We start from the raw sequence: 72,089 nt of genomic DNA, 5'->3' as shown, positions 1-72,089 counted from the left end.
GACCTAGGTAGTACTAGGGTATTCTAATTCAACCTCGGGCGCCTACCCTTCCAAATATAGTTGATGAAGAGGGTTCTAGCTTTATGGAAAAAGGTCTGTGGTACCTGAATTGGTAACATCTGTGATACATAACTAAATTTAGTTAACACAAAGCTTTTTAATAGGCTTTTACGTCCCATCCATGAGACAAATGGGGCTGACCATAAGGCTATTACTTTTTAACGAAGATGTTAATAACGGGAAAAAGTATAGACTAAAGAAGGCCAATGTGAGTATATCTTTATTCCCAGGTAGGTAATAAACTTGGGGGGCCACTTAAAGGGGTATTTATTAGGGTATCCATTGTTGCTTGAGGGAGCTGTATACCCAAAGCCTCCGATTTGTCCAAATTAATTTTGAAATTTCAAAGTGAACCAAAATGTTTAAAGATATCCAAGATAGCCGGAAATTCTTTGAGGCGTTCCGTCAACAGGAGAAGGTCGTCGGCGAAGGCTGCCGCTTTGTGTAGTTCCAGCTATGGAAGCCCCTTTATTGTCCGGATGCTGTCGGATTAGTTGAATGAGGGTCTCTATCACGAAGATGAACAGAGATGGAGAAAGCGGGCAGCCCTGCCGAGTTCCATTGTTAATGTTGAATGGGCTAGAAAGATCCCCATTTATCCTAATACGCGCTGTCGGCTGTGTATACATCTGAAAAATTGCTATGAATGGGATAGGCGAAGTGCCGTAGTGTTTCTCTCATGAATATCCAATCGATCCTGTCAACAAAAGCCTTTTCTGCATCAGTGCCTAATAGCACTAAGGGTCTGCGGTGAATAAGGGCATGCTGCATTAGATGGAGTATGCGTATGGAGTTATCTCGTCCCTCTCTTCCCTTCACAAAACCCACTTGTTTGGGCGAGATAAGTGTAGGTAGAATGGTACTTAAACTGTGTGCTACAAGGCTCGCAAATAATTTCAAATGATTATTCAACAGTGAAATCGGTCTGTAGTTGCTACAGATTTCAGGGTCTTTTCCCTCCTTATGTATGAGGGTAATATGTGCTTCTAATGATTGTTTTGGAAAAGGGGAGCCCTGTAGCACAGCATTAAAGAGGTGAAGGAGATGAGGGAGTAGAGTTTCTTTAAAGGTCTTGTAATAAGAGATTGGGAGGCCATCTGGGCCAGGGCTTTTCCGTGTGTGGCACTTTGACAGGATCGACTGGAGCTCCTCAATAGAAAATGGCCTGTTCAGGTTTGTTATATGGGTTGTGTTGAGCGTTGGAAGACGTAGTTCTGACAGAAAAGAGATTATGTCCCGTTGTCTTTTATCTGCTTGTTCTGGTGTCTCATGCTCTCGAATGTGATACAAGGAGGAGAAATATCTGCTAAAGGCATCAGCAATAGCTTCAGTGTCTGCAAGTTTTTTGTTATTTGAATCTTTTAAAGAATAAATGTACGTACGTGCTTTCCTTTTCTTGATCAGGGAAACCATAAGCTTAGATACTTTGTCTCAATGTACAAAGAGGCGATTCCTCCAGTTAATGTAAAACTTTGCAGACTGTTTAAGATATCTCTGAGCCTTTGTCTTAATTGTGTTAAGGGACTGAGGATGTTTGGTGACGGAGAGGTTTTATGTTGCAGTTCCATTTTTTTGTATCTCGGAATACAATGATGCCACCTAATCTTTTCTGGATTTATTTAAGAACGAGGATATGGAGATAAACTCTCCGCATATTACTGCCTTGTGCGCTTCCCACACTGTTGGAAAAGGGACTGTGTATCTTGAGTGTTAATATCAAAGTAATTTTTCAGGGCTTTTGTAACACGTGTCTTATACTGAGATTGAGACGAGAGATTCATTTAGTCTCCATGTCCTGTTCCGGACCCTCTCCCCAAGTGTGATTCCCAGTTTTAAGATAGAATGGTCTGAGTGGACGCTAGTAATAAGTTTGGCATGTATCATGGAAAGAGCTAAGAAAGGAACAAATATGTAGTCAATTCGGCCATATGAATTTTGTGCAGGTGTGTAATGAGTAATCTTTTTGTTGGGTGGAGGTGTCTCCAGGCATCGACCAGTTGGGCCGAATGCACGGATTTATGTATACGCAGCAGCGCCTTTTTTAGGAATAGAGGATCTGTTTGTGGAGGAATCAAGTTCCGGATTAAGGGCCACATTTAGATCACCTCCCAGGATGAACGTACCCTCATTAAAATGTTTAGCTTCTTTCAAAACCTTTGATATCCAGACATCCTGCTTAGTGTTCGGGGCATAGATATTTCCTATTGTTACTAGTGTATGTGCTATTTTCCCTTTTGATAAATACAAATTGGTCCATATTGTCTGAAAAGGTATCCAGCAATTGAAAGGGTGTGTTTTGAGAAGGCAATGGCTACTCTCCTGGCTTTTTTTGTAGTTCAGTATGAGTGGAACCATGTGTTGTAAAATGCTTTATCAAAGTTCGGTGACTTCTCTAGCATAAAGTGCGTTTCTTGTAGCAGAAGTATGTCTATCTTTTTTTCTTTTTTAAGGTGGGCTAGAATTTGTGAGCGCTTGACGGGAGAGTTAAGGCCTCTTACATTGTAAGGCTATGTGCGCACGTTGCGTAATTCCATGCAGTTAAGCTGCGATCTGCACTGCAGCGTAACTGCATGCGTCCTGCGTCCCCTGCATAATCTATGGAGATTATGCAGGAGCCGTGCGCACGTGGCGTCTTAGAGCGCAGCGCTTCGGCTGCTGCCCGAAGCGCGCGTTCTAAGAAGTGACACGTCACTTCTTTCCTGCGCTCTGCCTGCAGCCCCCGCTCTATGGGAGGAGCTGCAGTCATAGCGCATGAAATCGGCTTTTTTTTTTTTCACTATGGACTGTTTTTGCAGGGATTTGAAGCGCATGTGTGCTGTTCAAATCGCTGCAGAAATTTCTGCAGGGCCAGTACGCAACGTGCGCACATAGCCTAAGAGGCGAGTGTCAGCAGGTTGTGGTGTTTAGCCATAGTTAAACTGTGTGGATGCCCAGCTCAACCCACTCCCACCTTGGATGTCGAGCCAATGTAAAAGTGATACACAGAAAAAGGCAAAAGAGAGTATTAAGAGAAGGGGTATAGAGGGGGGAAGGAGTGGCATAGGAGAGGAGAATGTGTGTGTGTATAGCAGTCTTGTCCTTGTGAACCGTAACCATGGGGGATTTCTTGGGGTTCATTCAAATAAGCGGACAATTTTGGTCTGCCAGGGAGAACCCAATAATTAAATATAACAATATATGCATAAGTTCAACCAAAATGAAAAACCTTTTAAATCTGTAGGATAAGAGGGAGAGAACAAGAGACAACAGGTCAAATATTCAAATTTGTCAGAGGTATACTCATCACATATGCAGTCTTTATTCAGATGGAACAGGCGCCTTCCGTCAAACAGCCTCGTGTCTGGTTTGACAGAGGTGGCCTGGTAGGTCTTCGTCCGGTGCGTTGACTTTTCGGATATTCCACGGTTTCCCATGGCTGCTGCGTGGGGAGTGGTGGAAGATGTAGAGCAGATTGGAGGAGATTCAGATCTGGAGTAGATCCTGGTGGGATGTCCAGTTCCGTGCAAAGGTTGGAGAAGTCCTTGGGAGATCTTGCAGTGAACTACTTCCCCTTGGCCGAGACCAAAATACCGAAGGGGAACAGCCAACGGAATTGTAATTGTTTCCTCAGTTCGTCCGTGAGGGGTTTAAGGAGGCGCCTCTTGGCTAATGTAGAAGGGGCTATGTCTTGGAAGATTGCAATGTTAGATCCTTCATGTTGGATGATAGGGTCTGATCTGGCTTTTTGGAAGATTTTGTCCTCAAGGCGGAAATCTAGAATTCGGCAGATAACCTCTCTGGGAGGATCGTTGGGATTGGGTTTTGTCCGTAGTGCTCTGTGCTCCCTCTCTATGATTAACTGGTGTTTTTCTTCAGCATCCAAATAGTTTGAGAAGAGGGCAGTTAGTGTTTTAGAGATGTCCTCCGTGATTAGTTTCCAGAAGACCCCGTAGATTGTTGCGTCTGTTCCGGTTTTCCAGGTCCTCTATTGCGGCATAGATTTTATAGATGTGATCATCATGTATATGAAGGTTGGCTTCCAGCTCTTGGGCATATGATATGATGGCCGTCAGACTGCTCCAGCTCCTCCACTCTGTGACCCAGTTGGTGAATGTCACTTTTGATGTCAGATCTTTTGCCAGAGGTGCTAAGGCTGTTTTTAGTAATCTGGTAATAAATGCCCTGGAGATTGGCTTGTCTGGGCTATCAAGCAGTTCTGCTTCTGTGTCAGACATCTGAATTGTGGTCAAGTGTATGTTGTCCTCCTTTGCTCTGTTGTTTGTTTTTCTGTTGCTTGTTTACGAATTTGTCCATCTTTCTTGTGGGGTTTGGATGTGTGATATACCTCTGTTGATGCGTCTTTCTGGCCAAACTTAACCATGGTTTTATCCTGTTAATCTGTAGGTTGAGCTGGGGTTCTCCCAGGTAGCAGAGAGATTGATTTACTGCATTCCTCTAAGACCCAATACCTGCTTGTCCGTTGAAATTAGATGCTTGGTTCCGGTGTATGTTCAGTGACCAGGCTTCCTGAGACAAGCAGTAAAGAGATCTATGTAAGGGGATATCTTCCTCTTATGTCCTACTTGCTAGGATGTAGATCGTTTCCTCTTCACAATATAATCAGGGGTGTCCCCTTTTAAGGCCACATCACACTAAGCAACATCGCTAGCAACATCGCGGCTGAGGCACAACTTTTGTGACGTAACAGCGATGTTGCTAGTGATGTTGCTGTGTATGACATCCAGCAACAACCTGGCCCCTGCTGTGAGGTCGCCGGTTGTTGCTGAATGTCCTGGACCATTTTTTTTAGTTGTTGCTCTCCTCTGTGAAGCACACATCGCGGTGTGTGACAGCAAGAGAGCAACAACTGAATGTGCAGAGAGCAGGAGCCGGCTTCTGCGGACACTGGTAACTACGGTAAACACCGGGAAACCAAGAAGCCCTGTCCTTGGTTACGCAATATTTACCTTCGTTACCAGCGTCCGCCGCTCTCACACTGTCAGTGCCCACTCCCTGCACGTGTAGTAGAGTACACATCGGGTAATTAACCCAATGTGTACTGTGGCTAGGAGAGCAGGGAGCCAGCGCTAAGCGGTGTGCGCTGGTAACCAAGGTAAATATTGGGTTGGTTACCCGATATTTACCTTAGTTACCAAGCGAAGCATGCTTCCACGTCGCTGCTGGCTAGGGGCTGGTCACTGGTGAGATCTGCCTGTGTGACAGCTCACCAGCAACCCGTGTAGCGACGCTCCAGCGATCCCTGCCAGGTCAGGTTGCTGGTGGGATCGCTGCTGCATCGCTAAAGTGTGACTGTACCCTTAGTCACTGAGCACTGGATCTTATCTGGTTAATATTTGTTTAAGCTGATGCTAGGAGGAAAAGGGAGGTGTATGCCTGCAACTCTAGTTCTCTTTATGCAGTTGCTGCAGGTCTGACCCTGTTAATTTACGGGGTTCCTCTAGCCTCAGGCACCCCACAGCCCCCACCACCACCCATGCACTTAGCTGTCTGTCTCAAACAATGGTGCTGAAGGAGAGCTTTGTTCTTTGAACCTCCTCTTCTGGTATCTGCTCCTCAGTGTCACAAACAAGCTCTGCAGGACAGCGTTTCCCTGCTTCCAGTCACCAGCTCCAGGACTGGATCACATACGGTAGATAAGTCACCACAGGGGGGAGGATTGTTTGCAGTGGTGCTGCAGGTGATAAGGCCCTGTCTGCTATGGCCTCAGCAGCCGCTCACTAGCAGAAATCCCTGAGACAGTGACTCCTGGGCAGTTCAGGGAGATGAGAGGGGTCAGGAGAATGCTCTGTTTACCTCTGAGGGAGGAGGTTTGCTGGGAGCTATTGTGTGTCTGGGCAGCGCTTTCCTCCAGGCCGAGGCTTCCGCTTGTGGACTAGGCCGCAACTTCTACTCTCCACAGATAGCCCCAGGGCTTGCTGCACAGAGGGTCCCTCAATGCTGGGGTCACCGGAGGACAGGTCCCACCGCTGGGTGAGCTTTAAAATGCCTTTGGATTTTTTCACTTTTTAGCAGAGCTCTCCAGCCTCACGTCTGCTCCTTGCTCCAGTCAGGCCACGCCCCCCTCCAGATCATTATTATTGTTCAAGCCCAAAGGGCCCATAGCATGGTATTTTATAATAGAATGTGCTTCCCTTTGGAGAAGTAATTTATGGGGGTCTCCACCTTTTGCTATTGTTTCAACCAGCTCTAAACCAGCAAATCTAAGTAAGTTGCAATCCGCATTGTGCGTTTCTTTCATATGGTTTATTAATTGTGGCACCTATCCCTGAAGAAATTGAATTACGATGCTCTCTAAAGCGAACAAATAGTGGTCTAATTGTCTTTCCAATATAGTACTGTCCACATGGAGAAAAGATCACATAGACCACCATTTTTGTTTTGCATGTGACTGTGTTTTGTGGTGTGCCAAACATCACCTATTCTAAATGCCTTATCTGTAATTTGAAATCGGCAGAACGAGCAACTGCCGCATTTATGGTTTCCCACTGGTCCCATACGATGTAGCCAAGTGTTAGTGGGAAATATAGTGTCGCGGGCGGGGAGGGGACGCTGCGCTCACCCACTGCTCGGGTCCGGCGCTGCTACTGCTTGCTTGCTGGCTGCTCAGTGGCTCGAGCGGCGGGCCGGATCCCGGGGACTCGAGCGGCGCTCCTCGCCCGTGAGTGAAAAGGGGATTGGTTTTGGGGATTTATTTTCCGTGACGCCACCCACGGTTGTGGTGAGGTTGTGACACCACCGCTGCTCTGGACGGGGATCCCGGGAGCGATGACAGGGAGCAGCTTGGATGTTGGTTTCTTCCCCTCCGTGGGTAGGGGGATTGGTTGTCCCAGGGCCCGGTGAGGGAGGTATGCGTGGCAGGTGGGTTACGGGACCTGGTAAGATGCAGGGTCGCGGGGCCAGCGCGGTGCCGCACGGCACAGTAGTACTCACTCAGCCAATGATGAATGCAAAGTCCTTGGTAAAACACACGGCTGGATGGACTGGGCCCACTGACTGCTGCGGTGGTTTCTGCTCCCATAAGGTTGATGGGACCAGTCTTTCCCTGCACCTTTTAGAACGTTGTTGGTAATGATGGCTTCCCACCGGTAACCCGCTCCCCAGCTCGGATGGATGCTGAGGGAGCCCCTTTTGCCCGCAGGCTCTGGCCCTGGGAACTGTAGCCTTGGCGGTGACTGTGTTTCCCTTCACGGTTTGAGCTGTTGCCTTCTATTGGGTCTTGACTGCTGGGAAACCCTGGAGGTTCCCTTCGCTAACGGATTTGACCTTTCTAACGGCGACTCCTAGCCTGGTTGGGGTCCGTAGGCCCTGCCGAACGGTGCTGGCTTCTCTTTGTTTCCCGATCCGATACCGGCGGGCCACCGCCCGTCCCCGGTCCTTACGGTTCACTCCAATCGGCCTTTCCTGCAGACTGTCACCACCGTCTGCCAACCTTGCTGTTTGCCCGGGCCACGCACCCGGACACGGTCAGACAGTTGCTCCTTTGCTACTTCTCCAAACTACACTCCTCTCCCTTTCCCTCTCGGAACTTAACTCTAAACTGCACTGAACTTCCTCTTCCTGCCTCCAGGACTGTGAACTCCTCGGTGGGCGGAGACCAACCGCCTGGCTCCACCCCCTGGTGTGGACATCAGCCCCTGGAGGAAGGCAACAAGGATTTTGTCTGGCTTAGATGTGCCTAGCCGGGGTGTGGGGTGTGATGTTGTTGTTCCTGTGACGCCCTGGCTTGTCCAGGGCACCACAATAGCGTTTAACAGGCAGATCCCCTATATTTCTTGTGCGTCTGTATGTAATTAAAGGCTTATTTGCTATAACAGCTAATTCTTTTTCCTTTTCAATGATGTGCCAATTTTTGTTAATAGATCTAATTATTCTGTCCATTGGACCCCATTTAAAGCTGAAAACAAAATGCTCTTGATTTTTATTACAAAGTTTTTGACTACCTTTATTATCAAAAGATGTTTTTCTAGATTTTTTCTGAAGGATTTTTTCTTCAGCCAGTTTTTGTGCGCCATTTATTTCTGAGGGAGAATAACCTCGCTCTTGAAACCTCTGAGCTCATTCAGCTAATTTGGTCACATCATTGTTTGTTCTGTATACTCTTAAAAATTGGCTAAAAGGTACGGATTTTAACACGTGTGCAGGGTGTGCACTATTGTGATGCAATAACATATTGACCGCTGTGGGCTTTCTATATAGTTCCCTTGTTATTTTACCTTCACATAAAGACAACTTTACATCAAGAAATTCGATGCTCTGGTCTCCAAATAAATAAATAAAAAACATGTTATATTTGTTGAATTTAAATGAGACAAATGACTTCAGGCTATCCCCATCCCATATAATTAAAGCGTCATCCACGAAACGCAGGTATTTTTTAATATGCTTTTATATACGGATTTTTTATATCCTATATTAGATCTTCCTCTACTGTTGCCAAAAATAAATTAGCTAAAGTGCTTGCAACTGGGGTCCCCATGGCCACTCCACTACGTTGCAAATGCCAAGTATTACCAAAGTTGAAGGCATTATGGGTGAGTACCAGATGTAAAGCTTCTTCTATACATTTAATTTGAGCTGTTTTTTCCCTATTTTTACTAGTCTGTCCACTATGACCTCCACCGCTAATTGTTGTGGGATCCTAGTGAACAGACTTTCAATATCAAGGGATACTCACTTGAAAGATGGTTGCCATTCAAAATTGTCTAGATGTTGGACTAAATCGTCCGTATCTTTTACATACGATGGAATACAGATTAACAACTGGTGTAGTAGCCAATCCAAGTATTTTGATAATGGTTCTGTAAGAGAACCGATCCCCGACACGATGGGTCGACCGGGTGGTGCTGTTATAGATTTATGAATCTTAGGGACCGTATACCAGTGTGGTTCGCTAGGAAATAATGGCAACAATTTCTCTGCTCTATTTTTTGACAAAAAGCCTGAAGTCACTTGTCTATTAAAAAATCCACGTAATTTTTCTTCAAATTTTGAGGTGGGATCACTTTTTAATACCTGATGTCTGTATTACCCAGCTGTGTCTGTGCTTCAGTCAAATAATGTGTCTAGCAACACCGTAGCACCCCCTTTATCCGCTTTTCTGATGGTGAGATTTTCTAGTTGTTGGATTCTTTTCAAAGCTTTTAGCTCATTTTTAGATACATTATCTGGTAAGGTTGGATATTTTAAAGAACGCATTTCTCTCATGATAGCACAAGAACCATTCATTCACTCACCAAATAAAACTGACACTGGACACAGATATTGATTTGGTAAATATTGGCCGTGCTGCTTTATTAAGAGTAACCTAAATAAATCACCATATTCTTCAAAATTTTATAATTTACAACTCCAAAAACATACAACATTCCAAAACTAAACCAAATCCACTCAGACATCTGAGCGATTTTCCCCCTCTAATAAGCAGCACGACGGAAAAACATCACAACATTTTATTACTTTATACAACAAAAAAGAGGGAGGGAGGGTGGGGAAGATTCTTCCTTCTCATCAGCTGGAATGACCAGCTGAGGGGAAACCAGGGGTTTATATAGCTACATTTTGCCTCAGCAACATAACTATAACCAACCATAACTATCAAAATAGGCGCGCAGACAGCTGATTGGTCCCCTAACAGCTGCTCGCGTTACTAGGCAGAAAAACCCTAACACCAGAGCTGTTAACCCATTCCTTGCTAACTGTATCATGAAAACAGGCTCTGTGCCATCATGAAATCCCTAAGCTATGCGCTAAAGGGATTAAACATGATAGCACAAGAACCATTCATTCACTCACCAAATAAAACTGACACTGGACACAGATATTGATTTGGTAAATATTGGCCGTGCTGCTTTATTAAGAGTAACCTAAATAAATCACCATATTCTTCAAAATTTTATAATTTACAACTCCAAAAACATACAACATTCCAAAACTAAACCAAATCCACTCAGACATCTGAGCGATTTTCCCCCACTAGGACACTAATGACCATTAGTGACCCCCCATACCACCGCACAGCCATTTCTCCACAATACCTTGCAAACCCAAATTAAAAATATCCATACCTATATCGGACAGGTGTACTCCGTCGTCTCTATAAAACCCACATAAAAAACCTTCCAAATCAATATGACGAAATGAAAAATCTCCCGTAACTCTAAGAAATTTTTCCATCACCCGATTAACCCTTTTTCTGATTTTTTTCAAAAAACAAAAACCCAGTTGAAGTCCAAGCGATCCTAGGAATAATTTCCGAAAAAACAAAATTTGTCTCAGGCAAAAATTTTTTAATAAAAATAATATCTCGCTGCATCTGTGAAATAAGGTCCAGTGTTTTTACCTTACCAATATCGTTCCCACCTAAATGACATATAATTAAATCCGGAACGGGTGTAGAATACATCCTTCTCTTCAATTCAACGACTAACTGATCCCATTTCATTCCTCTGTGACCGAACCAATGAATAATAACATGTTCAGAGGAGAATGTCAAATTTTCACTATAAATGCGCATTGCGGCCCGCTTCTGGGCCCAATATATGTATGAATGCCCAACAATCCAAACGATCATGGGTTCTGAAAATTCAAGCAGTAATTAATTAAGTAAAAGCTCAGGACGAACATAAATCTTATATCGACCTGAATTCCATCTACCCAACTGCATTATTTTCCTTCCACTCAAACCCAATGAAGCGGCCGCAGTGGCCGCCCCAATCCGGAATGAATGAGAAGAAATTTTGCAATGACCCAAACCTAAATGAACTAAGCATTGTCTTAACAAAGAACCGAACTGAAAAATTGTAGCAGGTAAACCAGATAAATGAACAAAAAATGAACCTTGAACCGCAGGGCGCAAAGAAACCCAGCGCTGTAAATTCTGAACTGGACACACAGGGGAATCTTTTACACTGCATAGCTTAATCCAATGCCCCCTACCTTCCTGATCTGTTTTTGAAACAGCAATAAAAATTAAGCAATATGATTCAAATACTCTGATATCCTGAAACCTCAAACCACCAATTCTATTCTTACTAGGAGACATCAACTCACCGACCCTTAAAGCCGCAAAGAAAGCCAAAACAAATGCCGATCGGAATAGACTTGCTTCAAAAGCATCCTTACAAATAACCCCTAGAGCATGCCATAGCATTACTAACATATCAAAAGATATTGGACGTCTATCATCCGGACGATTATTAACCCTTTTTAAACCTTTGAGAATTTGCTTCACTGGAAAGAAAGAAGTCAAAGCCTCATTACCATATAACTTAAGAAAGAAAGAAATACCAGCCAGTGCCTTATGCAGCGCCGAATAACTAATATCATTAGCTAACTCAAATTGTATATATTCCAACGCTGTTGCAGCTTCTGCCACATAACAATCAAAACCTTGTACTCTACAAAATTCTAACCATCTCTCCCAAGCCACCACATAGGCCTTCCAAGTACCAACAGCAATCGAATTCTTGATAAAATGCGGAATTAAATCCAAAGAATGTCCCATACTTCTTCTGGACAACGCCGTCTCACGATTCCTTCCACCTGAGACGCATTTCTGTCTTCCAATAACTGCAAAAAAGAACAAGCAGATCCCAGACTGTCATACACCAAGGACGCCTTCAACCAGATGTTGAACCTAAAGCACAGTAAAACTATCCGCCTCAACACTTTCGCAGCCCAGATACATTTAGAGGATAAAGTATTAATGCAGAAAACAACCCCTTTATTAGCAAACTGAAACGCAATACGTCTATTCGCCAAATCCTCACCCCATAAAAACAAAATCACAAAGACAGAGAATAGCTCAACCACTATTTCCCTTGCGTTCAACCCTAGCTGACACCATTTTGACGGCCATGGTTCTGCACACCAGCTCCCCATATAGCTAACCAAAAACCCATAAACCCTGTCAACATCAATTTTCACCTGCAATTCCTCAGCTGAGCAAAAAACTTCCTGGAAACAAGTAATACCATTAAATTCCACCAAAAATCTACGCCATACTAACAAATCAGCTCTCATGTCCGCTGATACCCTAATGTGTGCATTAGCTGACTTCAAACCGATGATACTATCATACAACCTCCTGCAGAAAACACGACCCATAGGGATGATCCTTAAAGCAAAATTCAAGGAGCCTAACAAAGACTGCATCTCCTTCACTGTCACCTTCTTCTTAAACACAACTGACTCAACCAGCCCCTGTAATTTTGCCAATTTACTGACCGGTAACTGACACTGCATGGCTACCGAATCAATAGAAATCCCTAAAAACTCCAAACTACGACAAGGGTGAACTGTCTTATCATCAGCTATTGGAACACCGAAAAACTCCATGAATAACAAAAACCTTTCCAACAAGACAAAACAAACATCTGAACTCCCTGCACCAACAAACAAAAAATCGTCAAGATAATGCAAGATTCCGCCATTAGGCACAGAATCACGCACCACCCACTCTAAAAAAGAAGAAAAACATTCAAAATAAAAACATGACAAGGAAAAACCCATGGGTAGGCACCTATCGAAATAAAATTCACCCCTGAAACAAAAACCTAAGGAATTAAAACCGCTCGGATGAACGGGTAATAAACGAAACGCAGATTTTATGTCCGATTTTGCTAACAACGCTCCTTGTCCACACTTTCTTAAAAGATCCACCGCCATATCAAATGTAGCATAGTGAACCGAAGCCGCAGCCTTGTCCACCTCGTCATTCAAAGATTGACCTTTAGGGTAAGACAAATGATGTATTACCCTAAAGGAACCCACATCTTTTTTAGGGACAATTCCTAACGGCGATATCCGAAAGCTTGGAAACGGAGGGGCAGCAAATGGACCTGCAAGCCTACCCAGGCTAATCTCTTTTTTGATGTGATCAAACAAAAAACCATCTTGAGATCTAGCCGAAATTAAATTAGGAATAATACTACAACCTATGCCCTTAAAACTAGGGACAGGAAAACCAAATTGAAAACCCTTACTAACTATGTTGGCTTTCTCCCTGTCGGGGTAGCGTTTTAACCATGGGAGCATTCTTTCCCATATCACTGGGGTCCGAGCTTTTAAGAAAAAACTCACGAGAATTATTAGCAGGTTGCTGACTCACTTGCAAACCCCGTTTAAAACATTTGAACAGAGGGTGGGAACCCCCACACCCTGAGCATTCATGTTTAAATCTGCAATTTGTCAGCCATTTGCACGCTGATTCATTAAAGGCAAAACAAAAGCCTTTCTTGACAGGCGTATTAGCATTTTGTCTGACAAATACAGATCTCTGGGGTAACATGAGGTTAAGCCAAAGCCCAACATCCTTATTACCCCATCGCATATTAGAATGCACTGCCATCTTCTGACGAAATGATTCATCATAAGACAACCAAGCAGTACCTCCAAAATTGCGGTAAGCCTCCAGCACTGAATCCACATGCTGAAAGAGCCCACTACAATTATCCTTATCCTTTTCACCCAAAACCGCAGCATAAATCGCAAAGGCCTGCAACCAATTGTGAAACGACTTAATCACCTTCTTCTTATCATCGCTTTCACCCTTGGTGTCAAGGCCTGAGCGATACTGTTCCTTACTAGGTAATAAAGAAAACAAATCTATATACTCCTTATTCCAAATCTTTTCTTTAACACTAACTGATAGGTGAAAGCCCAAAGGAGAGGGCTGACATATAATGGCTTCCTTAAAAAATGTTTGAGGAATACCATTATATCTCGGAGCTGTACCACTAGTGTGTGCACTAACATTTGTAGAACTACCCTCTCTATGTAGTAGCTCTGACACTATAGTGCTAACTACCTCCCTCAAGGAATCCACATTGTGTAGTAACTCACTATTACAATTACTTATAAATGATTTCTCACCGCTCCTGAAGCGTTCCTCAGTAACGAGCGGCGCCTCCATCCGATCCGCAATGTCGCCCTCCGCTCCTGCCGCCTGGTCCGCCGATCCTGTTGCCTCGCCGCTCTCCGATTCCCCCGACGACCAAGCTTGCAGGACCGCCGCCGCACCATGATAGCTCTTTTGCGGTAGCGGCGGCGGCACCCTGCTACTCGGCCGCCGGTCACCGGGCGCAGCTGAAATTGAACTTCCCGCTTCCAGCTGTAAACCGGAAGCTCCGCCCACCTCAGCATCACTTCCGGTCGCGACCTCCTGACGCGGCTGATGACATCCACGCGATGTCCGGGAACGGCTTCTTCTGGCGGCGACTTTCTCCAGCTCCGACACCGCCGCTGCAGACTTCTTCGTTCCGCGACCCGAAGACCGGCCGCCCGACTTCCGACCGCCACCAGATCTTCCAGCGACCGCCGGCGGTGAGTATGTTTCTCTAAATCTTCTGCTCCTCTTCGCTCTTTGCTCTCCCTCAGCGCCGGCGACACCTGGGCTGACATCCCGCTGCTCCACCGATGATCCCGCCGCAGCTGAAACAGCGGCGGCCGCCGCACCAGCTCCGGCCAGGCACATCTTCATCCACTCCGCGCCGTCGGCTTCGCCCGCTCTTTTCAGCACTTGCTGGAGCAGCTCTTCCATCCTGAAGATTCTTCCTTCTCATCAGCTGGAATGACCAGCTGAGGGGAAACCAGGGGTTTATATAGCTACATTTTGCCTCAGCAACATAACTATAAACCAACCATAACTATCAAAATAGGCGCGCAGACAGCTGATTGGTCCCCTAACAGCTGCTCGCGTTACTAGGCAGAAAAACCCTAACACCAGAGCTGTTAACCCATTCCTTGCTAACTGTATCATGAAAACAGGCTCTGTGCCATCATGAAATCCCTAAGCTATGCGCTAAAGGGATTAAACATTACAATCTCTTGAAAGAGGTCTATATTATTACCCTGTGTTGTGGGGGAAAGAGATTTTATACCGCCTGTAAAACCAGCTGTTTTTTGTTGTGTATCACTATTTTTTTTTTATTACTGAATACAGCGCTGTCTGCAGCACATTGCCTGTAATCTGCCTGTGCAGTATATTCCTGCCGCACACTTGGCTCCGTTCTGCCCATATTTTGGGGAGAATAGATCGGGGGCTTTTGTGTCTAGAATAAAGGTTGTCATATATGTACCGTACATTATCTCTCTATAGTGCACCTCCCCTTTTCCCTGCGGGATTGTGGGTGCATACTCAACAATGCTGCTGAAGCCATGGGCCTAAGGTGCAGTGTGATTAGGTTGATGATTGTTACTGTCAGTATTTTGTATTAGTGACTGTCATCATTTTATATGAATACAGGACATTATTTTGTATTACTGTAATAAGTTTGTATACATACAGTAAATATTTTTGGGTTGTGGAACGAATTGTCTTCACTTCAATTATTTCCTATGGGAAAATTCGCTTTGATAGGAGTAACTTGGTTTAAGAGCTCCCGGAACTAATTATGCTCCTAATGCACTGTATATACAGACAGAAATACAGAAAACCCTGAGGAACTCACCGGACTGTCTCTGCCGCCTCTGCCGTTAAATCAGGATTGAAGGGAAAAAGATCACATTCACCTCTGTGCATTAAACTCCGCCCCTGCACAGTAATCTCCGCCCATGCAGTGCTTGCCCCTGTGCAGTGAACTCTTCCCCGCACAGTAATTTTCGTTTACAAGCTGCTTGCCTTTTTGCAATAAAAGCTACCCCCGCGCAGCATATTGATTACGGACCCCCTCAGCTCCAGGAATGCCATTAGCTGCTCCATCTGGGCGGGGGGGGGGGGGGAGCTGGAGTGACGCCAGCTCTTGGAATGAGATGATGCTGTAGCTTATTAGCACTTTTTTTTATTGCTCTGGGCTTCTTCTACTAAAGCTTTCCGCTCTGACTCGTTCGCATTCTTCTGGCACTTTCTCTACACGTGTCGGGGAATATATTCCTGCTCTGTGCATCAAAATTTGCAAAAATTAGACAGTAAATCCAATATGCACATAAATAAATTCTCAAAAGTATTCGGCTAAAATGTTACTTTATTGAGCAAAATTTGACATACAAAAATGCAAACATAGACAGTTTAAAACACAAATACAATCCTGCTGTTTACCAGAAGGTAGCAGGTTATTCAATCATAAACATGAACATGACCGTATATACCAACAGTGTGGCATTAAGATTGTATTTATTTATTGAAATTATAGGGTCATGTTCATAAATTTGCACTTGCAACCGAACATTTATAACTAGCTTAGGACTACATGTGGTCTAATATGGTCACATACAAGATAGCAATTTATTAAAGCACATATAGATCTTATATGGTGTATACTAGAAATACACATAGTGCTGAACTTGTGACCACAGTTTGCCGGTTTAGAACATGCAATGCTAATCTTGCTACCTTTCAGGTGTGAATAAAAGCATTTAGCATAGTGCCTAAAGACATCAATTGCATATACCAACCTACAAGCATAGAAAGTGTCCAATGAAGGGTTAATGCAACTTACACTGAGTAATCCAACCACGTCTGGTCACCTCAAAATGTGTTTCAACAATGAGATCTTCATCAGGAGGTGTGGTTAGAATGTTTAACACGTAGGTATATAAAGAACTTGTTGACCAATCATAATCGAGTGGAAAACACGTGTCTATCAAAACAGCTGTGACCGATCAAAACATTAAGATAAGTTTGGGAGTGAGTGTGACGTCAGTATACCTGGCTACTACCTCTTTGCTAGCCAATTAATAGCACTGATAAATGTTGCGCTCCACCAGCGCTAGCAAATGGAGCGCACACGTGACACACGGGGCTGTACACTGCGGTCATGTGAGCGGATGTAGCGGCGCATGCACATTGTGCCGTGCTCTGATAACAAAGGTTTTCAGGCCCAGGACCGTCGGAGAGACGTGTCTCCCGTTGCTATGCAACAGGCCAGCACATCTACCCCTGCTGCGCCGGAGCCCTGCACCTCCCGGAGGACAAACACGAGGCGATGCGCTCACAGCGAGTGTATAAAAAGGCAAATAGCTATTGAAATAAGGCATAGATTTAATAAATATGCAAAGATACAGATTGTTGTCCATTCTTTAGAGAAATAGCTTAAAATAGATATTATAAAAATACAAATACATAGTCATACATCAAATTTAGAGGACTGAATACTTGTTATAATTCTGCCGCTCCCTGTGTCTACATAGTTATACTCGACCTTTGCTTTCTGAGTATCAGACACTTTCAGTTTCATTTCTGTTTTCCTCCGTCAGCCATGGCGTCTGCTGATCTGAGTGACGAGCTGCTCTGCTCCATCTGTTTATCTATTTTTAAGGATCCTGTAACGCTGAGATGTGGACACAACTTCTGCCGGGTCTGTATTGATCGTGCGCTGGATACACAGGACGGGTCTGGAGTTTATTCCTGTCCTGAATGCAGAGAAGAGTTTCAGGAGCGGCCGGCGCTGATGAGGAACTTGTTCTTTCTGAGTAACCAGGAAACGTTCTGCGATATTATGAAGATACAAGAGATCACCGGGATCTGCTGCACTTACTGTGTGGACTCTCCTGTACCTGCTGTTAGATCCTGTCTACACTGTGAGGCTTCTCTGTGTGAGAAACATCTGAGGGCTCACAGCAAATCACCAGAACACGTCTTATCTGATCCCAGCACTTCTCTGGAGAAAAGCAAATGTTCTGTCCATAAGAAGATCCTGGTGTATTACTGCACTGAGGACGCGGCTTGTATCTGTATTTATTGTTCAGCAGGGGAACATCAGGGACATCGGGTGCAGATGCTGGATGAAGCCTATGAAAGGAAGAAAGATGAACTGTAACCTGTGTGTAACCAGCACAGAAGAGGAGCAGAATCATCCAGAAACAGCAGAGAGATTCCAGTGTAATCAGGTGATGAGCAGGAGGGGATTTACCTCAGGACGACATTACTGGGATGTGGACGGCAGTAGATCAGGGGTCTGGATGGTGGGGATGTGTTATCCCAGTATAGTCGGGAGGGGAGATCGGTCACTGATTGGAGATAATAACAAGTCCTAGAGTTTGTTGAGATATAATAATCAGTATTTTGTGATACATGATGGTAAAGTGATCCAGTTACCTAGTTCACAGACTAAAAACTCCTTAATTTAAAAATTATCAATTTTTATTAACAAAAGCATTTAAAAACACTTCCACATTATATAGAAAATATTCATTGGTGCCATACAAAGATTCCAACATATATCCCCCTTATTATTCTAGTCCTATGTGTTACCCCAATTAAGGAGCAAGAACAAATGTCAGTAAGGCGCAATATAAAAATATATCCCTAAACAGTCCAATAGTCAAGGGTCCTACAGTCAAGATCCCTAAAGGCAGCACTTTTACCCTAAATTAGTCAGTTCTGCACTGAGATATAATTCCATATATACTGCCACTTCCTATATTAGTGAGGAGGCTGTCAACCTTCTACCCCTAATCGACCCGACGCGTTTCCCCTTCAAATAGAAGGTTCTTCAGGGGTCATCAAAAAGTAGTATAGAAAAATACAATTAATTTATACATTATCCTCCAATCATACAGTGAATACAGACATAGTTTTTGTAATCTCCCCAAACAGAGTACATCAAACAAATGATCTTCAGATTGTACAAATGACTATTATAGTCTCCTCTGGTGCTGTCTTATCTTTAGTCTCCAAGAATTGCCAGGTAACACAGAGTTCCACAAAATATTAGCGTGGATATTGCCGAATAGAGAATTCCCGTTATAGAAATATTTTTCAAATTTTTGTCATCTCATTCGGGACAATGCTGTATATTCAAGATGAATGATGTCACCTGAAAAATTAAAAGAATTTTGTGTCCCAAACAGTTCATATTTTCAGGTGTAATTACCATCAGGAATCTCACAGTCAATAATCATGGCAGAAGGAGATACAGATCTCCGGAGGGTGCATAGGAGGAGAATAACACATAGAGGTCCATCAACTCAAACCCAGAAACACCTATGTGCCCATATAATCAAAAATACCTATTAAAAACATGCCCATTCATAATTCCCCTTCAGCAAGCTTTTTCCTTTTCAGTGTCCGTGTAGATAAATGGACTAGAGTCCTATGGAATATGGTGCTGCATATATCTCTAAAGTCAAAACATACCCCTCAGGTTGCAATTGGCATGTCCTGGTCCAAATAAGTTTAAAACTCTGCATGATGAAAGGTGAATGAAGAGTCCATCACAATACATTCACAGCTCTATAGTACATGTCAGCAGTTAGAATATCTCAATGAAGCCTGTTACTCACATATACCAGCATGTAGTTGGGGCTCCCTGTGCTGTTCAGAGCGTTCCCAGCCTCTGCAAAATCCACGTGGAGACAGCGTTCACTTCCTACTTCCTCCAGTTACAAGTCATATGCTCTGAAGGGGCCAATCAATGCTACCCTCCACTGGAGATCCGCCCATAAACCAGAATGACACACTCCTCGTGTTCATCTACTCGCATATTGCTGCCTCAGAGTCCATGTCACATGCTCACAGAGGACCAGTCACAGCCGTCCCAGTTGCTAATCTGTTTACATAGCAGGGTAAAAAGCACGCTGTTTCTCCTCATTGAGAAAATCGCTACAGCCTGGTTGTGTATCACACCCACCCCCAATCACATGCCATAATAGGCCAATTAGGGTGGACAGCTCTGGGAAAACTGCCCACAAATCAAACACAACACAGGTCCCGTCCATCAATGATTCCAGGACTCAGCATAGAGCAGTGATCTGGGTGAAGATTCAGGCGCAGCCAACAAGCTGTGATCACAGCGCTTCCAGTTCTATTCAGCCAGTCAGCACAAAATAAATCATCTAGACAAAATTGTTTCCTTTTATTTTGTTTTTTTTTTATAAAAATCATTACATTTAATAGTGAACCACTGGATCAAAAATTAGATATAATTGCAGAGCCATGTAATATTCACTAGATCATGAATATAACAGAGCTGTTTAATATTAACCGCTGGGCCATGCATAATATAGAGCAATCCATTCAATATTACCCGCTGGGCTTTTCAATATAGTCCGCTGGACCATACATATTCCAGAGCTATATCAGTAATATTCACTGGACCATGTAAATTGCAGAGCAGTTTATTTAATATTTCACTACTGGACCATGCGTATTGATGGCAATTTATTTAATATTATCCCCTAAAGCCATTTATTTACTATTGTCCGCTGGACCATGATTATTAAGGGTTATTCATTCAATATTGTACGCTGGACTAAGTATTAAATAAATTGTTCTTTGATATACAATCTGCTGGACCATGTATATTACAGTGAGGGGCTGCTGACTTATATTGAATATAGTTTATTTTTGAAAAAACCTAATCCTACAGAAATCCCCATAACAAAGGGGATCTTCCAAGGAAATGGACATTCAAAGATAGGGTGATGGAACATGGGAATATAACATAATCCATGGCCAAATATTCATAAACCCAAAATCCTTATGGAATAATAGGGACAGAACAGACCTGGTTTAGAACTGGGACTTTATAAAATTAACCAGGCTAACGGGGAGGCCCAAAGTGGTCTCAAGCAGGAAATTACAAAAAACATCCAAAGTTGAGTTGTTCATTTAACCCGTTTGGGTTTACAGTTTTTAGTCTGTGAATCCACCTTGCCTCCGTCTGTAATAGTAAGCGATCCCAATCACCGCCTCTCATCCTCTGATCGACTACTTCGATCATATGAAACTTGCAAGCTCTATTATCGCCTTCATGAAACGTCCTTACATGGCGTGAGATGGGAGTGTCCCTCTCATTCCTAATATCTCCTAAGTGCTCCCCTATTCTTTTCCTGAACTCCCTTTTTGTTTTCCCTATATATTCTATATTACAAGAACAAACAAATCTATAAATGACCCCTACTGTTTTGCAGTTTGCAAAATGCCTGATGTCATAAACGTGTCCTGTCACTGAGCTCATAAAGCTTCTACCCAATTGTATGAAGGCGCAAAAAGAACATTTCCCGCACCTAAAGCTACCTTTTGCTCCTGTTCTCCAGCCATGTCGTGTTCTTAACTGCCCCAAACTCGCTGTGTATGAGTTGATCCTTTAAGGACCTCCCTTTCTTGTATGTTATTGCTGGAGTTGCTGGAATAATGTCATGTACTATTGGGTCTGCCGTAAGTATTCCCTAATGTTTTATTAAAATCTTGCGCACTTCCTCTGCCCGATTATCAAATCTACCTATTATCCGTGTGATCCCCTCCTCCTCTCTTTTCCTGACATTCAAGAGTGTTTCCCTAGATTTTAATTCTGCAGACTTGAATGCTTCACTTAGGATATCCCTGGGGTAACCTCGTGCTGAGAATCTATCCCTCAATTCCGAGGCTTGTTTATAGAACGTCATATCTTGTGAACAATTTCTGCGAACTCTCAGGTATTGTCCTCTGGGTATACCTCGTTTCAGGTTAAAGGGATGGTGGCTATCCCAGTGTAGGAGGCTATTAGATGCTGTAGGTTTACGAAATATGCTTGTCTGTAGTTGTCCTATATCATCTTTAGTTATAGTAAGATCCAAAAAATGTATACTCTTTCTATTATATTCCGATGTGAACCTTAAATCTTAATCATTACAGTTAATCTCTAACACAAACCTACAAAAGGAGTCCTCATCACCTGACCAGAATACCAGGATGTCATCGATAAAACGATACCAAGATATGATGTTATCATTCCACCACAGTTGTTCCTCTCCTCCAAAGATGACGGTATCCTCCCACCAGCCCAGGAAAAGGTTGGCGTATGTGGGGGCCACTGGGGTCCCCATAGCCGTACCCCTGGTCTTGTGGTGGTGGTACCGCCCCTCAAACATGAAATAGTTATGCGTCAAGATAAATTTCAGAAGGGAAAGTATAAAATCATTATGTGGTTTGAACTGTATACCCCTCGAGTTCAAAAAGTGTTCCACAGCAATCTGACCCCAGTTGTGGTGTATCGAACTGTAGAGCGCTTCTACATCGATAGATGCTAATAGTACTCAATCTCCTAAGGTAACCCCATCTCTTTCCAAGCAGATCCATGGTGTCTCTTAGGTAAGAGGGAAGGGAGAGGACGAAATTGCGCAAGACTTTATCCACATAAATACTACTGTTCTGGGATAGAGAATCTACCCCAGATACTATTGGACGCCCCTTAAGTGGGTCCATCCCTTTGTGTACTTTAGGTAGACAGTAGAACACTGGCACAACTGGATGTAAGGTACTCATAAAATCATTCTCATTCTTGGATATAAGCTTATTATCCAAGGCATGCTTCAGGATAACATCTAGATCTTTTTTAAAAATTCTTGTTGGATCATTGGGAAGGATCACATATGTCTTTTTGTCACTTAGTAGATCAGTGCACATTTTCTTATAGATATCGTGACTTAGGATAACTAGGTTGCCACCCTTATCTGATGGTTTCAGGATGAGATTTTTATTCTGCGAAAGGTTCTCCAAAACCCTCCTTTCCTCAAATGTCAGATTATCATGTCGTTTATTTATGGGGTTTACTTTCTCTAGATCTTTTGTGACTAACTCTAAAAATATATCAACACTAGAGGTATCTGTTAAAGGTGGCATCCGTGTACTCCTAGGCCTCAATTCAGTAAAGGGTCCTTCTCCACTTGGTTTTGTATTTTCTTCTAAAAGGTCATTCAGAACCCTCAAACTGGGGAGGTCCTCCTCTGATATTCCCAGGGCTTCACATTCTTTCCTATCATGTAACCTAAAAAAAAGTTTCCATTTAATTTTTCTGCAAAATAAATTGATATCCTTGGTCCATTCAAAACTATCATATCTATTTGTTGGAACAAAGGATAACCCTTTATTTAGAACAGTAGTCTCTAATGATGTAAAATGATGAGAGGTCAGGTTAATAATCTTACTATCCCTAATCATTTCCTCACTCGCTGTGTGGGACGATTTCTCAGATCGTACTCGTACGGGGGTCTTCCCTGTTCCAAAAAAGAGGGAGTATTGTATGAGAATGATGAGGATGCTCCAGAATTCCATTATTTTTGTCCTTTCCCCCATTTTCCTTTCCCTTGTCTTTGTTTTCTAGGTTCAAAGGCAATAGAGTTAGGGGAATTAGTATACGTCGTATTCCTATTCCCAACTATAGAGGGGTTTCTATCAGTCTGACGTGTCAATGTCTGAGGAAGAGGCCTCAGTAAGCACCTCTTTGCTGTTCTCACCCAAAAATGGGTAGGCTCTTTTTTCCCTAAAATCACTGAAATCCCTGCTAAACTGTTTTTGTTTTCTCTCCCTCAGAGAAGATTGAAATTTCTCAATAGTAAATTGTAGGGTGGCTTCCTTTCTATTAAAATCAGGGTCGTAACTGATCCAGTTACCTAACAAGATCTCCAGTGATAGTCAGGATCTGTCTGGATTATGGGGCCGGGCAGTTGTCCTTTTATGAGCTGTGTGACCCCATCAGACACTTACGCACCTTCACTGAAGCCTTCTCCGAGCCCCTTCATGCTGTATTATGTGTAAGTGATGGTTCTATAAAGATATTAGGGGGAAGCAGCAGCAGGAAGAATCCATCATAATATAAGAAACTGGTGATAAAGAATATAACAGTGAAATGATGTTACTGTTGCTGATAATCTGATGCTAATATTATATCCTCCTGATCATATATCTATACGCTGCTTATAATTCCCTCTCAGTTACTAGAAGACATTTTTATACATTTTGTTCTCTTCTTCTACAATGGAATCTCTGATAATATTTTCTTCAGTTTTCCTCTATAAATGAGGCGACTAGTAAAGGTCCGATCGGCTTTTCTTGTCATCTTTGGAAATTGTTGAGCAATTTATTACAATAGTACAGATAAGAAAAATCAACAATAAGGTGCAGTGCAGCAAAATTTGCAAGAATTAGACAGTAAATCCAATATCCATTGTACAATTGCAATGAGAAATATTCTAGAAATGTGTAACATAAGAAATATCACATTGTGAGGGGGAAAAAAACAGGGATTGCAAAAAGTTCACAAGAATGCACGATATTAACAAAAGAAATTCTTTCAACTGCAAGAAAATTTTTATATATATAATATATATATACACACATCATGCTAATAAAGGGAAGTAATGATTAGAGTTGAGCGCGGTTCGTGGTTCTCCAGTTCTAGGCTCGAGTGATTTTGGGGCCTGTTCTAGATCGAACTAGAACTCGAGCTTTTTGCAAAAGCTCGATAGTTCTAGAAACGTTCGAGAACGGTTCTAGCAGCAAAAAACCAGCTAAATCATAGCTTGGTTTCTGCTGTAATAGTGTAAGTCACTCTGTGAATCAAACTATTATCACATTTCAGTGTATAGTGTGCGTGAACAGCGCCTTCAGATCACTGCTGTTTCTATAATGGCGATCGCCATTTTTTTTTTTTTTTTTTCTTGTCTTCCTTCCCTAAGCGCGCGCGTCTTGTGGGGCGGGCCAGCATGTCAGCCAATCCCAGACACACACACACAGCTAAGTGGACTTTGAGCCAGAGAAGCAACGGCATGTGTGATAGGATGTCCATGTCACATGTCCCTGCATTATAAAAACGGACATTTTCTTCCAGGACGCCATTATCTGCCTTCTGCGTCTTTGGTGTCAGACATCACTGTCGCAGCTCCGTCCTCCTGAGTCCTATCGCCGATACAGCTGTATGCGCTGCATACACAGCGTTAGACAGCTTAGGGAGAGCACTTTATAGCAGTCCTTTTAAGGGCTCAAACCGGCAGGGTCAGAGAGCCATAGGTGATAGGTCCTGAAAACAGCCACAGCGTCTGTGTAGCCAAGGTCAGGGATTTCCTCCCTGCATTTCACCATTAGGAGGGAATAGAAAGGCAGGCTTCCATTCCTCTACCCAGAGCACCACAATCCTGCCACTGTACCCTCTTGTCCTCTGCACACTCCAACTCATTATAACTAAGCCATTACACTAGCAAACACTCAGTGTACCTAGTGGCATCCTATACGTGGCTATTGGACTTTGCTATAGTCCCACTAGTGCAAAGACATTTGCAGAGCGCGTCTGCCTGCATTGCACACTCCAAATCATTATAACTAAGCCATTACACTAGCAAACACTCAGTGTACCTAGTGGCATCCTATACGTGGCTATTGGACTTTGCTATAGTCCCACTAGTGCAAAGACATTTGCAGCACCTCTGCCTGCATTGCACACTCCAACTCATTATAACTAAGCCATTATACTAGCAATTTTTGCTGCCAGTTTAAGGCCTGTAGTTGCATTGTCAGGGATATTTATTCTTTATTATTCTGCTGTTAATAAAGCTAGACCACCGCTGCAATCTACACCACCTCTCAATTTTTACTACCACATTTTCAGTCCACAATCTTGTCGCAATCAACATGAGTGGCAAAATGACAGATGCTGGTGGAAAGGGGAAGAGGCGTGGTGTAAAAGGCAAAAAAGGTTTTGTCCGTGGGGAAGGTGGCAAAGCTCCATTATCATCTGCTGAAGATAGACCCTCTACCAGCAAAAGTAAGATGTCTACTACTTACCATGGACAATCCGATGTGCTCCCTTTTTTACGGACACTAACAACAGGAAGAAAGGTAGATGATGGGCAAAAAAGGAAAATGCTTGAATGGATCTCAAGTGGTCCAACAAGTGCCCTCTCAGCCACTTCAAGTACCGCATCCAAAAAACACCAGTCCTCAGAGTTGTCATCCCAATCACACTTGATTTCTCCCAGCTCTGAAGTCTCCATCAGCCCTGCACAGTATGGTGGAACTGAGATGGCTGAGTCTGCAGAGCTGTTCAGTCACACTATAGCCTGGGAATCAGAGGTCTGCTCCCAAGCTACAGTGAGTACAGAACAGGAAATGGTCTGCAGTGATGCCCAGAACCTTTGTGACTCAGATTCAGGCCGTGAGGAACAAGTTTCTGAGCATAATGTTGACCCTTTGTCACAAACTGTAACACCTGTGGTTATAGACAATGAGGAACATTCTGATGAAGATGAGACGCAGATACCCGATTGGGATGACAACTTAAATATTCGGTCAGGGCAAGAAGAGGCTCGGTCAGAGGGGGAGGGGAGTGCAAACACAACAATTGATGATGAAGTTCTAGATCCCACCTACTGTCAACCCCCAGTCAGGCACTCGAGGAGGTCAACAGAGGCGGTGGAGGAGGATGCAACCGACGACGAAGTTACCTTGCGCCTTCCTGGACAGTCGGAGCACTGGTAGCACGTCTACAACTGCATCCTCAGCCACCACTCTGCCTCTGAGCATTATTCGGGGTGGATCAACAGGTCGCATGGCCTCTAAGCCTTGCCTAGCCTGGTCCTTTTTTGACATAGAAAAAGATCGCCCAAATTATGTGATATGTAAAATTTGTCATGGTTCTCTTAGTAGAGGTCAAAACCTCAGCAGTTTGACAACTTCTTCCATGAATCGTCACATGAATAAATATCATATGGCCCGGTGGGAAGCTCACCGTGCTGCAATGCAGCCTAGCGGAGCAAACCATCCACCGCCTGCCCCTTCCAGTGCATCCGCGCGCTCGTCATCTTCTAGGACTGTTGAGACAGCTGTCACACCTGTTTTTCCACCCACAACTTCCACCACTGTAACCGCAACAGGCAGTTTGCTTGGTAGGTCGTCAGTTGTTTTGGAAGGGGAAACAAGTGAGTGTGTACAGCTCTCTCAGACATCGATAGCACCAACGTTGGATGAAGGCAACATCATGTCTCCGCCTGCACTTTCCTCACAAACCTGCATTTTTCCAGGGACACCCTACTCAACACCGTCTACACACAGCAGCCAGATCTCTGTCCCTCAGATGTGGTCAAATAAAAGGCCACTTCCTCCGAGCCATGACAAAGCTAAGAGGTTGACTCTATCCCTCTGTAAGCTGTTGGCTACCGAAATGCTGCCTTTCCGCCTAGTGGACACACAGGATTTTAGAGACCTTATGTCTGTCGCTGTGCCCCAGTACCAGATGCCTAGTCGCCACTACTTCTCTAAGAAAGGTGTGCCCGCGCTACACCAGCATGTCGCACACAACATCACCGCTTCCTTGAGAAACTCTGTGTGCATTTCACCACCGATACTTGGACCAGTAAGCATGGACAGGGACGTTACATGTCGCTGACTGGGCACTGGGTAACTATGGTGATAGATGGTGAAGGGTCTGCTGCACAAGTCTTGCCGTCCCCACGACTTGTGTGTCAATCCTCTGTCTGTCCAAGTTCCGCCACTGCTTCTGCATCCTCCACCTCATCTGGGTCCTCCACCTCCGACCCAAGCCTGCCTGGTCAGGCCACCAGCATTCTCACTGCGCAGAAGGAATCACGCACGCCTCATTACTATGCTGGCAGCAGAGCGCAACGGCATCAGGCGGTCTTTAGCTTGACATGTCTTGGGAATAAGAGTCACACAGCTGAGGAGTTTGTGGTCAGCTCTGCGGTCCGAGTTTAATAAATGGTTGTCTCCACTCAACCTGCAGCCTGGTAAGGCCGTATGCGACAATGCTGCAAACCTGGGTGCGGCCCTTCGCCTGGGCAAGGTGACACACGTACCTTGTATGGCTCACGTGTTGAACCTTGTCGTCCAGCAATTTTTAACACACTATCCCGGCCTAGATGGCCTTCTGAACAGGGCACGAAAACTGTCTGCTCACTTCCGGCGTTCAAGCGCCGCAGCAGAGCGACTTGCATCGCTCCAGAAGTCTTTCGGCCTGCCGGTTCATCGCCTGAAATGCGATGTGGCGACACGCTGGAATTCAACTCTCCACATGTTACAGCGACTGTGGCAGCACCGCAGAGCCCTGGTGCAATACGTCATGACGTGTAGCCTGGGCCAACGAGATGCAGAGGTGGGGCAGATCACCCTGATGGAGTGGTCTCAGATCAAGGACCTATGCACCCTTCTGCACAGTTTCGACATGGCGACGAATGTTTAGCGCTGACAATGCCATTATCAGCATGACGATTCCAGTCATTTACATGCTGGAGCACACGCTAAACACTATTCGGAGTCAGGGGGTGGGACAACATGAAGGGGAGGAACTACAGGAGGATTCATATGCGCAAGGGACAACAACATCACCAAGGTCCAGACGTTCATCATCACCAACGCAGCAGGCATGGGACCATGGGGGACAGGGATCGACAAGGGCGCATAGTAGCAGGCGAAATGTTGAGCAAGGTGCAGGAGAACATGAAGAAATGGAGGACGAACTGTCCATGGACATGGAAGACTCAGCGGATGAGGGAGACCTTGGTCAAATTTCAGTTGAAAGAGGTTGGGGGGAGATGTCAGAGGAAGAAAGAACGGTTAGCACCTCTATGCCACAAACACCGCGTGGACTTGGTCCGCATGGCTGCGCAAGACACATGAGTGCCTTTTTGTTGCACTACCTCCAACATGACAGTCGTATTGTCAAAATTAGAAGTGATGATGACTACTGGATTGCCACACTATTAGATCCGCGGTACAAGTTCAAATTTTGTGACATAATTCCAGCCATAGAAAGGGACGCACGTATGCAGGAGTATCAGCAGAAGCTGTTACTCGATCTTAGCTCGGCTTTTCCACCAAACAACCGTGCAGGTGCAGGGAGGGAATCTCCCAGTTGTAACTTGACAAACATGGGACGGTCTCGTCATCTTCAACAGTCTACCCGTACCAGTAGGACCGTATCTGGTGCTGGTAACAGCAATTTTATGGAATCTTTTCATAATTTTTTTAGACCATCTTTTGCAAGGCCACCAGAGACAACAAGTCTGACACATACTCAACGGCTGGAGAGGATGATACAGGAGTATCTCCAAATGAACATCGATGCCATGACTGTGCAACTGGAGCCTTGCTCCTTTTGGGCTTCAAACCTAGAAAAATGGCCAGAGCTCTCAACTTACGCCTTGGAGATTTTGTCGTGTCCAGCTGCCAGCGTTGTCTCTGAACGTGTCTTCAGTGCTGCTGGGTGTGTGCTGACAGATAAGCGCACGCGTCTGTCCAGTGACAATGTGGACAGACTGACGTTCATCAAAATGAACAAGTCATGGATCCAGAAGGAATTTACAACCCCTGTGTCATCCTGGGGAGAGTAAATGCTTGTGGATTTAGAATGTGCTTGATGCAAATCTAGCTGTGAAGTGTACAACTATGGCACAAGTGCTGCCACTGAATGGGTGGGTGTGTGTGGGGCACAATTTTTGGAAAAAAGGGAGACTCCGCTTGGAGTAACCCTTGCTTACATTGTTTTTAAAAGAGGCCAAGATGAACAAGTCATGGTTCAGCAAAGACTTTATCTACCTACCCCGGTGTCATGCTGGGGACGGTTAATTATGGCGTATTTTGGAATGTGCTTGATGCAAATCAAAACATCCTGTTTGCAACTAGGGCCCAAGTGCTGCCACTGATGGGGTGGGTGTCTGTGTGGCCCAATTTTTGGAAAAAAAGGGAGACTCCGCTTGGAGTCACCTTGCGGTGTTTTACATGACTTCAGAAGGGCGTGCCATGCCTATATCTGTGTGTCCTCCTCTTTTTCCTTGTCCAGCTGTTTTTTGTTTTCGCATGAGTATATGTCCTTGTCACTTTCCCATGTGTTTGTGTTGTGTTGTGAGTTGTTTGTCACCTTTTGGACACCTTTTGAGGGTGTTTTCTAGGTGTTTTTCTGTGTTTGTGATTGCCTGCCATTGTTTCCTATTGGCTCGAGTTCGGTTCGTCGAACGTTCGACGAGCCGAACTCGAACGGGACCTCCGTTCGGCGAACCGACCTCGAGCCGAACCGGGACCGGTTCGCTCATCTCTAGTAATGATATAGATAACATGTGGGAGAAGGCATAAATATATATGAACAAACCTCAATGGGTTGTGGGATAACATGTATCACATGAAGCGATCTGTTGTGCTTGTCTAATGTTCAACACTCATAAAGAGCCTGGGATCAAAAAGGATAATAAAAATAAGAAACATACATAAGGTCAAGATCTTATGGATATACATTTATGTGACTATAGAGGGATTCTTTGAACAAACTGTACATCAGTAAACGTTGGGTACATATATCTTGGCACCCTCATACTAATGTTCATGTGAGCAAACACCTGAAATAGGACAAGAATGTATGTCCATTAAACAGGAGGACTATTATGTTAGAAATTGTGAAGAATATACAAAAAAATGAAATATTGCTTACCCTGTGGGTGAAAATGGTAAGTTATAACCTTTTGGTGCAGTCTACGTGACCTAAGTATATGATAAATAAGAGGTCAAGGGACAAAAAGCTGTCTCTAACAACACGTGCTCATTGCCATGTCCATACCTGCATAGGTGGTCCACGTGGTGTGGGTGTCTGGAGGTGCCCGGGAGTGACAGGTAATGTGTCCTGTGCAGCGTTTAAATAGTGCCTGAAAGGCATGCCTAACATGACTGTTTCCTGGTTGTAATACGCAAGGTGGTGAGGCCTGGAGCGCATCACGTGCATGCGCCGCCTGAGACACGAGCGGCGCATGCGCAGAAGGCAGCATCCACGCCTCGATAGGGGAGGTGATAACACAGCGTGTGACGCTGCTTGCGCATATGCCACCTGGCCCCAGGCAGCGCACGTGCAGCAGGCATCACATAACTGCGCATTGTGGAGGGAAAAAGTATTGTGGTGACGGGCGGAACGCATCCCGCGCATGCGCCTTTCGATGGTCCAAGCGGCGCATGCGCAGAAAGCAAACACCCCCCCCGTGCAAGTCGGCATAGTGATGCATAGTGTAGGTAACCAGGTGTGAGGGAGAACAAAATACAGTGAGTTAATAAGATCCTGTGGTGCCGGTGCCAGTTTGTCATCCAGGGCAGGTGTACGACCATGGGTTTGTGAATCTCTTAGGTGCCAGGCAGTGAGATTCAAGGTCAGATGGGTAGAGAAGCCTAGGGAAAAAAAGAGAAAATATTAAAATGTAAGAATTATATCACTAAACTATAATAATTTTTAGATATATACATTTTTTTTAGATATATAAAATTCATTTGGTAATATAGCGACTTTACATTAGTGGTATGAGACAACAGCTTGTCACTGAAGATGTCATAGATCCTGTGGTAATAAGGATAAGAGGTAGCAAATAATAATTATGATAGGGGTTTCAAGGGAAAACCTCGTATTCCCTGTTTAGGCCCCTTGGTTCAAGGGTCTTAAGGGTATGGATCCAGTAAGACTCCCTTTACTTGAGCTTCTGGATCCTATTGCCACCCCGTCTTATAGGAGGTACATGTTCTATAACCTGATGTCTTAGTTGTGCTATGGTGTGATTTTGGGTAATGAAATGATGGGGGATGGGAAGTAACGTTTGCTTGCAGCGGATGGTGGACTTGTGCTTGCTGATACGGTCTTGGATATGCTGGGTAGTGTCCCCAAAATATCCAAGACCGCAAGGGCATTTGACCAAATATATGACAAATGTGGAATCACAGGTGAAGAATTCATGTATGGGGAAAAATTTTCCGGAGAGGGGGTGGGTAAACGAGTCCCCACGGGTGAAATTATTACATTGTAAGCACCGCAAACAGGGAAAATGACCCTTTCTTGGGGTGCCAAGAAACGTCTGGCGTGGGAGACTTTTTCCTGAGCCTACATCTGCTCGTACAAGATTCTTTCAGGTTTTTAGGTGTTTTGTTGCAGAATAGTGGGGGTACAGAGAATTCTTGTATGGAGGGATAAGCTGCTTTCAGTAAGGGCCAATGCTTAAAGATAATAATCTTAAGGGGCGAAAAAGGATGATATGTATAGACGCAACTAATTCTTGGGACCTCCTTTCTCCTTACCCGTGAGTTACGAGATGTACAGTTACCAGCTACATCGATGGGATACCCTCTGGAAATTTCTGGCTCATCTCCTGTGTACTTACTCTACGCTGTACTGGATCCGACACAATCCTGTGTACCCTCATGTGTTCGGAGATCGGTAATGATCTTAGTATGTGACAGGTGACAGCTTGAATAATGTAACAGATTAATTTTGTCCGTGGGCTTAACGTAAAGATCCGTGCTAAGAAGGCCCTCAGGAGATATTTGCACCAATGTGTCCAGAAAATTGATGCTCTGTGTGTCCGAGTGCATCGTAAATGTTAGACCCGGTCTAATGTTGTTTAAATCATGGAAGAACTGGGTTAAGGATTCAAGATTGCCACGCCAAAATATGAAAACATCATCGATGTATCTCTTCCACGTGATGGCATATTGAATCCATAGTGCATGGCAAAATACATGGGTTTCTTCAAAGTGTGCCGTATACGCGTTGGCGTAAGGTGGCGCTAAATTAGATCCCATTGCGGTACCCCTCCTTTGAAGGAAGAATTGGTCCTGAAACAGGAAGAAGTTGTTCTCGAGTAGTAGCTGAAGTAAATCAATACAGAGTTTTGTGATGGGGAGTAGGAACTGTATTTTCTGAGGAGCCAGTCTGCCGCCAATAGACCATCGTGGTGCTCTATACTGGTGTACAGGCTGTTCTAAACCTCTAAACCTTCTAAACCTAAAACAACTCTAGACTAATAGAATACTATGCCAATAATTATATTCTATATAGAAGGATTCAATTAAAACTATAGAGCAAATATGTAAGTGATGTATCAGGTTATACTTTGCTGAAAATCGTTCCAAAGATTCCATTGCTTATAATACTTGTGGGGGGGGGGGGGGATTGTTTAGCGTTGCGTGATATTTTATTTTTCAAACTCATTATGTTGGGCTATTGAATGAATTTGGGAAATGTTTGGAGGGAGGGGATTATTCCATTGGGCTGCAATTCATGATTTAGTGGTAAGGAGAATATGAATAAGAGAATGAAAGGATGGATCTAATAGGTCTAAATCTAATGAAAGGAGGGCCAATTGGGGAGTCAAAACTATATTGGAATTAGTAATTCTATTAGACTAGGAACTTCCTTCCATAAGATTTTTAATATTGGATAGTCCCAAAAAAACCGCCTCCGCAATTCCTCCAGCATAATGAATAGAGTTGAGCGCGGTTCGTGGTTCGTGGTTCTCCAGTTCTAGGCTCGAGTGATTTTTGGGCTGTTCGAGATCGAACTAGAACTCGAGCTTTTTGCTAAAAGCTCGATAGTTCTAGATACGTTCGAGAACGGTTCTAGCAGCAAAAAGCAGGGCTTTTTACAGCTACAGTGAGCAGGAGCCATCGCTGGCAGCCTGCCACAAGCTGGTAACCAAGATAAACATCGGGTATCCAAGCAAAGCGCTTTGGTTAGTAACCCGATGTTTATCTTAGTTACGTGCAGGAAGCCCACACTTTCCCGCTCAGCTCGCTCCACCCCCTCCTGCCCGCGGCATGTACACATACATACACATACACAAACACACACACACACACATCCCCCCCCCCCGCCCGCCCGCTCGCTCGCTCGCTCGCTCGGCTTACCTGCGGTGATGAAGTCCCGCCATCCCGACCTCAGCGCTGTCACTGTCCTCCATGGCCGCCGCTTGTCACATCACCTATCGCTTCCGACCCGAGACTGACACTGGCGGTGACGTCACGGACCTCTCGCGATACTTGATGTGAAGGCGCCGGTCATTGACCTCAGTGACAGGGGCTGTCAGTGTGCTGGAGATCAGCGCAGGTAATGTACCTCACTGACAGCAGCACTTGTCACCCCCCTGCAGTGACCTGGGCTGACCCATTGATGTTAGCTCAGGTCACTGCACTGCTCTCCCAGCCAATGGGGAACATCCTGCTCTTCATTGACTGGGACAGTGTGCATCGTCATGGCAACCCCTTGGATTACACCAGACCTGGATTTGTTTTTCAATCTAATAAATTGGTTAAAGAGGGAATGTTTTGGGGAGTGTTTTTTCAAATAAAAATGTGTTTGGTCGTGTATTTTTTTTTATTACTGACTGGGTTGGTGATGTCGGGTATCTGATAGACGCCTGACCTCACCAACCCCAGGGCTTGATGCCAGGTGACATTACACATCTGGTATTAACCCCAAATATTACCCCGTTTGCCACCGCACCAGGGCGCGGGATGAGCTGGGGCGAAGCACCAGGATTGGCGCATCTAATGGATGCGCCACTTCTGGGGCGGCTGCGGCCTGCTATTTTTAGGCTGGGGAGATTCCAATAACCATGGACCTCCCTAGTCTGAGAATATCAGGCCCCAGCTGTCTGCTTTACCTTGGCTGGTGATCCAATTTTGGGGGACCCCTACGTGTTTTTTTTTTTTAATTATTTATTTAATTTAAAATAACAGCGTGGGGTGCCCTCAGTTTTGGATTACCAGCCAAGGTGAGGTTGCCAGCTGTGGTCTGCAGGCTGCAGCCGTCTGCTTTACCCTAGCTGGCTACAAAACTAGGGGGAACCCTATGTCATTTTTTTTTCATTTTTTTGGCTAAATACAAAGCTAAGCACCCCTTAGTGCCACATGAAAGGTACCAAAGGGTGTTCCACTTTTTCTCCATTTTTTTCTCCACTTTTTCTCCACTTTTTCTCCACTTTTTCTCCATTTTTTTCTCCACTTATTCTCCTCTTATTCTCCACTTTTTCTCCACTTTTTCTCCACTTTTTCTCCTCTTATTCTCCACTTTTTCTCCACTTTTTCTCCTCTTATGCTCCACTTTTTCCTCCACTTTTTCCTCCACTTTTTCCTCCACTTTTTTCTCCACTTTTTCTCCACTTTTTTCTCCACTTTTTTCTCCACTTTTTTCTCCACTTTTTTCTCCACTTTTTTCTCCACTTTTTTCTCCACTTTTTTCTCCACTTTTTTCTCCACTTTTTTCTCCACTTTTTCTCCACTTTTTCTCCACTTTTTCTCCACTTTTTCTCCACTTTTTTCTCCACTTTTTTCTCCACTTTTTCTCCTCTTAATCTCCACTTTTTCTCCACTTTTTCTCCACTTTTTCTCCACTTTTTTCTCCACTTTTTTCTCCTCTTATGCTCCACTTTTTCTCCACTTTTTCTCCACTTTTTCTCCACTTTTTCTCCTCTTATGCTCCACTTTTTCTCCACTTTTTCTCCACTTTTTCTCCTCTTATGCTCCACTTTTTCTCCACTTTTTCTCCACTTTTTTCTCCTCTTATGCTCCACTTTTTCTCCTCTTATGCTCCACTTTTTCTCCACTTTTTCTCCACTTTTTCTCCTCTTATGCTCCACTTTTTCTCCACTTTTTCTCCACTTTTTCTCCTCTTATGCTCCACTTTTTCTCCACTTTTTCTCCACTTTTTTCTCCTCTTATGCTCCACTTTTTCTCCACTTTTTCTCCACTTTTTCTCCACTTTTTCTCCACTTTTTCTCCACTTTTTCTCCACTTTTTTCTCCACTTTTTTCTCCACTTTTTTCTCCACTTTTTTCTCCACCTTTTCTCCTCTTATGTTCCACTTTTTCTCCACTTTTTCTCCACTTTTTCTCCTCTTATGCTCCACTTTTTCTCCACTTTTTCTCCACTTTTTCTCCTCTTATGCTCCACTTTTTCTCCACTTTTTCTCCACTTTTTTCTCCTCTTATGCTCCACTTTTTCTCCTCTTATGCTCCACTTTTTCTCCACTTTTTCTCCACTTTTTCTCCTCTTATGCTCCACTTTTTCTCCACTTTTTCTCCACTTTTTCTCCTCTTATGCTCCACTTTTTCTCCACTTTTTCTCCACTTTTTTCTCCTCTTATGCTCCACTTTTTCTCCACTTTTTCTCCACTTTTTCTCCACTTTTTCTCCACTTTTTCTCCACTTTTTTCTCCACTTTTTTCTCCACTTTTTTCTCCACTTTTTTCTCCACTTTTTTCTCCACTTTTTTCTCCACTTTTTTCTCCACCTTTTCTCCTCTTATGTTCCACTTTTTCTCCACTTTTTCTCCACTTTTTCTCCACTTTTTCTCCACTTTTTTCTCCACTTTTTTCTCCACTTTTTTCTCCACTTTTTTCTCCACTTTTTTCTCCACTTTTTTCTCCACTTTTTTCTCCACTTTTTTCTCCACTTTTTTCTCCACCTTTTCTCCTCTTATGTTCCACTTTTTCTCCACTTTTTCTCCACTTTTTCTCCACTTTTTCTCCACTTTTTCTCCACTTTTTCTCCACTTTTTTCTCCACTTTTTTCTCCACTTTTTTCTCCACTTTTTTCTCCACTTTTTTCTCCACTTTTTTCTCCACTTTTTTCTCCACTTTTTTCTCCACCTTTTCTCCTCTTATGTTCCACTTATTCTCCACTTTTTCTCCACTTTTTCTCTACTTTTTCTATGGTCGGTCTACCCATTAGCTCTGCCATGCATAGTGTAGCTCTACACCTACTGCACATGTTACTTTATGATTGACATCTCTTTCGTACCAGAGCTGTCTAAGTCTACTCTGACCCCATATTTGTCATTACTGTATTGTCCTTGTACTGTATTATGACATTTGTATCATGTGTTTCATTTCTTGCTGTGTTGCAATTTTTTTGCTGCATCCCAATTGTACCTCTACATTGTTCGAGTTTATGTTATTGTTCTCTCACTCTTATGTGATACTGATTATTGTCATTTTTCATGATTACATGCAGATAAGTCCAATCTGACGAAGGCTCAGGCCGAAACGTCATTTGTAACTTGTTTTGGACAAAAACATATATGCTTATGAAAAAAAATTTTTCTTAATACGGACCAATAAAGAGTGATTTTGCATTACTATCCGTTGTGACTTACTGACTTAGTCTGGGAGATATAGAGTGCCGAGGTTACTCACTAATTTTATCTATTATTACCTCTGAGCACCTATATACCAGTGAGCAGAGCTTCCTCTACAGTAGTTCTCCTGATTAGGCATGCCCTTACCTCATGAGCAGGGCATTGCAGCTTTGGTAGCAACCATTACGACATGGACTCTGCTGCTGTGGACCCGGGGAGAGTGAGTGCAGATTCATTGCACCCACACTCCTCACATGAAGGGTCCGCACTCCTAGAAAATGGGGGATACGTTCCCTGAGTGTCTCCCCCCCCATATTCTAGACGGTCCAGAGTCGTCGTGGGACCCCTTTATTTTTTTTCTTACAATAAATTGGTGAAAGAGGAAATGTTTTGGGGACTGTTTTTTCAAATTTCTTTTGTCGATTTTTTGTTTTTGTTAGTACTGACAGTTTATGATGTTGGGTATCTAATAGACGCCATGACATCACAAACTGCTGGGCTTGATCTCAGGTGACTTTACAGCTAGTATCAACCCGATTTATTACCCCGTTTGCCACTGCACCAGGGCACGGGATGAGCTGGGGTGAAGCGCCAGGATTGGCGCATCTAGTGGATGCGCCACGTCTGGGGTGCCTGCGGCCTGCTATTTTTAGGCTGTGAAGGCCCAATAACTATGGACCTTCCCACCCTGAGAATACCAGACCACAGCTGTCCGCTTTACCTTGGCTGGTGATCCAATTTGGGGGGTCCCCTACTTTTATTGTGTAATTATTAATATTTATAAAATAATTATAAAAAAGAGCCTGAGGGGACCTCCACATTGGATCCCCAACCACAGTAAAGCTGCCAGCTGTGGTTTTCAGGCTACAGCCGTCTGCTTTACCCTAGCTGGCTATCAAAAATGGGGGGACCCAACGTAATTTTTTTTTAACTATTTTTTAAATAGAAAAAATTAATGGGCTTCCCTGTATTTTGATTGCCAACCAAGGTAACGGCAGGCAGATGGGGGTGGCAACCCATAGCTGTCTGCTTTATCTGCGCTGAGAATCAAAAATACCGCGGAGCGCTACGTCATTTTTTTAAAGATTTATTTTTACAGCACTGTGATGTCCAGCAATCAAAATACAGGGAAGCCCATTTTATTTTTAGTTATTTAAATAAATAATTAAAAAAAATATATGTTAGCTAGCAATACAAAAAATGCAGTGGGAGCTAAGGGTAATCCAAGCAGCTACTGGCTGCTAACCCCCACTGCTTGGTGTTACCTTCACTGGCAATGGAAAATCCAGGGAAGCATTTTTTTTTTTTTTTGCCAAAAAGCTACAAAAAAAGGACGTGAGCTTCGCCATATTTTTGTATGCTAGCCAGGTATAGCAGGCAGGTGCTGGAAGAGTTGGATACAGCGCCAGAAGATGGCGCTTCTATGAAAATGCCATTTTCTGAGGTGGCTGCAGACTGCAATTCGCAGCAGTGGGGCCCAGAAAGCTCAGGCCAACCGGTGGTGCGGATTCCAATCCCAGCTGCCTAGTTGTACCTGGCTGGACACAAAAATGGGGCAAAGCCTACGTCATTTGTTTTCTAATTATTTCATGAAATTCATGAAATAATAAAAAAAGGGCTTCCCTTTATTTTTGGTTCCCAGCCGGGTACAAATAGGCAACTGGGGGTTGGGGGCAGCCGTACCTGCCTGCTGTACCTGGCTAGCATACAAAAATATGGCGAAGCCACATAATTTTTTCAGGGGGCAAAAAACTTCTGCATACAGTCCTGGATGGAGTATGCTGAGCCTTGTAGTTCTGCAGCTGCTGTCTGTCTGTATGGAGAAGAGCAGACAGCAGCTGCAGAACTACAAGGCTCAGCATACTCCATCCAGGACTGTATGCAGAAGTTTTTTGCCCACCAAAAAAATGACGTGGGCTTCGCCATATTTTTGTATGCTAGCCAGGTACAGCTGGCAGCCACGGGCTGCCTCCAACCCCCAGTTGCCTATTTGTACCCGGCTGGGAACCAAAAATATAGGGAAGCCCGTTTTTTTTAATTCTTTCACTTATTTCATGAAATAATTAAAAAACAAATGACGTGGGCTTCGCCCTATTTTTGTGTCCAGCCGGGTACAACTAGGCAGCTGGGGATTGGAATCCGCAGCACAGGTTAGCCCGAGGTTTGTGGGCGCCTCTGCTGCGGATTTCAGTCCGCAGCCGTCCCAGAAAATGGCGCTCTCATAGAAGCGCCATCATCTGGCGCTGTATCCAACTCTTCCAACAGCCCTGGAGCCGGGTGGCTTGTTGGGTAATCATGAGTTAATACTGGCTTTGTTTTACCAGCCAGTATTAAGCCAGAGATTCTTAATGTCAGGCACGTTTGACCCGGCCATTAAGAATCTCCAATAAAGGGTTAAAAAAAGACACCACACAGAGAAAAAATACTTTAATAGAAATAAATACACAGACACATTAGAGACTCCATCTTTATTACCCCTGTCAGCCCTCCACGATCCTGCTCTTCTGTCTTCTTTCTTTCTAGTGTAGTAGTAGTGACGATTGTAGTGAGGGGCATCACTTGGGGCTGGGGAACCTCCATCCTAACTACAATGCTCACTACAATCGGGAAGCAGCGTGCAGCCTTCACTCCGTGAGTGATCACTGCTGGCTGCTAGCGGTAACGCTGACAGACGCGTTACCATAGCAACGGTGCTCCCGGAGCCGCGGTTAGCGGTGACGTCACCGCTAACTGCGTTGCTATGGCAACGGTGATCTCCGTTAATGACCGGCTGTGTCAGCCGGTCCCTAACGGAACGGGGAGTCGACCGTGTGCTAGAGCATGTCGCCGGTACACGGCGATACACATATGTGCACCGTGTACCGGAGAGATGCACTCGCAGGTCCTACATGACGTGTCATAGTCATGTGACCAGTCTGTAGCCAATGAGATAATAGCCACGTGACTGGTCACATGGCTATTTTGACGTCACGATAGGTCCTGCTTCTCTGCTGGCAGTGCAGGTCACCGGGAGGATTCAGCGATCATCGGATGGAATAGCGGCAGGAGACAGAGTGCAGAAGGGATCGCGAGGACCGGTAAGTGTTATGGCAATGTTTATTAACTGTTTGTGTACATTTATAATGCATTTTTATGTGTTTGTGATTGCCTCCCATTATAGCCTATACGTTCGAGTTCGGTTCGTCGAACGTTCGACGAACCGAACTCGAACGGGACCCCCGTTCGGCGAACCGGCCTCGAGCCGAACCGGGACCGGTTCGCTCATCTCTAATAATGAAGCGTTGGTAGTATTGAATTGATGTAATCTTAATGGGGTATAATCCCAACGAGAGGGTAATTTATAATAGGTTTCCAGAAGAGAAGTGCAAATAGGAGGAGTTGCTTGCAGTGAAAATTGCCAATTATCCTCTGGAAATTGAGAGAAAGATATTCAGCCACAATCTGTCATAGATTTGTTTTACAATATTTGTCGCTTACTAAATTTTATTTTTGTGCTCCAAATCAGTGTTACTAGGATTGCAGAGTAATGGGTCGACTCATGTTTCTATTTAAAGGATTTTTCTAAGGATGACTCTTAAGGACATGAGAATCTTGAATTCAGAGTCAGGAATCTTATGCTTTATTTTGATGTCAAAATAAGAAATACAAAAAACAAAAACAGAAAAAGTTTGTTTTGCCATCTTGTGACCACTGTTTTATTTTCCCATAAATGGAGCTGCGTGTGGGAGGTTTTGATTTTTTTTTTTAGATCCCAATTTTATTTATCGAAACCATTTTTTGATAGAATCTAAATTGTAGTCAAAAAGGTGCAGCCATTTATCCCTAATCATGGCACACCGCAATAATGTGATTTGTGAGCACTGTATCGCTACCTTCAGTTTTGGCATAAGGTTATAAAAGTGGTTTGGCTTTTATTCCAGCCACAATAAATAAACCTTACCTAGAGGTCTCCCCTGTTGGTGCATGTTGAGGGGTTGCAGCGGCAGTCTTTTAAGCAGACCTGCTCAGGTTTTCGTCAGTTGCATTGCTTGTTCTTCCATATCCCTCCACATTTGCAGTAGAATATGGAGAAAAGAGCACACAAGCTTGGCATTATTACCAATTGCCAAAATACAGCCCCCGCAATTTATTAAAATTCAAAAATATACTGATGGGGACCTTAGATTGTGAGCCCCAGTGGGGACAGTATTGCTGATGTATGTAAAGCGCTGTGGAATTAATAGCGCTATATAAATTTATTTAAGATTATTTATTATTATTATTATTATTATTATTATTATTATTATTATTATTATACGATCTGACAGCATGGAAAAGCCTTCCCCACCCCTAAAACAAAAAAAATCATTGTGAAGCATAACGATTGTGGATGTAGTTTTGTCTCCATACTTTGACATTGCCAGTCATCAGACCTCACACGTCCAGTGTATTCTATGCAAAGCCATACCTTGGACCCCTGAGTTAGGTGGCAATGGAGAGAACCCCTAAATAATCCAGCACACATGCCCATTCTATCCTAATCTGAAAGCACATTCAATAGCATTCGATCAGGGGTCCCCCCACTAAACACTTTTTTTGGGCCGTTTCACATTTCGGCTAGAGGTGCAGTTTTTGAGTCATCCACCACTACCAAAGGCTCATCTGGTGACAACAGTGGCTGATGCATACCACGCTGCTTGTATAATTTATAGAATTTGGAGCGTCCAATTCTTTGGATTAAATTTTGATTTCGTTTGGCTATTTTTCGTTTCCCTTTTGTCTCTAAGAAACCTTGAAGTATTGGTGGGTCTGGTGAGGATGTAGAGATATCTGGGAGATGACGTTTAGTTCCTGTAATGGTTGAATTTCAGCTTCTTTCAGGTGAAGATTGCTGGTGAGTGATTTTAATTTTGGTCTTATTTATGCGCTCTTCTTTATAAAGGAGTGCAAAGGCATAATTTTATGCAGTTTTGATACACAATTTAAGTGCTCTATATTTATTTGGGATCAGATGCAGAATGGTAGTAGCTTTGCATAGTTTTGGAATAAGATTCATTTTTGTAGTTTTATGCCAGAGTTTGAGGGTTGTTGTTGTGCTGAGAGGATTTGTAATGCTATTAGATTTTAATCTCTTGTATTAAAGATATGAAAGTGCGGCGCTTCTGGAAATAAATTCTTCGGTGCTCGGATAGGGTCCAACCCCAAATAATAAGAAAATTAATCTGGCACAAAATTAACGTAAAAAATTTGCAAATTTATTTGGCAAGCAAAATGTGTGAAATAACGTTTCGGTCATTAGACCTTCAAAATTCACACTAGAATATAAACAAATAGAAACAATATTACAAAAATGTCAAATTACATGGACCTATATCAGAAAATACATGCTCAAGTGTGAATAAACACAGTCACAATTGTTGCCAATCAAGCACAAACATAAAAACAACAAGACAAAAGAGCAAATAAATGCATTTTTTAGAAAGTTACATATATGTGCAAGACCATCTGAAATACAGATAACTTGCAATGTATAACAGACAACGGGAGACAGTCATCCCTCAAAATGGAGAAAAGGAAAAATACACTCTGTAGTGTCATAATCTGTAATAACAGCAACATCTGTAGTCAGAAGGAAAAAGGGGAAAGTATAAAGTTCAGAATCTATGAACTCTAGTACAGACGGTAACAAAACATAATTCCTTAAAGAAAACAAGAGGTAGAGCACAAAGCATCACTGGTATACAATGAAAAATGAAACCTATGAACTCACCAATGCTTGTAATCTGGATTGAATGTGCTGTATGGAAACTGCCTCTATGGGTCTCAGATGTGTGCGCATTGCTCATGGCGGCTGACTGCTAAATAAACCGCTCAATCATCGGTGGGTGTAAATTAATCCAATTAACCCCGTAGTGTTATCTGGCAGGGAGTCCCGGAGGTATGATGTAACCATGCTGTGAGTGGTGCTGTTATAGATTTATGAATCTTAGGGACCGTATACCAGTGTGGTTTGCTAGGAAATAATGGCAACAATTTCTGCTCTATTTTTTGACAAAAAGCCTGAAGTCACTTGTCTATTAAAAAATCCACGTAATTTTTCTTTAAATTTTGAGGTGGGATCACTTTTTAATACCTGATGTCTGTATTACCCAGCTGTGTCTGTGCTTCAGTCAAATAATGTGTCTAGCAACACCGTAGCACCCCCTTTATCCGCTTTTCTGATGGAGAGATTTTCTAGTTGTTGGATTCTTTTCAAAGCTTTTAGCTCATTTTTAGATACATTATCTGGTAAGGTTGGATATTTTAAAGAACGCATTTCTCTCATTACAATCTCTTGAAAGAGGTCTATATTATTACCCTGTGTTGTGGGGGAAAGATTTTATACCGCCTGTAAAACCAGCTGTTTTTTGTTGTGCATCACTATTTTTTTTTTTATTACTGAATACAGCGCTGTCTGCAGCACATTGCCTGTAATCTGCCTGTGCAGTATATTCCTGCCGCACACTTGGCTCCGTTCTGCCCATATTTTCGGGAGAATAGATCGGGGGCTTTTGTGTCTAGAATAAAGGTTGTCATATATGTACCGTACATTATCTCTCTATAGTGCACCTCCCCTTTTCCCTGCGGGATTGTGGGTGCATACTCAACAATGCCGCTGAAGCCATGGGCCTAAGGTGCAGTGTGATTAGGTTGATGTTTGTTACTGTCAGTCTTTTGTATTGGTGACTGTAATCATTTTATATGAATACAGGACATTATTTTGTATTACTGTAATAAGTTTGTATACATACAGTAAATATTTTTGGGTTGGGGAATGAATTGTCTTCACTTCAATTATTTCCTATGGGAAAATTCGCTTTGATAGGAGTAACTTGGTTTAAGAGCTCCCGGAACTAATTATGCTCCTAATGCACTGTATATACAGACAGAAATAAAGAAAACCCTGAGGAACTCACCGGACTGTCTCTGCCGCCTCTGCTGTTAAATCAGGATTGAAGGGAAAAAGATCACATTCACCTCTGTGCATTAAACTCCACCCCTGCACAGTAATCTCCGCCCATGCAGTGCTTGCCCCTGTGCAGTGAACTCTTCCCCCGCACAGTAATTTTCGTTTACAAGCTGCTTGCCTTTTTGCAATAAAAGCTACCCCCGCGCAGCATATTCCACACTTACCGTTCCGTGGCTAAGGGCTTATTCTTGATGACGGACCCCCTCAGCTCCAGGAATGCCATTAGCTGCTCCATCTGGGCGGGGGGGGGGGGGGAAGCTGGAGTGACGCCAGCTCTTGGAATGAGATGATGCTGTAGCTTATTGGCACTTTTTTTATTGCTCCGGGCTTCTTCTACTAAAGCTTTGCGCTCTGACTCGTTCGCATTCTTCTGGCACTTTCTCTGCAGGTGTCGGGGAATTTATCTGTGCATCAAAATTTGCAAGAATTAGAAAGTAAATCCAATATGCACATAAATAAATTCTCAAAAGTATTCGGCTAAAATGTTACTTTATTGAGCAAAATTTGACATACAAAAATACAAACATAGACAGTTTAAAACACAAATACAATCCTGCTGTTTACCAGAAGGTAGCAGGTTATTCAATCATAAACATGAACATGACCGTATATACCAACAGTGTGGCATTAAGATTGTATTTATTGAGATTATAGGGTCATGTTCATAAATTTGCACTTGCAACCGAACATTTATAACTAGCTTAGGACTAGATGTGGTCCAATATGGTCACATACAAGATAACAATTTATTAAAGCACATATAGATCTTATATGGTGTATACTAGAAATACACATAAAGTGCTGAACTTGTGACCACAGTTTGCCGGTGTAGAACATGCAATGCTAATCTTGCTACCTTTCAGGTGTGAATAAAAGCATTTAGCATAGTGCATAAAGACATCAATTGCATATACCAACCTACAAGCATAGAAAGTGTCCAATGAAGGGTTAATGCAACTTACACTGAGTAATCCAGCCACGTCTGGTCACCTCAACATGTTTCAACAATGATATCTTCATCAGGAGGTGTGGTTAGAATGTTTAACCCGTAGGTATATAAAGAACTTGTTGACCAATCATAATCGAGTGGAAAACACGTGTCTATCAAAACAGCTGTGACCGATCAAAACATTAAGATAAGTTTGGGAGTGAGGGTGACGTCAGTATACCTGGCTACTACCTCTTTGCTAGCCAATTAATAGCACTGATAAATGTTGTGCTCCACCAGCGCTAGCAAATGGAGCGCACACGTGACACACGGGGCTGTACACTGCGGTCATGTGAGCGGATGTAGCGGCGCATGCACATTGTGCCGTGCTCCGACAACAAAGGTTTTCAGGCCCAGGACCGTCGGAGAGACGTGTCTCCCGTTGCTATGCAACAGGCCAGCGCATCTACCCCTGCTGCGCCGGAGCCCTGCACCTCCCGGAGGACAAACACAAGGCGATGCGCTCACAGCGAGTGTATAAAAAGGCAAATAGCTATTGAAATAAGGCATAGATTTAATAAATATGCAAAGATACAGATTGTTGTCCATTCTTTAGAGAAATAGCTTAAAATAGATATTATAAAAATACAAATACATAGTCATACATCAAATTTAGAGGACTGAATACTTGTTATAATTCTGCCGCTCCCTGTGTCTACATAGTTATTATACTCGACCTTTGCTTTCTGAGTATCAGACACTTTCATTTCTGTTTTCCTCCGTCAGCCATGGCGTCTGCTGATCTGAGTGACGAGCTGCTCTGCTCCATCTGTTTATCTATTTTTAAGGATCCTGTAACGCTGAGATGTGGACACAACTTCTGCCGGGTCTGTATTGATCGTGCGCTGGATACACAGGACGGGTCTGGAGTTTATTCCTGTCCTGAATGCAGAGAAGAGTTTCAGGAGCGGCCGGCGCTGATGAGGAACTTGTTCTTTCTGAGTAACCAGGAAACGTTCTGCGATATGAAGATACAAGAGATCACCGGGATCTGCTGCACTTACTGTGTGGACTCTCCTGTACCTGCTGTTAGATCCTGTCTACACTGTGAGGCTTCTCTGTGTGAGAAACATCTGAGGGCTCACAGCAAATCACCAGAACACGTCTTATCTGATCCCAGCACTTCTCTGGAGAAAAGCAAATGTTCTGTCCATAAGAAGATCCTGGTGTATTACTGCACTGAGGACGAGGCTTGTATCTGTATTTATTGTTCAGCAGGGGAACATCAGGGACATCGGGTGCAGATGCTGGATGAAGCCTATGAAAGGAAGAAAGATGAACTGTAACCTGTGTGTAACCAGCACAGAAGAGGAGCAGAATCATCCAGAAACAGCAGAGAGATTCCAGTGTAATCAGGTGATGAGCAGGAGGGGATTTACCTCAGGACGTCATTACTGGGATGTGGACAGCAGTAGATCAGGGGTCTGGATGGTGGGGATGTGTTATCCCAGTATAGTCAGGAGGGGAGATCGGTCACTGATTGGAGATAATAACAAGTCCTAGAGTTTGTTGAGATATAATAATCAGTATTTTGTGATACATGATGGTAAAGTGATCCAGTTACCTAGTTCACAGACTAAAAACTCCTTAATTTAAAAATTATCAATTTTTATTAACAAAAGCATTTAAAAACACTTCCACATTATATAGAAAATATTCATTGGTGCCATACAAAGATTCCAACATATATCCCCCTTATTATTCTAGTCCTATGTGTTACCCCAATTAAGGAGCAAGAACAAATGTCAGTAAGGCGCAATATAAAAATATATCCCTAAACAGTCCAATAGTCAAGGGTCCTACAGTCAAGATCCCTAAAGGCAGCACTTTTACCCTAAATTAGTCAGTTCTGCACTGAGATATAATTCCATATATACTGCCACTTCCTATATTAGTGAGGAGGCTGTCAACCTTCTACCCCTAATTGACCCGACGCGTTTCCCCTTCAAATAGAAGGTTCTTCAGGGGTCATCAAAAAGTAGTATAGAAAAATACAATTAATTTATACATTATACTCCAATCATACAGTGAATACAGACATAGTTTTTGTAATCTCCCCAAACAGAGTACATCAAACAAATGATCTTCAGATTGTACAAATGACTATTATAGTCTCCTCTGGTGCTGTCTTATCTTTAGTCTCCAAGAATTGCCAGGTAACACAGAGTTCCACAAAATATTAGCGTGGATATTGCCGAATAGAGAATTCCCGTTATAGAAATATTTTTCAAATTTTTGTCATCTCATTCGGGACAATGCTGTATATTCAAGATGAATGATGTCACCTGAAAAATTAAAAGAATTTTGTGTCCCAAACAGTTCATATTTTCAGGTGTAATTACCATCAGGAATCTCACAGTCAATAATCATGGCAGAAGGAGATACAGATCTCCGGAGGGTGCATAGGAGGAGAATAACACAGAGGTCCATCAACTCAAAGCCAGAAACACCTATGTGCCCATATAATCAAAAATACCTATTAAAAACATGCCCATTCATAATTCCCCTTCAGCAAGCTTTTTCCTTTTCAGTGTCCGTGTAGATAAATGGACTAGAGTCCTATGGAATATGGTGCTGCATATATCTCTAAAGTCAAAACATACCCCTCAGGTTGCAATTGGCATGTCCTGGTCCAAATAAGTTTAAAACTCTGCATGATGAAAGGTGAATGAAGAGTCCATCACAATACATTCACAGCTCTATAGTACATGTCAGCAGTTAGAATATCTCAATGAAGCCTGTTACTCACATATACCAGCATGTAGTTGGGGCTCCCTGTGCTGTTCAGAGCGTTCCCAGCCTCTGCAAAATCCACGTGGAGACAGCGTTCACTTCCTACTTCCTCCAGTTACAAGTCATATGCTCTGAAGGGGCCAATCAATGCTACCCTCCACTGGAGATCCGCCCATAAACCAGAATGACACACTCCTCGTGTTCATCTACTCGCATATTGCTGCCTCAGAGTCCATGTCACATGCTCACAGAGGACCAGTCACAGCCGTCCCAGTTGCTAATCTGTTTACATAGCAGGGTAAAAAGCACGCTGTTTCTCCTCATTGAGAAAATCGCTACAGCCTGGTTGTGTATCACACCCACCCCCAATCACATGCCATAATAGGCCAATTAGGGTGGACAGCTCTGGGAAAACTGCCCACAAATCAAACACAACACAGGTCCCGTCCATCAATGATTCCAGGACTCAGCATAGAGCAGTGATCTGGGTGAAGATTCAGGCGCAGCCAACAAGCTGTGATCACAGCGCTTCCAGTTCTATTCAGCCAGTCAGCACAAAATAAATCATCTAGACAAAATTGTTTCCTTTTATTTTGTTTTTTTTTTATAAAAATCATTACATTTAATAGTGAACCACTGGATCAAAAATTAGATATAGTTGCAGAGCCATGTAATATTCACTAGATCATGAATATAACAGAGCTGTTTAATATTAACCGCTGGGCCATGCATAATATAGAGCAATCCATTCAATATTACCCGCTGGGCTTTTCAATATAGTCCGCTGGACCATACATATTCCAGAGCTATATCAGTATTATTCACTGGACCATGTAAATTGCAGAGCAGTTTATTTAATATTTCACTACTGGACCATGCGTATTGATGGCAATTTATTTAATATTATCCCCTAAAGCCATTTATTTACTATTGTCCGCTGGACCATGATTATTAAGGGTTATTCATTCAATATTGTACGCTGGACTAAGTATTAAATAAATTGTTCTTTGATATACAATCTGCTGGACCATGTATATTACAGTGAGGGGCTGCTGACTTATATTGAATATAGTTTATTTTTGAAAAAACCTAATCCTACAGAAATCCCCATAACAAAGGGGATCTTCCAAGGAAATGGACATTCAAAGATAGGGTGATGGAACATGGGAATATAACATAATCCATGGCCAAATATTCATAAACCCAAAATCCTTATGGAATAATAGGGACAGAACAGACCTGGTTTAGAACTGGGACTTTATAAAATTAACCAGGCTAACGGGGAGGCCCAAAGTGGTCTCAAGCAGGAAATTACAAAAAACATCCAAAGTTGAGTTGTTCATTTAACCCGTTTGGGTTTACAGTTTTTAGTCTGTGAATCCACCTTGCCTCCTTCTGTAATAGTAAGCGATCCCAATCACCGCCTCTCATCCTCTGATCGACTACTTCGATCATATGAAACTTGCAAGCTCTATTATCGCCTTCATGAAACGTCCTTACATGGCGTGAGATGGGAGTGTCCCTCTCATTCCTAATATCTCCTAAGTGCTCCCCTATTCTTTTCCTGAACTCCCTTTTTGTTTTCCCTATATATTCTATATTACAAGAACAAACAAATCTATAAATGACCCCTACTGTTTTGCAGTTTGCAAAATGCCTGATGTCATAAACTTGTCCTGTCACTGAGCTCATAAAGCTTCTACCCAATTGTATGAAGGCGCAAAAAGAACATTTCCCGCACCTAAAGCTATCTTTGCTCCTGTTCTCCAGCCATGTCGTGTTCTTAACTGCCCCATGCTCGCTATGTATGAGTTGATCCTTTAAGGACCTCCCTTTCTTGTATGTTATTGCTGGAGTTGCTGGAATAATGTCATGTAGTATTGGGTCTGCCGTAAGTATTCCCCAATGTTTTATTAAAATATTGCGCACTTCCTCTGCCCGATTATCAAATCTACCTATTATCCGTGTGATCCCCTCCTCCTCTCTTTTCCTGACATTCAAGAGTGTTTCCCTAGATTTTAATTCTGCAGACTTGAATGCTTCACTTAGGATATCCCTGGGGTAACCTCGTGCTGAGAATCTATCCCTCAATTCTGAGGCTTGTTTATAGAACGTCATATCTTGTGAACAATTTCTGCGAACTCTCAGGTATTGTCCTCTGGGTATACCTCGTTTCAGGTTAAAGGGATGGTGGCTATCCCAGTGTAGGAGGCTATTAGATGCTGTAGGTTTACGAAATATGCTTGTCTGTAGTTGTCCTATATCATCTTTAGTTATAGCAAGATCCAAAAAATGTATACTCTTTCTATTATATTCCGATGTGAACCTTAAATCTTAATCATTACAGTTAATCTCTGACACAAACCTACAAAAGGAGTCCTCGTCACCTGACCAGAATACCAGGATGTCATCGATAAAACGATACCAAGATATGATATCATTCCACCACAGTTGTTCCTCTCCTCCAAAGATGACGGTATCCTCCCACCAGCCCAGGAAAAGGTTAGCGTATGTGGGGGCCACTGGGATCCCCATAGCCGTACCCCTGGTCTGGTGGTGGTACCGCCCCTTAAACATGAAATAGTTATGCGTCAAGATAAATTTCAGAAGGGAAAGTATAAAATCATTATGTGGTTTGAACTGTATACCCCTCGAGTTCAAAAAGTGTTCCACAGCAATCTGACCCCAGTTGTGGGTTAACGAACTGTAGAGCGCTTCTACATCGATAGATGCTAATAGTACTCCATCTCCTAAGGTAACCCCATCTATCTTTCCAAGCAGATCCATGGTGTCTCTTAGGTAAGAGGGAAGGGAGAGGACGAAATTGCGCAAGACTTTATCCACATAAATACTACTGTTCTGGGATAGAGAATCTACCCCAGATACTATTGGACGCCCCTTAGTGGGTCCATCCCTTTGTGTACTTTAGGTAGACAGTAGAACACTGGCACAACTGGATGTAAGGTACTCATAAAATCATTCTCATTCTTGGATATAAGCTTATTATCCAAGGCATGCTTCAGGATAACATCTAGATCTTTTTTAAAAATTCTTGTTGGATCATTGGGAAGGATCACATATGTCTTTTTGTCACTTAGTAGATCAGTGCACATTTTCTTATAGATATCGTGACTTAGGATAACTAGGTTGCCACCCTTATCCGATGGTTTCAGGATGAGATTTTTATTCTGCGAAAGGTTCTCCAAAACCCTCCTTTCCTCAAATGTCAGATTATCATGTCGTTTATTTATGGGGTTTACTTTCTCTAGATCTTTTGTGACTAACTCTAAAAATATATCAACACTAGAGGTATCTGTTTAAAGGTGGCATCCGTGTACTCCTAGGCCTCAATTCAGTAAAGGGTCCTTCTCCACTTGGTCTTGTATTTTCCTCTAAAAGGTCATTCAGAACCCTCAAACTGGGGAGGTCCTCCTCTGATATTCCCAGGGCTTCACATTCTTTCCTATCATGTAACCTAAAAAAACGTTTCCATTTAATTTTTCTGCAAAATAAATTGATATCCTTGGTCCATTCAAAACTATCATATCTATTTGTTTGAACAAAGGATAACCCTTTATTTAGAACAGTAGTCTCTAATGATGTTAAATGATGAGAGGTCAGGTTAATAATCTTACTATCCCTAATCATTTCCTCACTCGCTGTGTGGGACGATTTCTCAGATCGTACTCGTACGGGGGTCTTCCCTGTTCCAAAAAAGAGGGAGTATTGTATGAGAATGATGAGGATGCTCCAGAATTCCATTGTTTTTGTCCTTTTCCCCATTTTCCTTTCCCTTGTCTTTGTTTTCTAGGTTCAAAGGCAATAGAGTTAGGAAAATTAGTATACGTCGTATTCCTATTCCCAACTATAGAGGGGTTTCTATCAGAGTCTGACGTGTCAATGTCTGAGGAAGAGGCCTCAGTAAGCACCTCTTTGCTGTTCTCACCCAAAAATGGGTAGGCTCTTTTTTTCCGTAAAATCACTGAAATCCCTGCTAAACTGTTTTTGTTTTCTCTCCCTCAGAGAAGATTGAAATTTCTCAATAGTAAATTGTAGGGTGGCTTCCTTTCTATTAAAATCAGGGTCGTAACTGATCCAGTTACCTAACAAGATCTCCAGTGATAGTCAGGATCTGTCTGGATTATGGGGCCGGGCAGCTGTCCTTTTATGAGCTGTGTGACCCCATCAGACACTTACGCACCTTCACTGCCGCCTTCTCCGAGCCCCTTCATGCTGTATTATGTGTAAGTGATGGTTCTATAAAGATGTTAGGGGGAAGCAGCAGCAGGAAGAAACCATCACAATATAAGAAACTGGTGATAAAGAATATAACAGTGAAATGATGTTACTGTTGCTGATTATCTGATGCTAATATTATATCCTCCTGATCATATATCTATACACTGCTTATAATTCCCTCTCAGTTACTAGAAGACATTTTTATACCTTTGTTCTCTTCTTCTACAATGGAATCTCTGATAATATTTTCTTCAGTTTTCCTCTATAAATGAGGCGACTAGTAAAGGTCCGATCGGCTTTTTTCTTGTCATCTTTGGAAATTGTTGAGCAATTTATTACAATAGTACAGATAAGAAAAATCAACAATTCGGTGCAGTGCAGCAAAATTTGCAAGAATTAGACAGTAAATCCAATATCCATTGTATAATTGCAATGAGAAATATTCTAGAAATGTGTAACATAAGAAATATCACAAATTGTGAGGGGAAAAAAACAGGGATTGCAAAAAAGTTCACAAGAATGCACGATATTAAAAAAAAATTCTTTCAACTGCAAGAAAATTTATATATATATATATATATATATATAATATATACACACACATCATGCTAATAAAGGGAAGTAATGATATAGATAACTAAATGTGGGAGAAGGCATAAATATATATGAACAAACCTCAATGGGTTGTGGGATAACATGTATCACATGAAGCGATCTGTTGTGCTTGTCTAATGTTCAACACTCATAAAGAGCCTGGGATCAAAAAGGATAATAAAAATAAGAAACCTACATAAGGTCAAGATCTTATGGAGATACAATTCTGTGACTATGGAGGGATTCTTTGAACAAACCGTACATCAGTAAACGTTGGGTACATATATCTTGGCACCCTCATACTAATGTTCATGTGAGCAAACACCTAAAATAGGACAAGAAGGTATGTCCATTAAACAGGAGGACTATTATGTTAGAAATTGTGAAGAATATACAAAAAAATGAAATTTCTTACCCTGTGGGTGAAAATGGTAAGTTATAACCTTTGGTGCAGTCTACGTGACCTAAGTATATGATAAATAAGAGGTCAAGGGACAAAAAGCTGTCTCTAACATGTGCTCATTGCCATGTCCATACCTGCATAGGTGGTCCACGTGGTGTGGGTGTCTGGAGGTGCCCGGGAGTGACAGGTAATGTGTCCTGTGCAGCGTTTAAATAGTGCCTGAAAGGCGCGCCTAACATGACTGTTTCCTGGTTGTGATACGCAAGGTGGTGAGGCCTGGAGCGCATCACGTGCATGCGCCGCCTGAGACGAGCGGCGCATGCGCAGAAGGCAGCATCCACGCCTCGATAGGGGAGGTGATAACACAGCATGTGACGCTTCTTGCGCATATGCCGCCTGGCCCCAGGCAGCGCACGTGCAGCAGGCATCACATAACTGCGCATTGTGGAGGGACAAAGTATTGTGGTGACGGGCGGAACGCATCCCGCGCATGCGCCTTTCGATGGTCCAAGCGGCGCATGCGCAGAAAGCAAACACCCCCCCCCCGCGCGTGTCGGCATAGTGATGCATGGTGTAGGTAACCAGGTGTGAGGGAGAACAAAATACAGTGAGTTAATAAGATCCTGTGGTGCTGGTGCCAGTTTGTCATCCAGGGCTGGTGTACGACTATGGGTTTGTGAATCTCTTAGGTGCCAGGCAGTGAGATTCAAGGTCAGATAGGAAGAGAAGCCTAGGGAAAAAAAGAGAAAATATTAAAATGATGTAAGAGAATTATATCACTAAACTAAAATAATTTTTAGATATATACATTTTTTTTTTAGATATATAAAATTCATTTGGTAATATAGCGACTTTACATTTAGTGGTATGAGACAACAGCTTGTCACTGAAGATGTCATAGATCCTGTGGAAAAATAGAGGATAAGAAGTAGCAAATAATAATTATGATGGGGGTTTCAAGGGAAAACCTCGTAATGAAATGATGGGGGATGGGAAGTAACGTTTGCTTGCAGCAGATGGTGGACTTGTGTTTGCTGATACGGTCTCGGATATGCTGGGTAGTGTCCCCAAAATATCCAAGACTGCAAGGGCATTTGATCAAATATATGACAAATGTGGAATCACAGGTGAAGAATTCATATATGGGGAAAATTTTTCCGGAGAGGGGGTGGGTAAACGAGTCCCCACGGGTGAGATTATTACATTGTAAGCACCGCAAACAGGAAAAATGACCCTTTCTTGGGGTGCCAAGAAACGTCTGGCGTGGGAGACTTTTTCCTGAGCCTACATCTGCTCGTACAAGATTCTTTCAGGTTTTCAGGTGTTTTGTTGCAGAATAGTGGGGGTACAGAGAATTCTTGTATGGAGGGATAAGCTGCTTTCAGTAAGGGCCAATGCTTAAAGATAATAATCTTAAGGGGCGAAAAAGGATGATATGTATAGACGCAACTAATTCTTGGGACCTCCTTTCTCCTTACCCGTGAGTTACGAGATGTACAGTTACCAGCTACATCAATGGGATACCCTCTGGAAATTTCTGGCTCATCTCCTGTGTTCTTTACGCTGTACTGGATCCGACACAATCCTGTGTACCCTCATGTGTTGGGAGATCAGTAATGATTTTAGTATGTGACAGGTGACAGCTTGAATAATGTAACAGATTCTTTTTGTCCGTGGGCTTAACGTAAAGATCCCTGCTAAGAAGGCCCTCAGGAGATATTTGCACCAATGTGTCCAGAAAATTGATGCTCTGTGTGTCCGAGTGCATCGTAAATGTTAGACCTGGTCTAATGTTTAAATCATGGAAGAACTGGGTTAAGGATTCAAGGTTGCCCCACCAAAATATGAAAAAATAATCGATGTATCTAATTCACGTGATGGCGTATTGAATCCATAGTGGATGGAAAAATATATGGGTTTCTTCAAAGTGTGCCATATACGCGTTGGCGTAAGGTGGCGCTAAATTAGATCCTATTACGGTACCCCTCATTTGAAGGAAGAATTGGTCCTGAAACAGGAAGTTGTTCTCGAGTACTAGCTGAAGTAAATCAATAAAGAGTTTTGTGATGGGGAGTAGGAGCTGTATTTTTTGAGGAGCCAGTCTGCCGCCAATAGACCATCGTGGTGCTCTATAGTGGTGTACAGGCTGTTCTAAACCTCTAAACCTTCTAAACCTAAAACAACTCTAGACTAATAGAATACTATGCCAATAATTATATTCTATATAAAAGACCATAAAAGGTGAGGACATTATATTTCTAAAAAGAAAGTAATTGGAGAAGATTCAATTCAAACTATAGAGCAAATATGTAAGTGATGTATCATGTTATACTGAAAATCGTTCCAAAGATTCCATTGCCTATAATACTTGGGGGGGAGGGGGGGATTGTTCAGCGTTGCGTGATATTTTATTTTTCAAACTCATGTTGGGCTATAGAATTAATTTGGGAAATGTTTGGAGGGAGGGGATTATTCCATTGGGCTGCAATTAATGATTTAGTGGTAAGGAAAATATGAATAAGAGAATGAAAGGATGGATCGAATAGGTCTAAATCTAATGAAAGGAGGGCCAATTGGGAGAGTCAAAACTATATTGGAATTAGTAATTCTATTAGACTAGGAACTTCCATAAGATTTTTAATATTGGATATTCACAAAAAATGAAATTTTTCAACCACCTCCGCAATTCCTCCAGCATAATGAAGCGTTGGTAGTATTGAATTGATGTAATCTTAATGGGGTATAATCCCAACGAGAGGGGAATTTATAATAGGTTTCCAGAAGAGAAGTGCAAATAGGAGGAGTTGCTTGCAGTGAAAATTGCCAATTATCCTCTGGAAATTGGGGGAAAGATATTCAGCCACAATCTGTCGTAGATTTGTTTTATAATATTTGTCGCTTACTAAATTTATTTTTGTGCTCCAAATCAGTGTTACTAGGATTGCAGAGTAATGGGTCGACTCATGTTTCTATTTAAAGGATTTTTCTAAGGATGACTCTTAAGGACATGAGAATCTTGAATTCAGAGTCAGGAATCTTATGCTTTATTTTGATGTCAAAATAAGAAAAAACAACAAAAAGTTTGTTTTGCCATCTTGTGACCACTACGTTTTATTTTCCCATAAATGGAGCTGCGTGTGGGAGGTTTTGCTTTTTTATTTTTATGTCACAATTTTATTGATCGAAACCATTTTTTGATAGAATCTAAATTGTAGTCAAAAAGGTGCAGCCATTTATCCCTAATCATGGCATACCGCAATAATGTGATTTGTGAGCACTGTATCGCTACCTTCAGTTTTGGCTTAAGGTTATAAAAGTGGTTTGGCTTTTATTCCAGCCACAATAAATAAACCTTTCCAGGAAAGGAGAAAATACGAGTTTTTATAGTGCAAGCAATACATAATTTATTAGTGACTATGGTGACAGAGACTTGAAAGGGTTAATATGAAAATTTAAAAGACCGGATCAAACAAGGCATTAAATGCACCTGATAAAATAAGCCCAATATATCCACAATGATGTCCCTCCGTTTACAACGTATTTATACTTTAGAAGCAATAGTGCAACCAATAGAACATACATAAATGTACTCAGGTATAATACAGAGAGAACAATAATAAAACACTAATGGAAGATGACTATATCAGGGATAGTGGCAAATCCAAGGGTATATAGCCAAGGCATATCACTATGTTGCTATAATTCATGGTAAGTCCAGGGTTTTTGCAAGTATAGTGTGAAGATCATGCCAAGGCAAGAATCATACCCTTTGTTTGCCAAAACAACGTTCCGATGGCAGGTGCTGAATTACAACTTTGGTCCGGAGAGGAGGCCCCAAGACTGCCCGACGTACGTTTCGATGAGGATATTCAATCTTCTTCGGGGGATGGGATGCCATGAAGTGCGTACCAGAAGTGCCGGTATTTAAATGGTGGCGGTAATTTTCCGAACCCGGAAATCACATAATGGCGCATGCGCAGATCCATCCGAGAAGTCTCGCGCGATGTACCGCCGTCACGCTATATCGCGCATGCGCGGGAGCGGGGACGCATCACCATAGCTCCCGCGCATGCGCGAAGCACAAGACTGTAGCGACAATCGCGGAGACAAGGCAGAGGATCCGGGCATGCGCGCATGAAAGCCGGGAATGGATACAACATACAAACATGTAACACTAAGAGTGACAAGAATTGCAGTGAGCGCCTGGCACAATGTGAAGTTAAATGGATCCTCACATTGAACACCATGGTCCCTAAGGGACTCAATGAGTCCATTAGCTACACTCCCTTTTTATAATATAGCTATCATTGTCATCATTAAAATTTATACTTTATTTCTTTTGCTTTTCATTCTAATTAGCTTTGATCTCCTCCGAGTGACCACCCTTTGCCTCACTGCAATTCTTGTCACTGTTAGTGTGATTTTTATTCTTTTAATTGTTCTTGTGGTCCCACTATTCTAATGCTGGTTTTATCTGGTCCTCTTTCCATATAGGCATCCTATTCACCTAACGATGTTACTTTGGACCCTTTTGGAAAACGCTTTCATGCGGTAGTCTGAATACTTTAATGCACATGCACCTTTTGTATGTTGTATCCATTCCCGGCTTTCATGCGCGCATGCCCGGGTCCTCTGCCTTGTCTCCGCGATTGTCGCTGCCGTCTTGTGCTTCGCGCATGCGCGGGAGCTATGGTGACGCGTCTCCGCTCCCGCGCGAGATAGCGTGACTGCGGTACATCGCGCGAGACTTCTCGGATGGATCTGCGCATGCGCCATTATGTGATTTCCGGGTTCGGAAAATTACCGCCACCATTTAAATACCGGCACTTCTGGTACGCACTTCATGGCATCCCATCCCCTGAAGATTATTGAATATCCTCATCGAAACGTACGTCGGGCAGTCTTGGGGCCTCCTCTCTGGACCAAAGTTGTAATTCAGCACCTGCCATCGGAACGTTGTTTTGGCAAACAAAGGGTATGATTCTTGCCTTGGCATGATCTTCACACTATACTTGCAAAAACCCTGGACTTACCATGAATTATAGCAACATAGTGATATGCCTTGGCTATATACCCTTGGACTTGCCACTAGCCCTGATATAGTCATCTTCCATTAGTGTTTTATTATTGTTCTCTCTGTATTATACCTGAGTACATTTATGTATGTTCTATTGGTTGCACTATTGCTTCTAAAGTATAAATACGTTGTAAACGGAGGGACATTCATTGTGGATATATTGGGCTTATTTTATCAGGTGCATTTAATGCCTTGTTTGATCCGGTCTTTTAAATTTTCATATTAACCCTTTCAAGTCTGTCACCATAGTCACTAATAAATTATGTATTGCTTGCACTATAAAAACTCGTGTATTCTCCTTTCCTGGATATGATCAGGAGTTTGTGCTACCCGTGTGGTTCCTGGGTATACAGGGACGCTGGGCATATTTCTAGTATGGTTTTCTGGAAATTTGTTATAATAATAAATAAACCTTACCTAGAGGTCTCTCCTGTTGGTGCATGTTGAGGGGTTGCAACGACAGTCTTTTAAGCAGACCTGCTCAGGTTTTCGTCAGTTGCATTGCTTGTTCTTCCATATCCCTCCACATTTGCAGTAGAATATGGAGAAAAGAGCACACAAGCTTGGCATTATTACCAATTGCCAAAATACAGCCCCCGCAATTTATTAAAATTCAAAAATATACTGATAGGGACCTTAGATTGTGAGCCCCAGTGGGGACAGTATTGCTGATGTATGTAAAGCGCTGTGGAATTAATAGCGCTATATAAATGAATAAATTATTATGAGATGATCTGACAGCATGGAAAAGCCTCCCCCCCACCCCTAAAGCAAACAAAAAAAAAATCATTGTGAAGCATAACGATTGTGGATGTAGTTTTGTCTCCATACTTTCACATTGCCAGTCATCAGACCTCACACGTCCAGTGTATTCTATGCAAAGCCATACCTTGGACCCCTGAGTTAGGTGGCAATGGAGAGAACCCCTAAATAATCCAGCACACATGCCCATTCTATCCTAATCTGAAAGCACATTCAATAGCATTCGATCAGGGGTCACCCCCACTAAACACTTTTTTTGGGCCGTTTCACATTTCGGCTAGAGGTGCAGTTTTTGAGTCATCCACCACTACCAAAGGCTCATCTGGTGATAACAGTGGCTGATGCATATCACGCTGCTTGTATAATTTATAGAATTTGGAGCGTCCAATTCTTTGGATTAAATTTTGATTTCGTTTGGCTATTTTTCGTTTCCCTTTTGTCTGTAAGAAACCTTGAAGTATTGGTGGGTCTGGTGAGGATGTAGAGATATCAGGGAGATGACGTTTAGTTCCTGTAATGGTTGAATTTCAGCTTCTTTCAGGTGAAGATTGCTGGTGAGTGAGTTTAATTTTGGTCTTATTTATGCACTATTTATCTATAAAGGAGTGCAAAGGCATAATTTTATGCAGTTTTGATAAACATTTTAAGTGCTCTATAGTTATTTGGGATCAGATGCAGAATGGTAGTAGCTTTGCATAGTTTTGGAATAAGATTCATTTTTGTAGTTTTATGCCAGAGTTTGAGGGTTGTTGTTGTTGTGGTGAGAGGATTTGTAATGCTATTAGATTTGAATCTCTTGTATTAAAGATATGAAAGTGCAGCGCTCCTGGAAATTAAAATTCTTTGGTGCTTGGATAGGGTCCAACCCCAAATAATAAGAAAATTAATCCGGCACAAAATTGGCGTAAAAAAAATTTGCAAATTTATTTGACAAGCAAAATGTGTGAAATAACGTTTCGGTCATTAGACTGTTATGGACAAGATTATGAATTATGAGTATATAAGAGTTACATGGAGATATCCATAAAGAACAAGATTTAAGATGCTGTTTCAGACTGTGTACCCCACCTAGTTCTGCATTTGGACATAAGACTCAGACAGTCTGGGCTATTCTTGTGACAAGTGAATCATGCTGACATTGCTTAATATAAATGAGGAACCAAGCACATTACAGTAAATTGTATATCACAGAATAAGCTGTTCTACTTTATCCAATAGGAGACGTGTTACGTATTCTTGGCACCTAGCCAAGAAGCCGGTTATATATATCTGTACAAACTTCCGGAATAAAGGAGTCTTACTTTCTATTCATATCAGAGTACGTCTCTCTGGTGTGTGTGAAAGAGTGTGTTTATGCATGCTACCACAAGTGACTCATAATTTGGACTGCAGACAGTTTAAGAGGGATGCATGACTGAATGGCATCAACCTAAATTAAGGCCTTATCATTTGGCGCCCAACGAACCTTAGGACTGAGCTCTGGATGGCGGACGGCCGTGCTGACACCTTCAGTCGAAAGGCAACTACGCGAGAGGTGGAGAATAGATGCGCACTCCAGCTGCAGGTGAGAACATTTGTATAATCTCACCTTGCAACCTCATGCGTGTACTTGCATTTCGAAGGGGGGGGTTGGGCTGTCCCAGTCTAGACACCTAATGACCGCCATCTCGCATGAGATAAGCCGTCCTAAGAGATCTCACACAAAGGTGGTCAGGTTCACCTTAAGCTGTCTGTAATGTAATTCTAAATCACATGAAATGTAATGTGGTTTGAGGTTTTGTCTGCTCGTTGGAGAAAAGCAGAAGTTCTATGTTTTATTTTTCTCTGACTTAACTGCAGGGGAAAATGAGGAAGTTGTTATATACGCTGGATATATGGATATATATGGTTATATCTGCAGGTGAGATCAGCCACCTGGATGGTGTATATAGTGTCCTTATTATGTCATTGTGTTGACCTGTGTCTACCTGTTGAAATGTCTGTCTATTTGCAGCAGGTGGAGTACTTGCTGGTATCGCTCTAATCACTGTGTTTGCAGCAAGGCTGGCTGCAAAAAGAGGAAGTTCTATGTGCTTTGTTCGTACTTGCTGGTTTACGCAAAAAGAGGAAGTTGTGTCACGGGAAGGTACTTTGATATATTGAAGCCGTTTCTTATAAAAAAAAAAAAAACCCTCTGAAGCTGTACTTTAAAGTATGCTGTTTGTGTATACTGTGAGATACACTGGTGTGTAACGTGTCCGGTCGATAGTCAGTAATTGAGAAGACTGAAGGCTAGGTACCGAGTTACGGTAAGCGCCCTGACTGTATCCTGGTGCGTCTTCCACAGAGAGGAGACGATAGGGGGATTGGTTTTGGCCGGTACAGCGTCATGGTAAGAGACCCTGACTGTATCCGGTGGAATTTGATGTTCTCCGCGATCCTAGGTAGGAGCAACATTGGCAGAATCCCTTGACTTTGGTTTTAAACAGTATTATTGATGTTCTGGACGGACCGTTCAAACAAGGTGTATATAGTGTGAACAGAGGTTACTAGTACATGAAGTAAGAGATAGTGAGGGTGAATTTAGTTTCTATCACCCATGTGACACTTCTTCCTGGTAGGACAACCCGTTTGTGTTGTGGTTTGTGGACTGAGGTAGAAATTCTGTGTATTCTGTGGATGTGTATAGTCGCTGGTCCAGGAGAGAAAAGTGGATTACGGCAGATCAGACATCCAGGTTGACGTGTTAGTTTAGGGAGTTTACCCTTTGAATATGGGGTCTAATCAGTCCACACCTGTCAAGTTAACGGCAGAAGAATTAGTAAGCGAACGAGAAGGAAGGAAGTATGTTAAAAATATGAAGTCGCTCTTGAAGGTGGCAGGAATCACTGCCAAAAAAGGGAGATTAGAGGAGCAGGAATGGAAAGATGTTTTGTTAAATAAGCGAGGGATCTTGAAAGATAAAGATCTCCTTATGGATGCTGAGGCATGGTATAGAACGTCAAAAGATGTTAGGAAATTGGCATGGAAAGAGGAATGGGATGGAGATAGTAGATATTTCTATATTGCACCAGATCAGAAAATGGCACCTCAGGAAGTGGCCAAGCCCATTAGGAAACAACGCCTCCATCCTCATAAGTCGTCCCCAGAGGGTTGGACTTGTGTAGTTTGTCCCCCTGCCCACCAAACGCCCTCCTTAGCCTGCCCAGACGTCATTTCAGGTCGGGCCGCACCTAGTTCCCTTTTCCAGCCATCTTCAGTCCCAAGGCCACTGGCCTATTTGTTGCTGGAGCAACAGAAGACACCGAGGGGGGGGGGGGGGGTCAGGAAGATGACAATGATTTAACAATGATCCACCCCACCACCAACACTGTCCCTAGTAGAGGTAAACCACAGGTGCTGTCCTTATTTGAGGACGTCAGGCCACACATGGCATCGCACCATTATTCCGATAGTCTCAGACAAGAACGCCTTAAATATGTGACATGGAAGCCTCAAGAGGCTGCAGTCCTTGCGAAGGAACACTGAAATATATACACCTATGAGTGACGTGTCATCAATAATTGATGTTTGATACCTTGGACCTGATCTTCGGGGATAGAAGATTTGAAAGGGGGGGGTTGTCTATGTACAGGTGCAGTGTTAAGGAAAAAGTGGGTGAAAGAGCCCTGACTGTTACCTGGTACGGTTTTCATGCTAAGCAGTGAGTTGAACGTTGTATGCGTACTCACTGGTCTTGTTTTAGTGGATGTCAATGTATTCTTACCTAGAATTGAATACATTGGGGAAGACCCCTAAACTTTGGTCTTAATCGGAATTATTGAGTATTCGATAGACCGTTCTCATGGAGGTGTATGTATATCGTGAATTCTCTCCCTAACATAATATCTCATATATAGTTTAACCTGAAAGATGTTTTCACCCAAATTAAAGCTGGGAATTCTTTCTGGCCAGTAATGGAGCCAGGTTTGCGGGTTTACAGTGAGGGTGTATGTACCTTATCACCCAAGTGACACTGGAAGATATTTTATGTATAATGTACGCAGTTTTTGGTGTATAACACCGTAGGGTTGAAATTGGGAAAAAAAAATAAAAAGAAGGAAGTGTTAGTTTCTATTTCAGTGTCCTGTGAATATACGTATGTTGAAATAGAGAATTCTCCAAAGGGGGGAGATTAGATGAGAATTGATGAGTAATTCTGAATCTAGCAACTAAACTATGTGTATTTTACCTGTCTGTGAAAATAAGAAACATTAAGCTGAATAATAGGGTGGACTTGTGTGCTGTCTGTGGAGCACTGGGTCCACATAAGCCCATCCCAGTATTTCTTGTTCTGAATGTAGATTTCTTTCTGTCACTCAGTGTTTTGCTCAGCCCTGGGTGGGGTATGGTATGGGGATAGTTTTGCTCAGCCCTGGGTGGGGTATGGTATGGGGATAGTTATCAGGGTCTGACAGGAGATAGGGATACGCTGGAGGCTCGGCCCTGACCACCATCAGGTCTACAGTCGAGATGAGGGCGAGTACAGGGTCCCTAGTTACAGGGTCAGCCCAGGGGTCCCTATATAATCCATATTCCCAGTGACAGATTGAATACCTCCTGAATGTAGATGTCACAATACATGTCACTCCCTCCCAGGACTCTTCAGACGCCATTTTTGGCCAACACCTACTTCCTCTTTTAGCGGCTGTTTCTTATCGGTAATTATTTTCAGTGGACGTTTTAACTCAGACACTACATAGTTCATCTTCAGACGCCATTTTAGTCCAGCCGACACCCAGTTCCCCATTTTTGTTTCAGCAGCTACAGCCACTGCTCTGTTTATTGCTGACATAGCAGGGACTGCAGAGGGGGGATATAGGGACCTGAAACACACACTCCGTTTTTGGTCATATATGGAGTAGTTCCCAATCGTGTTCCCACTCATGAGGTTATTGCTGATAGTCCTGTGGAAACTTTTCCCTTCACTTTTGCATGTTTGTTTTTGCTGTATCTAGTATACAGTTTTGTAGACCATATAGACTGCTCACTATTAGTCCTGGTGGACAGTGAATATTTTTCTGCCTATGGCAGTTGCTGCTTAGCCTAGTTTTGAGATATTTTCACTTGTATGTTATCCTGCCTGGTATCTTGCACAAGAGTTCCCTGATAGAGCGGGTGGAGGTTCATGTGGTCCCAAGGGGACATTGATCATCAGGAGTTGACATATATTAGAGTTTTCGTTGGCAGCACCCAGTAATCCTTTGTGTCTAAGTTTGCAGGGTCTGACAGGAGAGAGGGATACGCTGGAGGCTCGGCCCTGACCACCATCAGGTCTACCGTCGGGATGAGGGAGAGTGCAGGGCCTCCAGTTACAGGGTCAGCACAGGAGAGGTAGAGTAGATAAGCTCCACTGTTTTTTTTACTAGTTGTGTATACGTAGTCAGGGGGTGCTGCTTGCTAGTTTCCAAACACTCTTGTGCTTTTCTCTTTCCCCGGGATTTAGGGGATCTTAGTTTTTAGAATTTCAGTGTTCTCCTGACCCCAAGCTACACTCATTGCTCTTTCTTACAAACCTAGGTATAGTCCTTTGTATCAGGTCTCCGAGAGCCCATATGCAAACAACTACAGCTGGTAACACCTGAGTTACAGTCACAGTCATCAGAAGAGTATCATCACGTCATCTCCAGCCCAGAAGTCATTCTACATGTTTGCCATGGAAGAAGATAGCAGTCCTTTGAGCACTACTCAGCCAGATTGAACACCTACCTAAAGCACCAGTTGAAGATCAGTGCCCGTATGACATCACTGCTCCCTGACAGTCACCATCTCCCGGTGTGCGGTCCTTAATCCTGCTGAACTTCTCCCTCTTCCAAGGGGGGAGTGTCCCACCTCTGACACCTTGGTGGAAGAGGTAGTCGACTCTGGCATAGCTGAAACTCTGGATTCGATACAGTGACGGATACATCTTTGATATCTGTGGTATAAGATTCCCAAAGGATGATGTATTCAGTCGCACAGGAAAATCTTTCGGAATCCTATCATCGGTCACATTAAAGATGAGCTTTCCAGCAGATTGATGGACAAATCCAGCGGTATTAAATAGATAATCAGAGATTGCAAAATACACCATGAGATTATGGTCATCTGGTATGGACAGAGGCTGTGGTGAGAATGGTGGGGGGGTGCGCTTAGACTGCTCAAAAAATTCTCCCTTCAGCTGTACATCCAGATAATCCGCGCTCACAATTGGAGGTCCCGTCAAAGAGTAATCAATAGAGGCAACATCATCAATTTTAGAAGTAACTGGCAGACTTCTTAATACTGGCTCCAGTTGATTTTTAACTGCGTCATTAACTTGTGAATAAATCATATTTTGCATATAGTCTCTTAAGGATGATGCGATTTTGTCATCAAACAGGTTAATGAGCCAATCAAGTCCGCCAGAAAAATGTACTTGCATATCTGCAATGTTGGCACTGCAATCAGATGAAGATACTGTTGGTCGACCAGAACCATCGCTTCCTAAACTCAGGCCCACAGAAACTGAGATTCCCAGGACCTTTAACTCAAAGTCACCATCAGACGATATGAACAGATAACGTACTCCCCATCTTCCATGTACTTCAATGTAGGCTCCAGAGATAGTTTCAGGCCAACATTGGGAAGAAGAGTGACTTGTGAACTAGGCAACTGGAAATTGGTTATCACCATACTATTGATGTTGTACTTTACATTTCCCAGAACTCCAACACTGTACGATCCTGAATAATCCGGCAGCCGAATAGTCGAGAGCTTCTGTTGTAGAACAATAATCCCTTGTTGACGGGAATAATCCAGCCCTTTCTGGGTGATTCTCACAACCAAACCAGGATTAACCGAGTCTGTTGCTCCAAGAATTACCATAAAGAGAGCCAAGGTTAATGCGTAGCTCGGTGCCATCTTCAATACATGTAATCTTGGCAGTAACTAAATAGCTGCTGTAAATGCAAGGGGGGAGTGTCCCACCTCTGACACCTTGGTGGAAGAGGTAGTCGACTCTGGCATAGCTGAAACTCTGGATTCGATACAGTGACGGATACATCTTTGGACCCTGACTTAACCCCTTTGCGGATGGATCAAGATGTGCATCAAGAAGACGGTTCCACATGGGTATGGTGCTGGTAGCAGAAGACGCTGTGCTGATAGAGCAGTCGCTACCCGCATGCCTGTCTGTGAAGAAGCAGATGTATGTGCTCTCGCTGAAGCCTGCAAGATGGCAGCCAGCATCTACTCTGTATGGAAGACAAGAGACTTGATCACTGCCAATGGAACTGTAAGCCGCCATGAGGCCATAGAAGAACAGATGGAAGCTTTACTATTGCCAGACAGTCGCGGTGAGCAGGGTTGAGGCCTACATTGGAGGAGTCAAGAAGCAGTAAGAAGTGTCCTCACTGACAGAACATCCAAAGAAGCCCCAAGACCACTTACCAGAGAAACAGTCAGTCAATCTGAGCTTTTTGAATGACCCCGATGTGAAGAAGAAAGGAAAGATGGAAAGTCTTGAGAAAACGTTGTCCTGACCCTACAAGAGCAAGTCTCAGAAGAAGAAGACGACTGAGATAGGGTGCAGCTGTGGGCTCCCGGAGACCATAGAAAGTGGCTAGTGACCTGCTTTCACTGCCAGCCAAAGAGATATGGCAGGCCTTAGACACAGAACTGACTCTACACACCCCATACCAGCCACAGAATAGAGGGAAGGTTGGGAAGATGGGGCAGTGTAGAAGGCAAGGGCAAGAGTCTTCCCCTTGAATTGTTCAGTGTCAGACACACCCCAGCAGGGACCACTAGGTTGAGACCCTATGAAATCCTGTTTAGAAGTAGCCTCAGATACTTCAACTAAGCTTGTTGTTCGTTTAAACATTTGCCTAATACACGTTTTTGAGTTTTCTCCTCCAGATCCAACCAGATCTAGATTTTCCTCTTTTCCTTTTCTCTCTCTCTCCTCTTTTCCTCTCTCTTTTCTCAATCTTTCTCTCTTCCTCTCTTCTCAATCTTTCTCTCTCTCTTTCTCTCTCTCCTCTAACTCTTTTTCTTTCGGACGAAGATCCATGCATTCCACTACAAAGAGAGGTCTCTCTGGTGTGTGTGAAAGAGTGTGGTTATGCATGCTACCACAAGTGACTCATAATTTGGACTGCAGACAGTTTAAGAGGGATGCATGACTGAATGGCATCAACCTAAATTAAGGCCTTATCATATAGGCATCCTATTCACCTAACGATGTTACTTTGGACCCTTTTGGAAAACTCTGGAAATTTGTTATAATAATAAATAAACCTTACCTAGAGGTCTCGCCTGTTGGTGCATGTTGAGGGGTTGCAACGACAGTCTTTTAAGCAGACCTGCTCAGGTTTTCGTCAGTTGCATTGCTTGTTCTTCCATATCCCTCCACATTTGCAGTAGAATATGGAGAAAAGAGCACACAAGCTTGGCATTATTACCAATTGCCAAAATACAGCCCCCGCAATTTATTAAAATTCAAAAATATACTGATAGGGACCTTAGATTGTGAGCCCCAGTGGGGACAGTATTGCTGATGTATGTAAAGCGCTGTGGAATTAATAGCGCTATATAAATGAATAAATTATTATGAGATGATCTGACAGCATGGAAAAGCCTCCCCCCACCCCTAAAGCAGACAAAAAAAATCATTGTGAAGCATAACGATTGTGGATGTAGGTTTGTCTCCATACTTTGACATTGCCAGTCATCAGACCTCACACGTCCAGTGTATTCTATGCTCAGCCATACCTTGGACCCCTGAGTTGGGTGGCAATGGAGAGAACCCCTAAATAATCCAGCACACATGCCCATTCTATCCTAATCTGAAAGCACATTCAATAGCATTCGATCAGGGGTCACCCCCACTAAACACTTTTTTTGGGCCGTTTCACATTTCGGCTAGAGGTGCAGTTTTTGAGTCATCCACCACTACCAAAGGCTCATCTGGTGACAACAGTATCTGATGCATACCACGCTGCTTGTATAATTTATAGAATTTGGAGCGTCCAATTCTTTTGATTAAATTTTGATTTCGTTTGGCTATTTTTCGTTTCCCTTTTGTCTCTAAGAAACCTTGAAGTATTGGTGGGTCTGGTGAGGATGTAGAGATATCTGGGAGATGACGTTTAGTTCCTGTAATGGTTGAATTTCAGCTTCTTTCAGGTGAAGATTGCTGGTGAGGGATTTTTAATTTTGGTCTTATTTATGCGCTATTTATCTATAAAGGAGTGCAAAGGCATAATTTTATGCAGTTTTGATAGACACAATTTAAGTGCTCTATAGTTATTTGGGATCAGATGCAGAATGGTAGTAGCTTTGCATAGTTTTGGAATAAGATTCATTTTTGTAGTTTTATGCCAGAGTTTGAGGGTTGTTGTGGTGGTGAGAGGATTTGTAATGCGATTAGATTTGAATCTCTTGTATTAAAGATATGAAAGTGCAGCGCTCCTGGAAATTAAAATTCTTTGGTGCTTGGATAGGGTCCAACCCCAAATAATAAGAAAATTAATCCGGCACAAAATTGGCGTAAAAAAAATTTGCAAATTAATTTGGCAAGCAAAATGTGTGAAATGACGTTTCGGTCATTAGACCTTCTTCAAAATTCACACTAGAATATAAACAAAAAGAAACAATATTTCAATGTCAAATTACATGGACCTATATCAGAAAATACATGCTCAAGTGTGAATAAACATAATGGTCACAATTGTTGCCAATCAAGCACAAACATAAAAACAACAAGACAAAGAGCAAGTAAATGCATTTTTTAGAAAGTTACATATATGTGCAAGACCATCTGAAATACAGATAACTTGCAATGTATAACAGACAACGGGAGACAGTCATCCCTCAAAATGGAGAAAAGGAAAAATACACTCTGTAGTGTCATAATCTGTAATAACAGCAACATCTGTAGTCAGAAGGAAAAAGGGGAAAGTATAAAGTTCAGAATCTATGAACTCTAGCACAGACGGTAACAAAACATAATTCCTTAAAGAAAACAAAAGAGGTAGAGCACAAAGCATCACTGGTATACAATGAAAAATGAAACCTATGAACTCACCAATGCTTGTAATCTGGATTGAATGTGCTGTATGGAAACTGCCTCTATGGGTCTCGGATGTGTGCGCTTTGCTCATGGCGGCTGACTGTTAAATAAACCGCTCAATCATCGGTGGGTGGGTGTAAATCAAACCAATTAACCCCGTAGTGTACCTCCAGGACTCCCTGCCAGATATGATGTAACCATGCTGTGAGTGACATGTAAGTGAACGTGTAGGATCGGAAATACCGTGAAAGCGCATGAATAATTTTATTCTAAACATACCAGAATTATGACACAATGCTATGAGTTTATGTGGAACAAATTGAATGTGAAAAATGCTTTTGAAACATCTATTAATGAACACTAAAGTGCCTGCCTTCCCTAAAATGATATTAAAACATTAGTTTTCACATTGGATAGGTATTGGGAAGAGGGGAAAAAACCTAACCCCAAGGGAGGGAGATAAAAAATTAAAAAAAAGCAGTGCAATAAAGAAATGGGGAAAAAAAATAACCCACCCATTTAATGTGAATATTTTTTTTTTTTAGTAAAGTAATTGATGATTATCTAAATTGGAATTGGAAAAATTATAAATCCCCCCCCCCCCCCAACTTGTGTCAATCTCTATTCGTGTCCCTAGGTTCCAAAGTTTGGAGCGTGAAGATCCAGAAGGCCTCTCTCCGTTTTATCATTCTGACGATCACCCCCTTGTCTGTGAGAATGGACGTGTTCCAAGACTTGAAATCTTAGTTGGCTGTCATTATGTCCACACTTATGGAAATGAAAAGGAATTGGGAGGGCCACTCTCTCACATCTTATCATAGATTTATGCTGAGAGATTCTATCTTTATGTGGGAGAAACAACCCAACCAGTCAAAGTAATCCACAAGGGCAGTTAATAATATAGACGACGAGTGACGTGTCACAAGTATAAAAGCCGTTAATAGGGTAACCTCGGCCACTATGAAGATGCATTACTTTATTGCCTTTAATATATTGCAGCACTGTGGGCAGTTTACACAGGGAAAAGTTCCATTTTTGGGGGGTTTGGAAGAATGTCTGGACTGGTAGGCTCAGTTTCTAGCAGATGTCCACTCTCACTAATTAATTTCCCAGATTTGGAGGATGTCAGAAGCAAGGCAAGAAGGGTGAACTAAATTCCTTGACATCAGTGTAACCCCAGTGCAAAATGGTCCAGTGACTCCTAATTTCCATCCTATTATGTATAATATACGTAAAGTATGTATAAAGGGCAATCTATCCCCCTTATTCGTTTTGGAGGAGGGCATTTTGGTCATCTCTCTCCTAAGCAAATCACTAGGGTAGCCTCTGGATCGAAATTTAGATTCCAGCTCCTGTAATCTCTTCTCCTTGTTGTCAGATTGGCTAACCATCCTCTCTATTGGAAGGAATTGTGACTTGGAGTGACTTTTTTTTTAGTAGCTTTGGGATGGTAGCTACTGTAAAGGAGCACATTGTTCCGGTCGGTAGGCTTGACAGACAAATCAGTTTGTAATCAAAGCTGTTGTGAAAACATTTGGACTGGGTTTAAGATTTGGGCTCCCTCTGGTGGCCAATGCTGGTAGTGGAGTTGGCTGGCTTGATAGAGGCCAGACAGCTGATGAGGATTGGAAGTCAGGTGGTTCTGACTGGTCTATATAACTGTGTAGTGTTCTCTTGTTCCTGGCCAGTGCTCAATGTTTCCTCCTGTGTTCTAGGACATCCTGAAGCCAGCCCAACCTTCTGTTATTACCTGGACTCATTTCAGAAAAGTCTGGTCTTGGTACCTAAACAGCAAACAAGTAAATGGAAGCAACCAGCAATGTACAAAGGCATATTTTCTGATTTTTCTTGTGTGGCATCTAGGTGGAGTTGGATCATTCCCGGCTGGGATTGTCTGTGTACCTTGCTTCATTTTCTGCAGTATATTTTGTTTTGTCATGCTTGGTACTGATTTCAGTCCCTCCTCTATATTAGTGTTTTGCTTGGATCCTAGTAACACATAGTACTGATATAGTGGGGGCAGAGTCCGTGTGGACTCAGTATTTTTCCATATCAGGCGTGTTGGTATTTTCTAGGGTTTTGCACGGCTGCAGACAGTGCTCTTTCCTATCCTTTCCTATATAGATAGTTTGGGACTCATCTTTGCTGAATCTGTTTTCTTCCTGTGTATTGTTTTTCCTACATCACCGTAATCTTTATATGTGGGGGGCTATCTATATCTTTGGGGGACTGCTCCGAGGCAGATTAGCTTTTTCTTGTATTTCTTTCTGTAGGAATAATTAGTTCTCCGGCTGTGTCGAGGCGACCAGGTCATCGTAGGCACGTCCCACGGCTACTTCTAGTTGTGTGTCAGTGTGAGGTCTGCAGTCCGCTAAGATTCCAACCACTTTGGTGACACTCTGGGATTCCCAGTTTTTGTCCTTTTTTTCTGATCCTCCTCGGTCACTCAATCACAACAGAACCCCTATCGTCCTTCATAATAGTAGTGTCCAGAAAATTGATCTGATTAGAATCCTAATGGATAATCTGTAATTCAGACCAAATACTATTTAAGGACTGATGGAATTCCAGAAGCGAGTCCAAAGTGCCTCCCCCCCCCCCCCATACGCAGAATGTCCTCTATAAATCTCTTCCAGCATAAACTGTACTGTTGAAATAAATTATTCGTATAAATGAACTGTTCCTCAAATTATGGCATATAGCTATTAGCGTAGGGGGGCGCAACATAGGACCCCATCAGTCATTCGTTTCTGGGCATAAAACATGTCCTGAAACATGAAGACATTTTCCATCAGTACTACCTTCAGAAAGTCCAAACGGCATTCTCTGACCCCTGCTGTTAAACCATTATGAAGTAAGATTTTGTACCGCTTCCAAACCCTTACTATGTGTGATAGCAGTATATAAACTAGTGACGTCCCATGCGACCAGAAATGCATGAGTTGGAACCTTATCTAGATCTTTAAGGACCCTCAAAATCCCCAGTGTCCAAGAAGGAGGCTGTGTTCCTAGTGAGAGGTGTTAAAATTTTCTCAAGATGGTGAGGGGTGATAATATGGACTCAGTACCAGCTACTATTGGTCTGCCGGGAGGATGGATTAATGACTTGTGTATCTTTGGCAGTATGTAAAATATGGGAATAATCGGATTGTTTGTTTTTTTGTAGAAATTCAGATGTATTTTTATCAATGATGCCTTGACTCAAATAATGTTCAAGAGATCCAATGACACTTTTAATTTGCACATACAGGAGCCACATACCTCTCCGGGAGGGATGGTCAGGGACCCCAGTTGGCAACAAGAGGACCCGAGTGCTGTCTACGTAGTCCTTTACCATTGGGTGCTCCAGCTTCCTTCTGTGAAGTAGGGTAGCTCTATGAATGCCAACTGGGAATGCTGGGTTATCGTATAGAGGAGTCAGAAGTCCCGGAACAGAAAAGAATTAAAATTTTACTGATCCCGGTCTCACAAACTTAATCAGATTTACTAAAAGGGCCGAGGGGGCACTCCTGCTCATCCCCACTAAAGGAGAGGACCAGAGCCGTGCCACTGGGTCCTGTTCCGATCTAACGAGTTCTAGGTCTACCCATTTCTTGTGGCCCCTTCCGTGGAAT

The 72,089-nt window shown here is 42.9% G+C and overlaps 1 protein-coding gene and 1 long non-coding RNA gene across 4 annotated transcripts; both read right to left on the bottom strand.

Annotated features, from left to right (window-relative positions):
- Positions 1-29,108: 29,108 nt before the first annotated feature.
- Positions 29,109-46,038, bottom strand: LOC142257856 (uncharacterized). 3 transcript variants are annotated; one of them, XR_012727667.1, is made up of 4 exons: positions 45,996-46,038; positions 45,294-45,874; positions 43,793-44,032; positions 41,989-42,238 (listed from the first exon to the last, which is right to left on the bottom strand). It is a non-coding gene; the product is annotated as an uncharacterized LOC142257856 (long non-coding RNA). The 3 variants fall into 3 exon arrangements; XR_012727666.1 differs by lacking the exons at positions 41,989-42,238; positions 45,996-46,038 and adding an exon at positions 29,109-30,910 and having other exon boundaries at positions 45,294-45,957; XR_012727665.1 differs by lacking the exon at positions 45,996-46,038 and having other exon boundaries at positions 45,294-45,957.
- Positions 46,039-46,854: 816 nt separating this feature from the next.
- Positions 46,855-65,324, bottom strand: LOC142258138 (bactericidal permeability-increasing protein-like). The gene is given in 6 exon segments (XM_075330616.1): positions 46,855-46,901; positions 46,959-47,066; positions 50,318-50,635; positions 50,985-51,053; positions 64,275-65,027; positions 65,030-65,324. Coding segments are annotated over 6 exon segments (1,590 nt in total).
- Positions 65,325-72,089: the final 6,765 nt, after the last annotated feature.

This window comes from Anomaloglossus baeobatrachus, chromosome 12, assembly GCF_048569485.1.
Source record: "Anomaloglossus baeobatrachus isolate aAnoBae1 chromosome 12, aAnoBae1.hap1, whole genome shotgun sequence".
Taxonomy (NCBI): Eukaryota; Metazoa; Chordata; class Amphibia; order Anura; family Aromobatidae; genus Anomaloglossus; species Anomaloglossus baeobatrachus.
Note: the sequence above shows the minus strand (reverse complement) of the source record. Positions and strands in the feature narration are given on the sequence as shown.